The 52,453-nt window shown below is 44.8% G+C and overlaps 1 pseudogene; it reads right to left on the reverse strand.

Annotated features, from left to right (window-relative positions):
* Positions 1-3,679: 3,679 nt before the first annotated feature.
* LOC142488121 (uncharacterized) lies at positions 3,680-37,721 on the reverse strand (annotated as a pseudogene).
* Between the last annotated feature and the right edge of the window lie 14,732 nt (positions 37,722-52,453).

The following is a 52,453-nucleotide window of genomic DNA, read 5'->3' on the forward strand; positions in this document are numbered from 1 at the left end:
ATTTGTACAGTATCTTCATATAATCTAATGATTGATGTGACATTCTCATAAATATACCTTATAATATCAATGTAATATTAATATACAGTTTTTCAATATTTAGTCTTCTTTATGCATTTAAAACTGCTAAGGTGTAGACCAGTAATTCCCAACCAGGGTTCCGATTACAGGAGCACTCTACAGTGCGGCACTTCTGGTGCCTGCTGCTAGCGAGCACGTGCGTGTGTGCAGTCATCGCTGCCGCCTCCTGCCCGTAGCCACCTCCTGCCAGCAGCCGCTTCCTGCCTGTAGATGCCATCTGCCCGCAGCTGCCTCCTTCCCGCAGCCGCTTCCTTTGCGCAGCCGCCTCCTTCGCGCAGCCGCCTCCTGCCTGTAGCCACCTCCTGCCCATAGCTGCATCCTGCCCGCAGCCGCATCCTGCCCGCAGCCACATCTTGCACGTCGCCTCTGTTGCCTGCTGCCCACCGCCTGAGGTAGGCATATGGAGGGAGAGAGAGGGAGGAGTAGAGGGAGATGTGAGATGCAGGGGGGGGGGTGTTGTGAGATGCGGGGGTGATCTGAGATGCAGGGGTTGGGTATATGAGGATGATGATGATGAGGACTGCTGGGGGAGATAAGAGGATGATGATGATGAAGGGTACTGGGGGAGATAAGAGGATGATGAGGGGTGCTGGGGGATCCAAAAGCGGTCACTAGCACTCCTAGGAGTATGGGTATAAGATGGCCCGTAAGGATGAATAAGGCATGTAATCACCAGCAAGGTGATAAAAGGAGACAGCACTCACCAGGTACAGTCCAAATAAACTGTATTTCAGAGTATTCACACAAAAACAGGATGATGATGAGGGGTGCTGGGGGAGATATGAGGATGATGATGATGAGGGGTGCTGGGGAAGATATGAGGATGGTGATGAGGGGTGCTGGGGAGATATTTATTGTGGTGACAGGGGTCTTTTTAAAATTTATTGGGGTGGCGGGGGTCTTTTTAATATGTATTGGCGGGGGCTTTTTTAATATGTATTGGTGGGGTGGGGCATTTTTAATATGTATTGCGGGTGGGGATAGCTGTATTTAGGGGGGTGGGTTTTTTTGGTATGTATTTTGTGGGGGGGATTACGTGAGAGTGGAGAAGGAGAGGATAGAGGGGGAGGGAGTGAGTGAGGAAAAGAGGGAAGAAGAGTGAGACGCAGGGGAGAAATACATGCAAGGCGGGAGTGGGGGAAAGTGAGTGAGGAGGAGGGGAGAGAAATACATGGGTAGAGGTGGGGAAATAGAGGGGGTTCGTATCCACAATGAAATCTCATTGTTCTCTAGGTTAGATAAAGCCCAGAATCTCTTACAGTCGACTAGTGATTATCTTTGTAAAAATCTTGTAAATGATTGGAAGTAACTTGATTGGTTTTCCTCTTTCGTGGATGAGGCTAACTACGGTATTGTTCCATTGTTCTGGAATTTTCCTGTTCAAGCAGCATTTAAAGAGTTTTGCAAGAATTTTCTCGACTTCTTCCCCAGCTTCTTTCAAGATTTCAGTTGTAATTCCCCATTCTTCATTCATTTTATTGCTTTTGCCACTTCTTCTGGAAAGACACATGGTACGTCATGGGAGGTTTATTCTCCCTCTTGCTCTTCTGAATTATGCCCTGTGTTATCTGTGTTCTTGTACAATTTCATGTTGAAGTTCTCAACTCTCTTTATTATAAGTGCCTGTTCCTTTATTGTTAATCCATCGTCTTGTTTGAATGCACTTATTTACTTCTTCCTAATCATAAATTGCTGATTCATCTTCTTTTACATTTTATCTTTGATAGTCTTCTTCGCCATATCACAGTTAAATTTTTTACATCTTCACTTATACGTTTGCAGATTGTCTTATACATCTCTGCATTTTCAATTCTTGTTCTTGCATCTCAGTAATTGGTTTGTCTCGTTTGATATTTTCCTATCCTTTTTTTTTAGCGGTTTCCTCCAGTTTTTTTCTGAGCTTTCAACTACAATCTTTATAAATTCTTCATAATTGTTTATTAAAGTGTCCCCATGCATTTTGAGCAATGTGAAGCAATTTTTCAGCTCTAGTTAAAATTCTCTGCTGTTATTCTTGAGGTTCTTGATGTTGAGTGTTTTCGTCTTGTTTTTAATCAATTTTCTTCTTTCCATCTTTGCATTCAGATCTAATTTGCAGTGAACCAATCAGTGATCACTCCTTCTGTTAAAAACGGTTAAGGACTGTGCAGTCTTCAATCACGTGTTTCTTGTTAGCTAGGTTATAGTTAATTTCATTTGTTATTCCATTGGGTCTATTCTATGTCCATTTTCTATTTGGATTCTACTTAAAGAATTCATAATGTAGACATTTTCACATTCTGAAAATTCTACCAATTTGTCTCCACATTAATTCCTGTTACCGGAACCATACTTACCAACTGATGCGTTGTCTTTCTGCTGGGCACCAACCTTTGCATTGAAATCTCCCATAATGATCTTGAGGGAACAATTTCCTGTGTTTTTAAGTTGGTTGATTTCATGGTAGAAGTCTTCCACTTCATTATCTGTGTGAGTTAATGTCTGTAAATAAAGGAGTATGCTGCACACCACAATGAAAAAAAATATACATAGTCTCCCGTTGCTGCTGGTTCAAGGAGTACCCGTCAGAGTAATTCCAGGGCAATACTCAGGAAAAGAAGGATCCAGCGCTCTACGGTTTTGATTATAATACTAATTTATTTGTGCCACACAACGTTTCGACCTAAATAGGTCTTTCTCAAGTGACTAGTCATAATCAAAACCGTAGAGCGCTGGATCCTTCTTTTCCTGAGTTAATGTCGGGGTATACACTTGGATTATTTGAAGCCTGTATCTCACTATCACAGAATAACGATCCTGGCTGCCCGTTCTGATGAGCTTTCATATTCCACTATATTGTTTCTCAATCTCTTGTTAATGATGAAGCCTACTACACTTATTCTTCAATTTTCTATACTTCTGTAATATAATAATAGGTGTCCGCTTTTGAGCACAATGAGGCTTTCATCTTTTCTTCTTACTTCACCAAGGCTAATAATATCACATTTAATTTTTCAAGTTTGCCTTCCAATTCTTGCAGTCCTGCTTCAATAGATAGCATCCGTAGTTATAGGTAGCCAGATTTTGGTTTGAATTACAGCTTTTGTTTAAACTCCGGGGGTCCTTAACACACTCTGCCTTCATACCTTCTTATTGAATGCTGTCCAGTCCATGGATAATCCAGAGAATGAGGGTAATTATTTTTCAGTCTGTTTCATATTTTGGGGTTGAGGCCTTACTTGCCATGCTGGCACTATTTGCATGTTGGCAAGTACCTTTCCCACTTTAGCCAGATATATTGTTCATGCTTTCATACTGTAGTATGGTTAAACCTATGAGCACAAGGACCACTATACATCTTCTTGAACTCCGGTTGCCACCATCCCACCAATTTGAGGCAGTGAAATAAGGATTTGAGGGAAGGATGTATATTTAAATATGTATATGTACATCACAAGAAGAAATGACCATCGTTGGATAAGATGATAGTTGACGGAATTTCAAGGGATATCAAAAGAACAAGACCAAACGTAAGATGGGTGGATGAAATTAAACATTTGCTGGAGCAGTATGGAGAAGACGGGCGTGCAAGTACAGTACCTGGAAGGCCTGGAGGCCTTCATCCAGCAGTTGAGTGATACGGGCTGAAGATGGTGATGATGATCATCATTGTCATGTACGGCACACCTGTGGGCACGTGACCCGCATATGGAACAACGATTAATCAACAGCTACCTTGCTGGCCCACTTTTCACCTTCTGCAAAGGTTCCTCAAATAAACAATATCTCCCATCACTCCGTCCCACTATACCATCTGTCACGAACAACACACTTGTGAACATGTGACTTAGATATGCAAACAGGGTTAATACACATGGCTACTGTAGCCAACTCACCTTTCTCCTGCGCAATGTACTTCAAATGAATTAATATTAACCATTTAGTGATGGCAATCATATCTATCCACTGCCACCACCCAAGAAATATCTAATACATTTTAAAGTGTCTAAAGTCCCTGTTTAGGAAAGAAAAAACTATGCACAACACACACAAATCTGATGTAGTAAAATGTGTCTGAAAATGGAATTTACATTCTACAAAGCGTGCAACAGTACATGCAGTACCTATATATCTCTCTATAAGCTCGCCCCATCCCACTTTCCACATGCACAGGTCTTTGCATGCAGCTGACAGGTCTAACAGAGCATTATTCCTGGTATTGTCCAGTTAAATAAAAATTTCAATCAGATTTAGAACCATGCAGCTGATTATGACAGATCCATTATGATCATTCTTCCTAGTATTGTACAGGTTATTAAGAATTTTAATTAGTGTTAGGACCTGTGTTTTTGTGGTCATGCCTTGAAGGGGCTCACAGGCTTACAATGCTTTGGCCAAAGTGTTAAACTAAATGACCCTTTTATTCAAGAGATATATAGGTATTTCACTGTGTATTTTTGCCATTGGATGTAGCACTGGACTCTGTTTGTGTTTGTTTGTATTATATATTGCCATGCCCAGTAGCACTCCATTTCTGGCATTTATATGTATATATATATATATATATATATATATATATATATATATATATATATATATTGTGGTAATTTTTGGGGCTTAAATATGAGCTTACTGGGTATTTGTGTGTTAGAAAAAGATGATTACAAGAACATATAGTTACAATAAATGCAGAACAGTTTCTTAAAATAAAAGGATAAAACATAAGTAGAAATTCCTGTACTTGACCACGTCATAGGTTTTTCCCAAAGAGGTCACTGGCGTAAGAAAGATGAGAACTCATATGTCTAATCACACATTAAAACACACCTGTTGTTGAATTATCCTTTTCTTATTGCCTTGGTGAGACTTATGTACTATTTTTTCCTATTGAAACAACATAAGCCCACCCCTGTCGTAAATCAGCTCTGGCTGATAGTTTTATGACTTTGGGGGGAAAAAAATCTCTTCTAAAAAGAGGTTTAAAATCTGACTGAATACAGTATATAACACACTCATAACTTCATTTTCATTATACTTAGACAGACGCAAGTCATATCGATAGATTCAGGCAAAATTGACGAATGTAACGAGGCTCACTTTGACAGACTTGCCCCTAAATTGGAGTGACAAATGGATATCTATTCCTGACCACCTCTTAAAAATGAAGGGTTTGGCATCATTTGATTTGTTTAATTGCAACATTTACAAATATCTATCCAGGATACTTCCAAATAGATGTGAGGTCCATGATATCTTCATATTTCATATTTTTTAACTGTAGGATTATTCACGTCCCTTGGCACTCTGTAGAACCATTCCAGGATTGCTTTGAAAGTACCTCTAAAAGTGTCCTTTTTTCTTGAGTGTCAGAAGAGCCATAAGTGAATCCCATCTCTAGCAAATTAAATGCCCTTATCTCTAGATTCTATCAATTCCATACAACACAGGCCTGGTCAAGGGTTTTACAGGCCATACCATATTTCTTTGTATTTTTTATGTCAAACTGTAATCACATTAACCTCTAAAGTACCAGATTGATTAAAATATTTAATAGCTCATAATATTATCATGACAATCATTTATCAATATAAGATCTAACTTCAGTGCTTAGCAACATCATTATGATAATTAAGTGCATAGTAAATATTTGCACAATAGGATAACATTATGTAGTGATTGTTAATCTGCGCACCAATCATTGCAAGCATTGTTACATATTTATTATACTAGTTGCTCGCTAGTCGACACAATCATCTAATATAACGATTGGCCCATCTGAAATCATACATTGGTCCCATGTATTCATCCTCGACATCTGTGAAATACAGCAAACACATTATGTTCAAAGATGGCACATTTATCTATGTTTCAGCATGACAACGCTTAACACATCTCTATATGATTGTGGATATTCACGCATAAGTTACGTATATGTTTAAACTGCAAGGATCAAACTAAAGATACAGGACTATCTCATGTTTCAAATGGCGTTGCTCGCATTACTACTGATATGTTTGTTCCGGTGCCTGCATACATAATAATGTGCGCGCACAACGTCTGTTGCGCGCGCACGTCACGAATGTGTGGACTAAGTCTTAGCGCATGCGCAAAATGATGTGTACGCTGTGCATTCTATACATGTCCCTCCATGGTGCTGCTAGCAGTATGCATATCATGGCTGAAAGATATGATATGGAAGCGAAACAAATTCAATTCTACACATGTTCATATCTAAACTTTGTAAACGGACGTGTGGCCACGGCCAAAACGGACGATTAGCCAATGAGCGAAAAAAATAAGTGTGACCTCATGTTAATGCACCATGAAATGCACGCAAACACCGCTCCCACTGAATGAACATTGGCCTCCAGCGCTGTGCACGCACCGCCCCACCGACGCGCGCACATGACACACTGCACTGACCGTAACAATAAGCTACGAGCACAGCCAATACTGTTTCACGCGCGCACGTCGGTTGGGGGGGGGGGCTTGAATCGGTAACCTTTTTAAAGACGCCTTGGGACATGACCACGTTCCCACGTCATATGTGGGCGACACATTGTTTTTATATGTTGAATGCTAAACAATGAGGTGTGTGTGTGTGTTACAGTTAGTGTAACATTTACAAATGACACTTTAAAAGCGATAATAATCTATGATTTAGGACTCCGTCACCAATGTGTACTAATGGTTCGTCATGTAGTCTATTGTTATAGGAAATAATGTATTTGTGAACGCTACATGTAAGGCTGTCTGCAATGTTACGCTGTATCCACTCATTTGGCTAACAAATTGTGTATATTATTAATGTACACATATATAATTTGAGTAAAGGCATAACGAAATTTGTATTTACCATTCTTGTAGAAGTCAAAACTGATTTGGCAGCAACAACTCGCTCCAGGAAGGCACAACAGTATCATCCATGGTTGAGGCAACCGTTGAATCCTGAATCAGACACATCTCCGTGAGGCTGTCATATGGATCTGCAGTGGCTTCTTTAAACAAGACGTCCGGAGGTACGTACAGTTGTTGGTTGTTTTCACCTCCACATTCGTATTGGCCATATAAGTTTGGATACATATCATAGTAGTTATGTCCATCTTGCATCTGGTCTTGATGAATGGAGGGTGCAGGTAGATCAGCAGACGCGACAGTCTGTGCGGCTTCAATGTAACTGGTATTAGGCAAAAATATGCTATTTAACAGAAGATATGTTCCATGTTCCATGGTAAGTTTAAATGATCAAGCAACCTGCCAGCAGCCGTATCGTTGAGCTTGACGATGAGGGACACGCTCAAAACATTCATTTGCGGATAAAGTGAAATGTACAGAAGTTTAAAAAAAAATTTGATTGGCTGTTTCTTGGTAGTATGGATATTTCTTTTGGATCAAGTCATAGATTTCCCCCACGGTTGCCTTTTTCTGTGGCGTTGACTCGATTGCTTCATAAATCAAACATTTGTATGGTTTACGTGGATGGCTGTGCAATGTGGAAGCTCCTGCCATTTCTTCTCTCTTCAAGTGTACAGTGTCTAAGTTGAACACATACGGATGTCTGCTGAATGTGTGAATAGTTACATGTTATCTTAGCGGTTTGTTCCAAAGTTATAATACAACCTAACAGTTATACGCCTAGGTTTTCTCCCACATGAAATTTGTAACAATAATTGGCTGAAATTCTTTGTCTAAGATAACCTCTTTTCACAGGAATCAAAACTTTACTTTCGGCTTAGGCAATCAAAATGTGCAAAACAAGTTTACTCTTTTAATTACAATAACAATGTGTGTCAAATCATCTACAGTGCTATGATGAACAGATTTCTACATACACTTAGCTACAATTAACCATACACACACATCTCTCTCTTTGTCTCTCTTTCTCTCTCTCTCTTTCTCTCTCTCTCTTTGTCCCTCTCTCTCTCTCTCTTTGACTCTCTCTCTTTGTCTCTCTCTTGATATATAGATATATTTATATATATATATATCTATATTTACATATATATTGTATGTGTATATATATAGAGTGTGTGTATGTATGTATATATATATATATAAATATATATATATATATATATATATATATATATTTATATATATATATATACATACATACACACACTCTATATATATACACATACAATATATATGTAAATATAGATATATATATATAAATATATCTATATATCAAGAGAGAGACAAAGAGAGAGAGTCAAAGAGAGAGAGAGAGAGGGACAAAGAGAGAGAGAGAAAGAGAGAGAGAGAAAGAGAGACAAAGAGAGAGATGTGTGTGTATGGTTAATTGTAGCTAAGTGTATGTAGAAATCTGTTCATCATAGCACTGTAGATGATTTGACACACATTGTTATTGTAATTAAAAGAGTAAACTTGTTTTGCACATTTTGATTGCCTAAGCCGAAAGTAAAGTCACTACCTATGTATTTTCAGCTGCCATTAGTATGTTCATGTTTTTAAGTTAGTGTTTCTTGCTGCTCTATTAATAAAATCTTGTTCATTATCTGCTTTGACAGAGCATCCGGGTCTTTTTGCTGTATTCTATATTATTATTTTGGTGGTATATTATAGAGTGCTATCTAAGGGGATTGTCTTTGTCTCTTTTGTGTGTTTTACATATATATATATATATATATATGTAAAACACACAAAAGAGACAAAGACAATCCCCTTAGATAGCACTCTATAATATACCACCAAAATAATAATATAGAATACAGCAAAAAGACCCGGATGCTCTGTCAAAGCAGATAATGAACAAGATTTTATTAATAGAGCAGCAAGAAACACTAACTTAAAAACATGAACATACTAATGGCAGCTGAAAATACATAGGTAGTGACTCTCTCAAGATAGATGCTAATAAATGAAGCAATAACTAAATTGTGTCTAAAAAATGTTGCAGATAAATAATATAAATTAACACAAAAAAGCTAGATGGAACAAAGAAAAAACCCCTTGGAGAAAAAAACCTCGCTACAAAATATAATGTGTAAAAACCCCTTGGAGAAAAAAACCTCACTACAAAATATAATGTGTAACTAAAGGCACAAGGAAAAGTAAGACATCAATAATCCTATATACACACAAGTGTATATAATTAAAAAAATAACTTAAACCAAGGGAAATTTTTTTTTATATACAGGGGAGAAAAAAGTAATACCCAAACTCATACCCTGATCAGCAAATACCAAAAATAATGAGTAGTCAGAACAGCAAGATGCATGAAGTAGCTATGGTCATAGTTCACAGGCCAACAGAAACATGGTTTTGCATAGTTGCAGAGTGCCAGTACTGGAGGAAAATCCAGACACACATGGGTGTAAGTTCCACATAGACTGATAACCCCAGGCAGCAGGGGAAATAATACTCAGCTGTCACAGGTTAGCGAAGGGGATCAGTCCTAGGTGATTAGGCTCCAGTGTTTGCTCATAACAGGTCTAAAAAATCCATCAGCGCTGCATCAAACAATAAGAGTCACGCCAGAAAAATCACATGTAGCTGCCAATAGCTAACACTTGAGTGACTCTTATTGTTTGACAGCGCTGATGGAGACAAGAAAGTGTTCCACCACCACTGTTGCAATGCTTATCAAGTGTCCCCTCTCTCTGGTCTCCCCCCTCTCTGGTCTCTCTCTCCCCCCTCTCTGGTCTCCCACCTCTCTGGTCTCTCTCTCCCACCTCTCTGGTCTCTCTCTCCCCCCTCTCTGGTCTCCCCCCTCTCTGGTCTCCCCCCTCTCTGGTCTCCCCCCTCTCTGGTCTCCCCCCTCTCTGGTCTCCCCCTCTCTGGTCTCTCTCTCCCCCCTCTCTGGTCTCCCCCCTCTCTGGTCTCTCTCTCCCCCTCTCTGGTCTCTCTCTCCCCTCTCTCTGGTCTCCCCCCTCTCTGGTCTCTCTCTCCCCCCTCTCTGGTCTCCCCCCTCTCTGGTCTCTCTCTCCCCCCTCTCTGGTCTCCCCCTTCTCTGGTCTCTCTCTCCCCCCTCTCTGGTCTCTCTCTCCTCCCTCTCTGGTCTCTGGTCTCCCTCTGTCTCTCCCTCCCCTCCTCTCTCTCCCCTCTCTGTATCTGGATATCTTATTTACCCTATATATCTTAACTGTCCTATACTACACCAAAATAACCTATACTGCTTTCTTCCAGATCTAACTCGGATCACACGGAAGACATCGGAATCCTCCCTAACCCAGAAGACAGGTAGGGAACACCTCCCCTCCAACTTATAACATTGTGGGAATGAGGTACCTGGACATTGAGGGACTGCGGATCAGGTAAGATCCCAGGCGGGATTGCTGCTTTAGATATTGTGAAGCTGGGACGTCCAGACACTAGTTATGGGGTTCAGGAAACTAGTCATTCACATCTGGCTTTTATTTCTAGATCTGACATTTACACACACACACACACACACACACACACACACACACACACACACACACACACACACACACACACACACACACACACACACACACACACACACACACACACACACACACACACACACACACACACACACGTAACAAGGACTAATTGTAGTATAATGTAATACAATAAATACATTTATGTCAGAAACTAATGTTGTTCTGACTAGGAATTTATTAAATGTATTTTATTTATATATTTTATTTTAAAGCGGGGTTGGGGGCGAGACTAGGGCGGGACTAGGTGGCGAGTAGATTTTTTGGTTAGGCGAGTAGATTTTTGGGTGATTTGTCGAACACTGCCCATGTTGACTGAATAGACATTTATAGCAAATGCACCAACCATAATAAAACATATTTTAATACATGTTATAACTTAGGGAGACCCATATCTACGCTACAATAAACATGGCACTGATGGTTAACCCCTTAATTGCCTTAGAGGTTAGCCGCTAAGTTAATGAAGTTGCCTGTAAATGCATTTTTATTACATGGGATTCATGTTGAGGGTCTCCGGAGCTGATATTAATGGGTATCAGCTCTGGAGACACCCGGCATCAATCCAATGCAGGAAAAGGGCATTTTTGTTCTGAGTCCTCTCTCGCCGCCTTCTCTGCAGGTTCTCCCCAGCTTCACACGTGAGGATTTTAGGAGAAACTTGCCATTCTAGAACCGCAATTAGCCTCGATAAGCTAATCGAGGCTACTACAATTGCACATGTTTCAGAACCTGCCGATAAGTGGCTTACCACCGCTCACCCGGTGATCTTCTTTGACGGCGGCAAAAATGGGCGATTTATGCCTTTGTCGCTCACTTATCGAGGCTTACAGAATAGCAGTAGACATTTTGGCCGAAAAGGCCTTGATAAGTGGGTTATCGAGGCTTATAGAATAGGCCCCTATATCTCTGGAACAGGGGTCCCCACAGCAGAAATGAATGGGCTTCACATCCGGGGACTCCCTGCTTCAATACAGTATATAAAAATAATAAAACATTGAATTGCAGTAAGAGCTGCTCAGAGAAACACAGTGAGACCGCTTCTCTCTCTAGGACTCCATTGCGCAGTTCTTACAGATGCATGGTTGTCCCGATAGGATTAACGCTGTGGTGGTCCCATTGAGAAGCAGGGATCCTCACTTAGATAATCATTAAGGGCAGCTTACTGCTTTCTTGGCTGTGACCAAGCCCTGGCCCTGCCACACTCTGGCTCTGCAACCTTGCGTGCCCACGAAAGCTGTAAGTCCTGCTACATCTGTATTTGTTACCCCTGTCTTGCCTATGTATATAATGGCCAATGTATTGCCCATTACATAGGCAACATAAGCTAAATCTACCTGAAATAGATTATAAAACATACCTTTTAATAAATCGCTGTACATATTAACCCTTTTGTACCCCAAGTGGTTAACTAGTCATAATTATCCACCTTAGTGGCTGGAAAAGCATTTTCATGCAATGCTTCACTAACTGCTAAGGTAACCAAGGAGTTAAACCCTACCACCAACCTCCTGGGAGGCCTTACCATTCTCCCCGGGGCAACTATAATGACTGAAGCCACCAGGAACTAATACAATCAAGGGCCAATGCCCAACAATAAATAAAATAAAAAAACAATCCAAGTCCGATGGGCCCCCCCATGAAAACCCTCTCAAAACTATAAACAATCCAAGGCTGATGGCTCCCCCATAAAAAGACTCTCAAAACCATAAAAAAAACAATCTGAGGCCGATGGGTAAAAAAGTAGTTACCCCAAGGTGGGTGGTTAGACCATCCAGGGTGGTAGGGGTTAACCCCAATGCTTTACTAGTTACTTAGGTAGCCAACGGTGGTCGGTTTTGTATTTTATTATTTGTTAGGTAGTTAAATACTTTTTATTTTATTTTGTTTTTATTGGAAAAAAGCCTGATTAGCCATATTTAGTTAATCAGGCTATTGCCCATTAATGTAAAGCAGGGGTCCCCAACTCAGTGCTTACAGGTACCATGGCGCCCACCAAGCCTTTTGTGGGTGCCCTTGACTGACTTTTTAAGAAACTGTGCTCTAAATATGGCAATTACAAATATGCCAAGACTCGTAGATTATGCCATGTTTACATGTCTGACTTAGATCTCTGCCATTTTTTTAATGGGGGGGAAGGTAAATCTCAATTCAGAAACTGTATGCTGAGTTTTTCTCAGAGACCAACATAAACCACTAGAGGGCAGCACTTGACAAAACATGAAAAGTCTCTTCCGCATCCAGGCCTGACCCCGAGGTAAGTGTGTGTGTGTGTGTGTGTGTGTGTGTGCGCGCGTGTGTGTTAATTGGTTGGGGCCCACCACTATCACTTGAACTCTCAAGTGTGCCCTTGGGCACAAAAGGTTGGGAGCCCCTGGTTTAGAGGGTGGGTGTTGGGTTTGTTGGGTGGGGGGGGGGAGATGGCAAAGAGGGAGGTGATGGGGGTATTTTCCCAGGGGTGGATGGTTAGGCCTCATGGAGGGGTGGTGGTAGGGGTTAACCCCTCGCTACCTTAGCGTGGCAATGCTTTACTAGCCCCTAAGGTAGCCAAGGGGGTAGGCAGTGTATTTTTCTTAATTGTATTCACTTTGGTGCCTGTGGTATACCTTGGTAACCACAGAAAACAAAGGGGTTAATGTTATTTCTACCATGGGTTCCGTACTAATAAATATTACAGAAGCCTATGATTGAAATATTATTAAACCGTTCGCAATGCGGTAATTAACGCATTAACGAACGTGTTACAGTAATTCCTGCATCGCGAATTTGGATAAAATAACGCACCCAGTGTAATATTAACTTAATTTTAACAGAGTTTAATGTATCCGGTGGGAACAAGAGGGATGTGATGCTCTCAATTGTGACCAGTCCTGTATTGTACATCCAATATTGTTTAAATCCACTGTGGGTTGATCTGTATAACGATAGAGTGCCCCCAATAAAGTTGATTCCCAACTGGTGGGACAGACGTGGAGTCAGCCAGACCCTCACTAGATTACAGTGTTTCAAACCCAACCAGTGTAATAGAAATGAGTGGTCAATGACCATGGCAAGCAGGAATAAATAAAAGGCACTATGGCTCTTTACCTGTACTACCAGGGGGGCACTCTACAGAGTGGGCAGCATGGGCAGAGTGGGCAGAATGGGCAAAATACAACCAGACATAGCAGTACTTTCGACTTCCGTCACTCTGCCTACTCTGTAGATGCGCGCACACCATTCTCGCGTGATTTCGCACATACAGGCGCCTGGATTAGCCGCCTTTACTCTGCGAGACGCGGGAAGGTGACGCGGCTTGCTATTGGTTTTGAAGCAGTCTGGGTAAGTATAAAACAGCGGTATTAAAGCACTATGGTCACCTTGATAAAGTACACTTAGTACGAAACGCGTAGGTGCGTTTACCTGTCCGTTCCCTGTGTGTATTTTCAGCATGCAATAAACCTGACAATATTTTTTCACTTTTGGAGTGGCCTGGCTATTTCTCTTTCCTGATTGATACTCTCAGGACTCTCTGGCAGTGCGCTATCAACGCTCTCTACTCTTTTTAATGTATCCGGGCCTATGACTCTGTGGATATATTTTATTTGACTAACATACGATTTATATGTAACGGGTATATCCCCGCCCCTCCAATCGCAGATTCTACTGTGTGGGTGCAGGAACATATATTGTTACTCGGTGTGGTGCATACCTGTTGACTCACAGGAGGGCTGAGCTTCCGCCACGGGGAAACCTGGGGCAATTACACTAGGGATAATACTTACAGTAACGAACGATGCAGCGCCTCCACCTGCGATGGCTCCCGCCAGAGGGGGAGTGGTTCCTCGCAGGACAATCACAATAACACAATAATGATCACATAGACATGAAGGTATAATAACTAGTGACTTTACTCACATGTAAGAATAACCTATCACATGCATAACATAACATGTGTCCCTCTCCTAGAGGAGACACCTACTGCGTCGCGCAGGACGCTTCCCCAACACTAAGTGAGCCCACCCAGTGTCCAGAGAAACCCCACCCAATGTCCCGCACTCTTGCAGAGAGTCAATGGGTGACTGCGCAGTCACAGTTTAACCTAAGGGCCTGGTGGTGCACATATGATTGTATAATACTTGCCGAGCACTCCGATGCTCGGGGCAGCAATACTTCACAAAGGATCAGTCGGGCGATGCCTCCTTCTGATCCTCCAACCGAACTCCTTGCACGTGGACCGCTAGAGCGGTCCCACTCCGGAACAGTCTTTGTGGACCCCAACGTGGGTCCAACCGCTTCACGGAAACAGCACTCTTCACTGTGTCCCTATCTTCCTAAGGGGCACGTGCTACACTATAGGCCGTCCCTATAGTGCAGCAACCTGTGGTGGCTTGGGAAACTCCTATGGGCCTAAAGGAGTAAGGACCAGTCCCACTCCCCTAACTACCCACGTCCCTACAGCCTCACTAATGCTGACAGCCAACGTGCTGTCAACTAGGTGCCTGCCTGCCAGGCCTCACAGCACTGGCCGCTGTGACTCTGACAAGGCAGCACTCTAAGCTAAGGACAGCTTCCCTATCTTGGGCCTCCCTAAGCAATTAACCCACTACCCTAGTGGGGGATTGGGGCCTATCTGGGGTGCGGGTACCTATAGGGCCGCAGGAGCTGTACTCGCTCCCCGTGCCCTGCCTTCCCTCACCGATCCCCTGCTCCAACTATAACTCCTGAGTGACAGGGTCCCTCTCTCTAGAGCAGTCCCTGGCAACACTCTCTCTATCTCAGAGTACTAAGCTACCTCGGTCCCAGGGGGGTGCTGGCCTAGTACAGCGAGTCCTAAACTCCTGTACCCTACCTCTTCCCTTGGTCTGCTCCGGTCTCTCACTGCTCTACCTCTGACTCCCCTTTCTCTCTGACTGCTGTCTCTGTAAGCCCGCCAAATGTATCTATTTCTCCTGGGCTCCCTAAGCCCTATTGGCTCCCTGGTGTCACATGGGGCGCGCAAAGGCTCATGGGATATGTAGTCCCAGCTCAGAGCCTTCCTTGGTAGGCTAGGGGTTCGCAGGATTTTCCTACCCTGCCCTGCGCTTGCGCAAGCTTTCCTGGGCTCTCTGTACTCCCCCTCGGCTGCCCCTACTCTCGCGCGACCTTGCCCTGTCTCTGGGGCTCTCCCTGCGCCTACGCGTCCCTGCGCATGCGCAACACTGTCTTCAATGGCGGCGCCCTGCCTCACCGGCCGCCGGGACCTTAGAGACGCGATCGTGGCCTTAGCAACGGCCCGATCGCGGCCCCGGCAACCGGCCGCAGGCAGGAGAAGCCGCGCTGCTCCCTGCTCCAGCCTCCACCCCTGGAAGCAGCCGTCGGGTCTTTCAGCACCCGCGATCAAACTGCGCCAGGGGAAGGGGGGTCTCCAGGAGCCACGGGAGCTCCAGGATATATTCTCCCCCTGGTGGAACTCCAACGTCCTCGCTTGGATAACAGATGTAACCATGCACAAACATTACATAGTGAAAATGCAGTACACAGAATACACAACACATTCCGACTTTACATCTCGGGTTACAGGACAGATTACACACTATACCCGAGGCTAGCTGAGACCATTCGTCGGGTGCCCCTAACAGATCATGTGGGGGTACCTCACTTTTGCGTCCGTGAGCTTCCCCCAGAAAAATTTCTTGGAGAGAACACCAGAGGGCAACAGTTACTGGCTCTTCGCTACTTCCTCCCCCTGGTGGAAGGAGTAGCACAACATCTTTTAAGCAGGCCTTTACCCGGTCATCCGCGGTTTGGATGTGGTAGACTAGGACCTTTCCCGCGGTCCACTACCTGGTGGGTGGAGCGTTCCTCTTTGGGCTCCAAGGAGAAAATTTTTACTACACAGTTCTGTGAGGCTTCCACTGGGAAGCGAAATCTGAACAATGTCTCCGTTCGCAAAGTCTCTGGTTCACCCGGCAGGGGGTAAAGGGTTGATACCTTACCACTGCGGTGATTCCCGGTGGCCAACAGGTCCTCGGAGACGCTGTCCGTTCCCACCTCGACTGTATCGGGACCTGTCCACAACTCTTCTGGGACAGTCCACTCACTGACTTGGAACTCGGGGGCGTTGGATCCCAGTCCTGGGACCATTTGGGTTGGAGCACACGGGCTCACACTCTGCTCAGGAGCCGTAGCTCTGGCCTTCTTCACGGCCACCTCCATCGGAGCCTGTGGGGAGCAAGGGGGTTCCTTACCACTCTGCTGGCTTGCGATGGGTTTCTCTTCATCTTGAATAATCGGCGGTAGATACTGATCCACTCTCACCACTGGACAGCTACCTTCTAAGGAGGACACCTCCGCCAGGACGCGATGCAGAGGGGAGCCCTTCGCCCGGGCGACCAGACTTATGGAGCCATCGTGCTCCGCGGTCACCTGGAGGCTCAACCCCAACACCCCTGGGGCAGTCGACTCACCCTTGTCGTCGGTAGGTACTGGTCCTTCTTCTAGGACCGATGGTACCTCTGTAGTAGGTCGGACTGGCCGTTGTAGGGCACACGGGCCCACAGCAGGGTCTGCATCCGCCGAGATAGTGTGTTCGTTGACTTCACTAGAGTGGTCCGCCGGCAGGCGCATCACCACAAGTGCTGGGTCACTGTATTCACTAGAAGAAGGTGGGGGTATAGACACCTTACCCTGTGATTCCTCTGTATCATCGCTGGGGTGGTTCGCCGGTAGGCGCATCGCCACCGACGGGACTTCAACCTCGTCCCGCTCAGGAACCGGACAAGTTTCTACAACTTCATATTTCTCTATCTCCTCCACTAGCCTCCTCCAGGAAAGGGGGTCACCCTGCATCCAGGAGCTCCGCATCCTGACCGCAACAGGATGGTCAGGTAGTGCTCCTCTCAGGAATTGGTCACAACAGTACACCTCCACATCGGTGGCCTTAATACAATCCCCTTTTCGCATCTCCTGTAAGACTATTATAATCCGCATGAGGAACTCGGATGGCTCCTCTCCGTCTGTCTGACGAAGACCATAGTACCGCCTCATCAATTGTCCCTTGTCCTCTTCTGGTTCTGTTAACTGGGACACAATTGGCTTCAAGAACCGGGCACCGCAACAGTCACATTTAGGCGCCCACGCCAATGCCTCCCTAGAACAGTCACAGTTAGGGCTACAATACTGTATGCTCCGCTCTCCGTCCACGGTGCTGGTCTTGCACTCCAGCGGTAGCTGAAACAGGTCGGCTCCCTGGATATAGACTTTTTGCAGGCAAGTGCACATTAGTGTAAGGGCTTTCACTCCTGGCACATACCACGCCACATAGGGGTGTATCCCCTTACAGTCTGTCTCATCTATGTTTGGTGGAAAATCACAGTGCTTGCTCCCCCTGGTGGAATCTGAAGGAGGGGCACTTTCTACAAGGGAGTGGGTCTGGCTCTGCACTGACTCACTCACATTGCAGGGGCGGGGCTTAGGGTTTCCCGCCAGTCCCAGACAGGTTTCTGCAATACTTTCCTGTGCCGGCGTGCAGTCAGCGGCACGTGCGCTCTCCTGTTTTGGCAGCTCAGGGTACACTATAGGACAGTCTGAACCGACCGAATCTTCCAACCACAAGCTGGACGGACCCAGGCCTTCAGTTATTTCTTGCCCGCAACTCACTAGCACGGAACAATACTTCGCGTCTTCTAAGTGTAAATCTACCACGGCTATGGGGGCAGCCCCCCGGAGATGAGGGTTTTGTCCCAGGGCCACTCATATCTCTGGGGACCGAACGTCTATAGGGACACGGCATACCGCAAGCGTGTGGAGCGGTGGCACTCCTAACTTCAGGGCCCAGTCGTGGACCTCGTGTCCGGACTTCACAACCATGATGACAAAAATAGGACTTGAACAATTTGGAAAAAAAACACAGGGCACCCCAGGTCTAAGTCTCTCAGCAGCGCCTCCAAATGTAACGGGTATATCCCCCCCCAATCGCAGATTCTACTGTGTGGGTGCAGGAACATATACACAGGCGGCACACTTTATTCGAGTACGGCTCATTCCGCAAGCCGGGATATGTCCCGGCTTGCGAGCCGCACTCCCTCAGTGTGCCGCGCATCACCGATGCGCGGTCACGCGTCATCGGGTGCCTGTGCCGCCTGTACGCGTGCCCAGGGCTCCCCGAGGGAGCCCTGGTGTCGCGCGGATGTGAGGACGGCGGCGGGACGTTCCGGGGGACCCGGCGGACCCGGTGAGGAGAGGGGGAAGCCCCGATCGGCAGGCCTCTCCTCCGAAGATTCGGCGCGCGCCCGGCACCCTCCGGCGTGCGCCAGGTTACTGCTGCGGCCGAGAACGGGCAAATGCTCGAATAAACTCGGCCGCAGCAGTATTGTTACTCGGTGTGGTGCATACCTGTTGGCTCACAGGAGGGCTGAGCTTTCGCCACGGGGAAACCTGGGGCAATTACACTAGGGATAATACTTACAGTAACGAACGATGCAGCGCCTCCACCTGCGATGGCTCCCGCCTGAGGGGGAGTGGTTCCTCGCAGGACAATCACAATAACAGAATAATGATCACATAGACATGAAGGTATAATAACTAGTGACTTTTCTCACATGTAAGAATAACCTATCACATGCATAACATAACATGTAGGAGACACCTACTGCGTCGCGCAGGACGCTTCCCCAACACTAAGTGAGCCCACCCAGTGTCCAGAGAAACCCCACCCAATGTCCCGCACTCTTGCAGAGAGTCAATGGGTGACTGCGCAGTCACAGTTTAACCTAAGGGCCTGGTGGTGCACATATGATTGTATAATACCTGCCGAGCACTCCGATGCTCGGGGCAGCAATACTTCACAAAGGATCAGTCGGGCGATGCCTCCTTCTGATCCTCCAACCGAACTCCTTGCACGTGGACCGCTAGAGCGGTCCCACTCCGGAACAGTCTTTGTGGACCCCAACGTGGGTCCAACCGCTTCACGGAAACAGCACTCTTCACTGTGTCCCTATCTTCCTAAGGGGCACGTGCTACACTATAGGCCGTCCCTATAGTGCAGCAACCTGTGGTGGCTTGGGAAACTCCTATGGGCCTAAAGGGGTAAGGACCAGTCCCACTCCCCTAACTACCCACGTCCCTACAGCCTCACTAATGCTGACAGCCAACGTGCTGTCAACTAGGTGCCTGCCTGCCAGGACTCACAGCACTGACCGCTGTGACTCTGACAAGGCAGCACTCTAAGCTAAGGGCAGCGTCCCTATCTTGGGCCTCCCTAAGCAATTAACCCACTACCCTAGTGGGGGATTGGGGCCTATCTGGGGTGCGGGTACCTATAGGGCCGCAGGAGCTGTACTCGCTCCTCGCGCCCTGCCTTCCCACACCGATCCCCTGCTCCAACTATAACTCCTGAGTGACAGGGTCCCTCTCTCTAGAGCAGTCCCTGGCAACACTCTCTCTATCTCAGAGTATTAAGCTACCTCGGTCCCATGGGGGGTGCTGGCCTAGTACAGAGAGTCCTAAACTCCTGTACCCTACCTCTTCCCTTGTTCTGCTCTGGTCTCTCACTGCTCTGCCTCTGACTCCCGTTTCTCTCTGACTGCTGTCTCTGTAAGCCCGCCAAATGTATCTATTTCTCCTGGGCTCCCTAAGCCCTATTGGCTCCCTGGTGTCACATGGGGCGCGCAAAGGCTCTTGGGATATGTAGTCCCAGCTCAGAGCCTTCCCTGGTAGGCATGGGGTTCGCGGGCTTTTCCTACCCTGCCCTGCGCTTGCGCAAGCTTTCCCGGGCTCTCTGTACTCCCCCTCGGCTGCCCCTACTCTCGCGCGACCTTGCCCTGTCTCTGGGGCTCTCCCTGCGCCTACGCGTCCCTGCGCATGCGCAACACTGTCTTCAATGGCGGCGCCCTGCCTCACCGGCCGCCGGGACCTTAGAGACGCGATCGCGGCCTTAGCAACGGCCCGATCGCGTCCCCGGCAACCGGCCGCAGGCAGGAGAAGCCGCGCTGCTCCCTGCTCCAGCCTCCACCCCTGGAAGCAGCCGTCGGGTCTTTCAGCACCCGCGATCAAACTGCGCCAGGGGAGGGGGATCTCCAGGAGCCACGGGAGCTCCAGGCTATATATACAAGAGGGTTGTTTTCTTTGTAGGCTTTATCGTCAATTGTCGCTTTTGTGAATGATGTGCAGCCTAGTGCAAGTTAAGGGATTTCAAATGCTATAGACAAAATGAGCTCAGAAGTGATACTGTAGGTCAGAGTGATTTGTCAGAGTAATTACAAGCACGAAAGAGGTCCAGTCCATTGCATAATGTTTGCGGCCTTGGACCCGGTTCAATTTGCTGTAAAGCCATTTCCCAGTGCTGGGGAAGAGTTACACTTTATAAATGAATGGGACTAAAATCTTCTATACAAAGAGGAATCCGGAATCTTGAATAAGAGCTTTAGGGGCCTATTCACTAAACTTCGATTGCAACATCGATTGGGTTTGCATATTCCTACCAAATGCTATGAAATGTATGTAAAAACGGTATTCATTAAGAAAAAGCCCACGTTTTTCAGTGTTTGATAAAAAATGCCATACCATTCGAGTTTGTATTTGCTTAATGAATGAAATTAATTTTACGTTCAATTTCACTCCTTCAGTCTGTAAGAGCTGCACACAGAGCTGCATCTCCCTGCACAGCTCTTACAGCCGATCACGCTGGTTAAATTTGTATTTTAATAACATACAGTACGATTGAAGCAGGGGATCTCCAAACCTTTTAATCAGCTTAGCAGTTACTACCGCTAAGCTAATGAAGGGGTTAACCCCTCCCGCAAGGCCTAACCATCCACCCTTGGGCAACTACCCCCTTCACCCACCGCTTCTACCACCATCAACACATCACAGGAATGGGCAAAAGTGCCATTAGCCAAATATGGCAAATGGCGCTTTTGCCCATATACAATACAGTGCAATTAAATACAATAATATAAAAAAAAATACAGTAGCCATTTTATCCATTGATTGTCTCTGTGGTTACCTATGCCCTCAATGGGGGCACAGATAGCCACATTGTCAATCAATGAACCCTACTATCCACCCCCCCTACCCCAACACATACAGTAATAAGCAAAAGCCCTAATATCCAGATCTGCATAATAGCACTTTTGCCCGTTAAAAATAAACCGTTTGCCAGCCAGCCAGCATATAGTAAATAAAAGTTGTACTTACCTCTGCGGGGATGACGGCTGTCCTAGTCTTCATCTTCGGCCTCCTGGTCCTCTTCCTTTTCGGTGTCACCACCAACAAAATAAAAAAACTAACTACTGCCCAGTAACCCCTTAATCACCACACATACAAATAGGCAAACGCACTAGGATCCTCCGTTGTTTGTAGAGGAGCCCCAGTGAGTAGACTATTCTCAAGTCTCTAGTCTCTTATTATTCATCTTGATTATTGTAACCTTCTACTGTACGGTCTTCCTACCTCTCATCTGTCTCCCCTACAATGTATCCTAAATGCTGGTGCAAGGATCATTTTACGTTCTCTTCTAAACCTGTCTCAGTGTCTCTCCTGCTGAAATCCCTCTCCTTGCTTCCTATTAAACTCTGTATCACTTACAAAATTCGCCTCCTCTATTTTAAGGCTATACACTCTTCCACCCCTCCTTAGATCTCAGCCCTAATTTCTATACACCTGCTCGACTCTTGCGTTCTGCTCAAGGATATCTTTTGTCTACCCCTTTTGTATCTAAAGCCCTCTCCCACCTAAAACCTCTCACAGCCAACACCTCTGGAATAAGCATCCCCTAAATGTCCGACTGGTACCCTCTCTTTCCACCTGTAGGACCTTAAAACACACCTCTTTGGCAAAGCTCCGCTGGCTGAGTCATAAGCACTGACCTTGGCTCCTTGCAGATGCTTTATCAGAACACGCTCCTACTGTCTTTGTAAGTTCTCCCTACTTACCACTTAGATTGTAAGCTCTTCGGGGCAGGCACTCCTTTTTCTATAGTTTTGTCTGAAGCGCTTATTCCCATTGTGTTATATTATTTTGTCATGTGTAGTGTAAAGCGCTATGTACCTGGATGGTGCTAAATAAATAAAGATATACCTACATACATACCTTTAGCCCAACTTGTCCTTATCAGAGAGACAATAAAGGTAAGGGGAAGGGGAAAGAGGCTGTATGACTGTACACACTCTTGTTAAGCACACAGTTACATCAGACAAAGGGTAGTAGCCAGAGGAAATAAAACCCCTCCCAACTCTCACCCCACCATGTTTGCAAACTAATTTAACCCTTTCAATTTCTAAAGAAATGCTGTAATGCTATAGCAACATTTCAAAAGTTATTCATGTTTTCATTTGCATCATTTCTAAGCCTCAATACATGGTCCCTTTTGTGTTCGTTTCTTGTTCTAATGCACTCTGAGATAAAGTGTGCCATTGAGTTTACAAGTAAGTAAAATGTAAAAGTCTGCAGAATGGCCTTGTCAGAAACTATACTCAAGCAAGCTTCAAACGAATTCACTGGATGCTATCGTAATATACAGTAGGATCACTTGGTGTACAAAATTTAAAGACAATAAATTAAAGAAAGTCTGAGGGCTACAGTATATGTTGGGTTGGAGTTACATCAATTCCAAAGCTGCCACAAGCAATTTATAACAGATGTGTGTTGGATGATGACTATGATTTGGAAGGCATTAGTGTTAATAAAGCCACATTAACCCATATACAGCATGTAATCTCTGTGATTTAGATCATCATTGCTATACATACTATTTTAATACACAGGAGGTAAGACACATTATTTATAATACACAAGAGGTGATGTATAGTCTTCGTGTAAATGTACCCCCTCCTTGCCCTGCTGTAAGAGGAATTGTTGCAGTGAGGTAGTGTGGAAAAGTGCAGATGTTGGTGCACAGGCTCTCATACCTTTTCTCAGGGTGTTGGCATCCAGGCTGTCTGGTGATGTAAGCTTTGAGGGTGGAATAATGGGCGTCAGAAACTTTATTGCACAAACAGGACAGGTTTTATTGGCAGGACAGCTCTCATACATACAGTCTTCTTCCCTGGGACTCAGACAGCTGACCAGGGAGGCACACGTGGCTTTGTCACTTCTTTATTGAGTTCTTCCATTTACTTTCAATGATTTGGAGTTAATTTGAGACCCCTACCAGGGCTTGGTTCAGCAGTGCACCTTCAAACTACTGTAGGCTCCCATTACCTGTCATCCTGTGCATGGTCCCTCTATCCCCTACACATGGTGGTCTGGTGTGCATAGGCGTGGAATTGGCATTAGAGCAATCCCAATGTGGTACTCCCCCCAGTGAGGCCCTGTTCTAGGTCCAAGCCATGAGTTAACACGCACTTTCCTCCTGTAGCAAAGGGTGAGAAATGTTTCCTTCACACAGCAGTGGCCCTTCTAAGGTAAGGGGCACTTCTCCCTCACTAGAAAATCAATCAAGGTGACCATAGTCTTAAGTATAAAGTTGCACATGTAGGTCTAACACATAATAGGATGAGACCCAGGGGTGAAAATATAGCCCGGGCAAAGCCCGGGGGCCTGTGCTCTTGGGGGTACCACTGTCCTACCCTCCCCTCCTGTTGGCGGCCCATTTGTCTCCCTTCGGATAGAGACAGGCTTGGGCGGGCTGGAGGCGAGCGGAGGATGCCGGCTGCGTAGTGCGGTGCTGATCACGGAGCAGCTGTATTCGGGAGGAGGGGGAGGGAGAAGGCTGTCTGGTTGCTTAACCACTTCCGGGCAGCAGGTGGCACTGCAGAGCACTTCATAGCTGCTCCTCTCTGCATCTCCCAGTTCCGTGTGTCATTTGCTAAGTGTGTGTGTGTGTGTGTGTGTGTGTGTGTGTGTGTGTGTGTGTGTGTGTGTGTGTGTGTGTGTGTGTGTGTGTGTGTGTGTGTGTGTGTGTGTGTGTGTGTGTGTGTGTGTGTGTGTGTGTGTGTGTGTGTTGGTAAGTGTGTGTGTTGGTAAGTGTGTGTTTATAATTGTGTGTTGGTAAGTGTGTGTATTTGTAATGCATATGTGTTTTCATGCATTATGTGCATATATATTGTATGTTTAATGGTTTTTGTTTATATGTTTAATATAAATGTGTATTTGTATAGAGGATGGGGAGGGAGGAGAGAGAGGATGAGGGGAGGGAGGAGAGAGAGGATGGGGGGAGGAGGAGAGAGAGGATGGTGGGAGGAAAGAAATAGAGAATGGGGGAAGGGAGGAGAGAGAGAATGGGGGAAGGGAGGAGAAAGAGGGAGAGAGATGATGGGGGGGAAGGGGGAGAGAGGATGGGGAGAAGGGGGAGAGAGGATGGGGGAAGGGGGGAGAGAGGATGATGGGGGGGTGGGAGGAGAGAGGATGGGGGGAGGGAAGAGACAGGAGGGGGAGAGGGAAGATAATGAGGATGAGGGGGAGAGATGATGATGGGTGATGATGATGAGGAGGGATGATGAGAACAGGGGTGCGCCACCTTTTAAGTTCGTGCCCCCACTGTCTGCGCTCCCACTTGCCTGCCCCCCCTCCCTTCCTTACCTGCTCTTGGGCTCTGCACATCATGATGTCACAACGTCATGTGATGCGTTGCCATTTGACCACGCGTCATTTGATGTCACGTTGTCAAGGCGACGCATCGCCGAAGAGCCGGCAGAGAGCAGGTAAGGGAAGTTGCAGAAGTCTCACGCCTCCCCCGGCATTTAATTGACATGCCTGAGGGAAGAGCGCAGGGCCTCTGCAACTGCCGCGCACCCCCTAGAAAATCCTGCGCTTCCCAGTTTGCGCACCTCTGGTATAGAGGATCAGGGAGAGGATGGGGGAGGGAGAAAAAATTGCAGTCAATATTAATATTAATGGGGTCCTGAAATTAGTTTTTGCCCGGGGGTCTGCAAAAGACTAGCTCCGCCACTGATGAGACCACCTTCTCTTGTTCCTGCTGAAGCCCCCTGGTGTTTCTTGGCGTCCTCCTGGGGTCTAAGGACCGGAATCATCTATTCCCATATTTTATACTTCATAGTGACATCATAGGTCACAATAGCTGCAGAGGGAGTGGTTAGAATCATTCTATATCACTCCACCCCACGTGACAGGGTAGGCACCTTCTAGAAGGCGGGCATAGCTAAATATCTGTTAAACTATTTAGCAACAAATATAGAAAGGTGAATACTTTTCAACAACCCACAATATTTAAACCCTTCCATGAAAAGAGTAATCCCAATAGGGGGGGTTATATAAATATGATATCATCCTCTAATGAATCTACTACCTTGCATTTGTGTATATAATTAATCCTCCAGTGATAAATACAGTGTCACATTTAATTTCCCAGATAGTTGAAATACTGAGCTGGTTGGGTTGAAGACGTAGTTTCGTGGTAAGGATACTTACTGCTTTTGGGAATAAAACTGGTACAAATTCCAGAGGCAACTCTTCCTGTTACCATGGACAGCTGACCCTGTCCGTTCGGCAGTACAAATTAGGCTTTTTGTTGAAAATATTCATGGTGCTGTAAAACATTATGCACATTGTCAGTTCTATATTAGGGAAACAATCACATCTTTTTCGGTACTAAAAAAAGTGATATTTGTAAAAATAGTGGTATATTTGAGAAAACATTGGATTTGTTCTGGGGCCCTGTTCTGGGACCTCTCCTCTTTTCTCTGTACACACTCTCTCTAGGTGACCTAATCACTTGGGTTCCAATATCACCTCTATGCTGACGACACACATTTACTTTTTGACCCCTAACCTTAGATCTGCTGTACAGACCAAAGTTTCTGAATGTCTCTCTACGATATCATCCTGGATGGCCCTCCGCCGACTTAAACTTAACCTCCTGCAGTCTGGCCTTCCTGCCTCACACCTATCTCCCCTACAATCTATCCTAAACACTGCTGCCAGAATCACTCTACTCTTTCCTAAATCTGTCTCAGCGCCTACCCTGCTGAAATTCATCTCCTGGCTTTCTATCAAATCCCTTGTCACACATTCAATTATTTTATAGCTTTACACTCTTCTGCCCCTCCTTACACCTCAGCCCTAATTTCGCGTTAGGCACCATCCCGACTCTTGCGTTCCATTCAAGGATGTCTTCTCTCTACCCCCTATGTATCCAAAGCCCTCACCTGCCTTAAACAATGACTGCCCCACACCTCTGGAATACCCTTCCCCTCAATACCCGACTAGCACCCTCTCTATCCATCTTTAAGACCCACCTTAAAATGCACCTACTTAATGAAGCATATGAGTAGCTCCGTGGCTAACACTATACACCTGATACATAAAGCTTGGCCCCATGCAGATGCACTTACCAGTATGCCCTCCTACTTTATCTGTATGTTCCTCCTACCAATTAGATTGTAAGCTCTTCGGAGCAGGCACTCATTTTCCTAAATGTTACTTTTATGTATGCCTGATGCACATGTTCCCCATGATCTGTTATTTGTATTATTTGTTATTTACATGATTGTCACGTGTATTACTTCTGTGAAGCGCTATGTACATTAATGACGCAATGTAAATAAAGACATACATATATACTGTGATACCCACATCACTTTGCAGTCTCTTTTAGTCCCAGATTAAGGCAGGAAACATAGTATTTCTCTATACAGGGTTTATTTACAAGGATAAGTTATGCACTAACAGGCCTACCATCCCTTTAAGTCAAAACAAATGATAAAATAAATGCCTACTCCTCTTAGGAAACTAACTATACTTGTAGTTTCAACCCATACTAACTGGATGGACAGCTAAGCTGGTTACCAACCCCAAACATGCCCTGGCATATGCAACAACATAGTCTTCAGTACAGTAATATGTTACTTAGCTCTTCTTTCTGTTGGGGCTCTAGGTAGTTCCCTCTGGACCCTGCGAGAGTTCAGAGAATCCCTCCTCTGTAATTCCAAGGTTATGGACTGGACATCCCTGCTTCAGTGCAGTCTTGCATCCTTCATTCTTAGGGGAGCTCAGCCCCACGAGAGCTCAGAGAATCTCTCCTCTGTAAATCCAATGTTAAGGACAGGACATCCCCGCTTCAGCACTGTCTTGCGTCCTTATTTCCTCTTCCTGGGAGTAACAACCCAGGTAGTCCCAGCAGACTCCGCGACCACCATCCAGCAGGTCAAGTGGTCTATGCCAGCTTCCACAGCTGGGGAGAACTCTTCTCTGTCCCCTTTCTCTGGTAACAGCAGTCTCTCTCAATGGCAGCTCTCAGTCTGTCTTTAAACACTTCCTTCTTCATTCAGCAGTTCATCCTGATTATCTGCACCTGAACTAGCTACTCTAGGGGAAATTAACTCTCTGTACTCTGGAAAGTCCCATAGCTGCCCTATTCCAGCACCTAGAGACAGAGATGGTATCACAATACATACATACAGGAACATTTCAAACAGGTTATATAGTACCTACAGTAGGCAAGGAAAAATCATAATTGACAAATGTTGCTCTGTAGTTGTTCTTTGCCTTACTCTGAATCATTATAAATATGTGCCGAGTACATCGTGTTACGATTGTGCTCGCCACAATCCGGGACTGGACCGCGGGGCTGAGGTGGGGTTATATAATCACTGACCTTAGTCCACGCAGACTGATTCAGAGTGTGCAGTTTGTAGTCGTACATAGCAGGGTCAGGATTGGAGAAGGCAGCATCGTCGTTATTCAAGCAGGAGCTCGGCAACAGGTTGTCAGGAGTTCCCCGCTTCAGCTTAGGAGCGTGAGCGCGGGATTGGCCTCTGCGCGAGGAGCAGGCTCGGCCCATGATGCCAGTCTCAGCAGGCTGGCCGAAGTACACCGCAGGGCAGCGTCGGGGAAACCAACGCTTCAGCACAGAAGTCCAAAGCAGGCCTCTGCGTGGAGAATAGCAGCAGGCCTCAGGAAACGAAGGGTAACCTCTACTAGGGGAGAATGCAGCAGGTACCAGGAGCCAGTGCTGACTAAACAATGCTTCAGCACAGGAGTCAGGAACAGGCCTCTGTGTGGAACTAGTAGCAGGCCTCCGGATACTCAGGAACTAGAGATGAGAACTAGAGAGGTTAGTACACAAGAGACAAGCCAGACGGCTTGTGGCAGAGACAGTAACATCCAGAGAAGGATTATGCTTGGCTCTGATTTAGAGCCAAAGCCCAACATATAAAGGGCGGAGATCCAATCACAGGAGGAGGGTGTGTGAGCATTCCTCCAATGATGGAGCACAGGGCAGAAGCTGCAATGAGAGGCAGCACATGTGCCATTGATTGCCAGAGGAAGCCTGTGTAACTGCAGAGGTCTGCAAGGCTAGAATCAAAGCCAGGAGCGGATCCCTTACACATCTCTCGCCAAAGGTTACATTTGATGTATTTACTGTAGATCTTATTCAATCTGAGCTACTATTTGACTCTTTTACAATGTATCATTGGCAATTACTTGATTATTTCTGCACCTGTGAGTCACATTAAGGTTTTTGCCAATTTCTTCATTAAAAACAAATGCTGTCCCCCCGTCACTTTGTCATACATCATTAGGGTTGAAAGGAAGATGGAATTTACCTGGAAATCGCCAGGATTATGTATATTTGTAATGTTAGACACCAAGCAGCGCTCTAGGACATTTAGTCACGGCCGTTTTGCTTCAACCAAATCTCCGCCGGCATTTAGTCACTATCCATCTCGCCGCAAGGACATCTCTCCGCCAGCCACTTCACCGCCAAGGTAAATCCCTAACCTTACCCTAAAAAAAACATAACCTTAAACCCTAATACTAACGCAACCCTTTACCCATAACCCTTATCCTAAAACCCCTTGCCCTAATCCTCTAGCCTAATCCCTTACCCTTTACCGGAACCACTTACCCAAACACCTTACTCTAACCCCTTACTCTAACCCCTTACTCTAACCCCTTACCCTAACCCCTTACCCGATTCCCTTTACCCTAATCCCCTTACCCTAATCCCCTTACCCTAATTCCCTTACCCTAATTCTCTTACCCTAATTCTCTTAACCTTACCCTAATACTTTACACTAATTCCCTACCCTAAAAAATCTTAAACCATTACCCTGAAACCCCTTACCCTAATACCCTACCCTGTAAATTTAACCCCTAAACCCTTACCCTAAACCCCTATCCTTAGCACCCTTAGATTAATTTACCTTGGCGAAGTGGCTGTCGGCTGAATGTCCAGCGGTGGAACACCAGCAGAGTCTCTATTATCCCTCTTGTGTATACAAGAAGAATAGATGTGAGGTTTTATAAGCTCTGTACACACCATTCTTATCTATGAAGAATTCTGGCTGGTCTAGCATAGGTGCCGTCCCACACTGTATTAATGACAATGATATGTTTATTAAGTTAAATGTAGATAACTGATGTTATTTACAACTGGGCTTCTTACTGGGGGGAAAGGTGATTGTCAGTATTCTTCTCTCTACCTCAATGTCAAAATAAACAGATTTATTTACACCAGTGGATAACAAATAACAATAAGAAAGACAGATAGATCATGAAAGTGCATAGGAAATATTAAGGTCAGTAAACGCTACCCTAAAGTTTATATTAACATTGATAATCAAATTTGCAGCAAAACATTAAAGACACTAAAACATCTTTACATGTCTGTTTAAAAAAAAAAGAAGAAAATAAATGCCAATCATCTACTGTATGTCTAACTTACTACACAAGTCACTGCCACCAGTTCAGGTTGATCTAGCATTGCACCTTTAAAATGTTTCACGGTGGTAGACAGAAGCACACAGAAGTTAGTGTAAATATATTTATTGCCACTCAGTGTGTCATTGCTCAACAATGCAAGATGCTGAGCCCTCCTTCCATATCTCATATCATCAACAAAATATGGTACATATCCTCAATTGCAAAAATAACGGGCTACCTAGGAAGCTCACTCCCTAAATATGAACAAATATGGGGCCCTTTGCTTCAATATTCAGGCACCCACCAAAGGGCCAACCTAATCGCTATTCTGTAGCAATAATGCCTCAATATATATGAAGAGATGTGCTCATGCACAAGATTTTTATTTTGCCATCAAGTAAGAGGTACAGAAAATAAAAAGGTGAGGGGTGAGAGGGTACAGAAAAAAAAGAGAAAGGTTGGGGAAGGTAACATAGTTCATTCTACACACTTTGTAGTGCTGACATCCACCATAATCACATGTAAACACATCCGTAATTCATATCTCCTAGTAACTAAAGTGTACATAGTCTTTTGTCTAACAGATCCTTTTTAATGTAGGGTGATTGACAGAGGACATCTATGTAATTTATCAAATCTCCTTTAATCTGAGATAAAACAAAATATCAGTAATCTTTTTATCTCCTATATCTATTAACCAGTAAATATCCAAGAACAAGTGTGGTCCTATCCTATGGGGCATTGTACTTTTGATAACATTAATACAATCTGCAAGAAGCAAGTATAAAGGCAATGATAATGTGCAGAACATTCTACTGCCTTAGCTAAGAGGCTCACTCTTCTAGTTGAAACCAGAGCTGAAGGCAGTTTAGGCTCCATTCAAGGTGCAACCATTATTTCCCAGGAGCTTAACAATAACAAAACACTAACAGAAGCAGTATAATCCTTTACCAGATATAAGAGTGCAGATAGAAACAGTTCCATTCTACAATATATGGTATCAAGGGAATAAAAAACAATAAATCTTAAAATGATGCACATGGTAACATTACATTATGGGTCAAATTTAGTAAATGGTGGTACATCACAAACTGGCCAGTTATTCAAAAAGAAAGAGAGGATTGCTCTAAAAGTCAATATCAAGTATATTCCAGTAATGTTGCTTTTCTTCTGTGTCTTCCAGGAGAGCTGCAAGAGTCCAAATGAATCTCAAAGAGTACAATGAAACAATGGCTGTGGTGTGTGCTCTTCCACAATAACAGACCTGCTGCGGGGTAAAATTACATATTTTATTAATCTGAACAAAGACATCAGCACTAGAGGGTTTTACTTCCCCACTTGGTGTTCTCTGTACAGTATATCTCACAAGCAGAATTGCAATCAAAAAGGAAAAGCACATTGCATCAATATGACCCGTTACACATTTCACAGCACACATTGCATCATGACCCTTGTACCCATGATTCGTGCCCACTCCGTGCTCTCATGACCCTCAACTCTTTCCCCACCACTCAAATAACCCACCCAAATAAATTTGGTTGGGTACAAATGGCCACCGCCTTTAATTAAATATAATCCTCAACCTCCTGGACCTGGTCAGCAAGTAGCCCCAACCAGTGAATACACTTATGCTCATCACCGCTACATGGTTCGTGCCACCTGAGGTCCCTCTTTAGAGCATACCCTTAAGCTCGCCGCATGTGGATGTGACCCAAGAGTGCATACGGTTGGACCCCTCACATTCTACCAAATTAACTACCCTGGAAAAACTAACCAGCTATGGCAAATGTACTACCACCAAGAACATGTTTAATCATACCCTTTCTTTCTCTTTCTTTTCATCATCGTCATTTTTTTCATTAGATTTTTTAAGGATAACATGTTATAATCGTAACAATGGTCATAAACATAACATTACATGTAAACCTGAACCCCAAAAGGGGGTGGGTGGTCGGGGACCTTTTGGGGGAGGTGGCCAGAGGATGTGGGTGGTAAATCACAGACAACAGCCCTATAAATAACTTTTCTCTCAACCTCTTCACCACCCCATGCATCCCTCCATGACCACTCAGGCCAAGGGTCATGTTTTCCATCCCCTGATCAGTCAGGGTTTTCTTTAGAGCAGTTTTCTGCACAAACTGAGTGGTTTACATGAAAGGGTAAGGGTTTGCTCATGGCAGTAGGAAGAATATATTCAAAATTGTATATGATGATGATAAACTCATTAAAATATAAATTCTGTACAGATGCAACCCCAACTAAGGGACTAATTTCAGTGGCATGGACCATCTGCAAAATCTACTAAAATATATTGGCAATAGTTTGCTACTAGTTTTCACTGTTTTGAATGAACAAAAATGTTTTGAATGAAGATTGTGGAGCCTATGCTATAAATGTTCCTAAATAAAATCTCTGGGCTATTTAAATCAGCTGTTTTTTGAGTGTTCCTATCACGGTTTTCAGAAAGCCTCGATCACCTGTGGTAGCAAAATTCCTAAACGGGCGAGTAGCCAGTGGCGTGATGATCACCTCCCTGAAAAGGCCTTACCTAGCAATTTCTTTCAGCTGCAGAGAGAGCTGCCTCTCCCTGCACAAATCTCGCCCGAAATGAATGTTTTTTTAATAAAAAATGTAATGAGCAGGGGGTCCTTGGAGCAGAACCGTGTTGATTTCAGGTGGGTTCAGGTGATTTTCATGGGGTGGCGGTATCTCCTATGCATTTGATTCCCACGGTCACGTGACCCGGGACATTTAAATGCATAGGAGATACCGCCACCCCATAACGGGCCCTGTATCTCGGGAAGCAGGGGGTACCCGGACCTGAAATCATGCGGTTCTGCCACGGAGACCCCCTGCTCATCTACACTAGTATTAAAATTTATATTAAAACAGCTGCTAACCACAATAAACATTAAAAACACAACAACACTAATATCCACCTCCTCTACCCCCAAATGACTGATACCAAAGGCCGCAGGTGTCTGGGGTTCCTCAGGTGTTTCCCATGGGTGTCTGTAGGCCCTCAGGTGGTCCCCACTGGCCTGCGGTACCAATCCTGTGGCAAATTTTTTTTGCAATACATTGAAATTACTACAACCCCTCCCCCCCAACACATACAGTACAGTAATGGGCAAAATAACTATTATCCAGATATGGATAATAGTGCATTTGCCCATTATAAAATAAAACATTAGCCAGACAGCTTAAACAATGTAAATAAAACTTTCTACTAACCCCTGCATCGTGAAGGGCATCCTCCTCAGCATACTCCAGGTCCATGTCCTCCGTTGCTAGAATGAATATAAGAAAAAATACAATCTAATGGCCCCTAACCCCTTAATCAACTTAGCGTTTAATAACTGCTATAGTAATCAAGGGGTTAACCCACCCTTCGCTACCCACCTGGGAAGCCTAACCACCCACCATGGGCCCACTATACCCACCCTCTACCCATTGATTGGCATAGTGGTACATCACACCCCTATAATATGGGCATGAGAAGCCACTATAGCAGTCAATGGTCACCCTAATAAAAAAACATGAACGCCAAAAATACACAATAATAAAAGATATACATAAGCACCTTAAAAGCTTTGTTTTATTTCTATGTATTGCAAAAAAAATTTGGATTGGTACCGCAGGCCAGCGTGGACCCACGGGTACCAACGAGGACCCACAGACACCCACGTGAACCACCTGAGAGACCACAGACAGCCATGGGACCCCCTGAGGACCCCCACAGACTTTGCTATCAATCATGTGGGGTAGAGGAGGTGGGTATTAGTGTTTATTGTGGGTGGGTGAAGGGGTATTTGGCCCTTGGTGGGTAGCAGGAGGGGTTAACCCCTTGTTTGCCTTAGCTGTTAGCCGCTAAGGTAATGAAGTTGACTGTAAATGTATTTTAATTGCATGGCATCCATGACGGGGGGTCTCCGGTGCTGATATTAATGGATATCAGCTCCAGAGACCCCCGGCATCAATCCAAAGCAGAAAAAAAAGCATTTTTTTTCTAAGTCCTGTATCGCCGCCTCTCAGGAGTTTCTCACCCGCCTCACGCCAAGGATTTTGGGAGAATCTCACCATTCTAGAGCCGCGAATAGCCTCGATCGGCATCGATAATCTAATCGTGGCTACTAGAATTGCACACGTTTCAGAACCTGGCGATAAGTGACTTATCGCCGCTCACCCGGCAATTTTTCATGACGGCTGAAATTTTGGGCGACTCATGCCTTTATCGCCCACTTATCAAGGCATACTGAATAGCTGTAGGCATTTTGGCCGATAAGTGCTCGATAAGTGGCTTATCGATGGTTATAGCATAGGCCCCTGTATGCTTAACAGCTGCTCAAATTTTTTTTTTAACTTTTGTGTGTTAAGTTAGCCAGTGCACGAAACATGAACTACATATTCATGTAGAAGATTTCCCCTTCACATCCAGTCCGTCCATCGGAACCCGGAAAAGATCAGTTACGAAGAGCGGTCACGTGACCTGTCCATGCCGGAGGGTTTGTGGCCGCGGAAGACTCAGGGCCCGGTGGCATTGAAGCGGTTAAGTGGTCTCATCTAGGTAATCATTACCTTTTTATCCAAATCTGACAGCAATATGTGTTTTTCATTTATTTTTTAAAGTTAGACTTGTGAGGGTTTTAATTTTCTCTGGCTGTTCGCTTTTATGTGATGTCACAGTGTGTTCAGCAAGTGGTTGTACAACCAAAGCCCCCCATTCCCACCTCCCATCAACAGTATTGGAACTCTGATAAGGACAGGGTGGGATAAGGGTAAGGACAACACTTGATTGACAAATACGTCTTTGGTCAGAGGCCCCTAAGATCTCTCAGGTTTATGTCCAACATGTAAATATTACAAGGCCGCCCTACACTTAACATTATGGATATGTAGGCAGATAGAAACGTTTTGGGACAAGGTGACCCAGTTCCTAGGATCTGTCTTTCTTTTAGATATATATAAAAACTACAGAGCATTCATTTTCAATAACTTGACACATTGGGAACAGCAATCTCAAAAGGACATTCTCCAGGTTGTAGCGGCGATAATGTTAGCAATTTGTTTTATCTTTAAACACTGGAGTAATACTGTAGTATTTGAACTTTATTCCTAGCCAACAGAAATACTTTATTACTAAAGTCCTTTAAGTCACCAAGGGGATTACTATAAAAAGAAAAATGAGGATTGGGAAATAGAGGGAAGAGATCTATCATACAATAGAACAAGTGATATTAGGCCAATTAGTCAATAGGATGAAGTGGAAGGGCTTGGAAGAGAGGGATGACACATTGATAACTTTGGTTGATAATCAAGACACTTCAGAGGGTTTAACACAGAGGGTTTAACATATTTATGTTTCTGCATCTTTATTATATCATTGTCTAAGCTACATTTTGCCTTCTATTTTAATATGTGGATTTAGCTATATGATCTTCAAGTGTATATCCACATTATCGTCTTTCAATATTTAAAATATTTTAGTATTTTCATTTTCTTTTCAAAAGATTGAATACAACTGAAATGTTTTATACTTACAGTAATGGTCTCTGCTAAAAAAAAAGCTGTGTGTGCTGAGCACGCGCATAGTAAGTGAAACTTCTTTGTTTTTTGTCACATAAATTTTATTTGTGATGGTGATGTTTTTAATTAAAAATCACAAAACAATTTGACTTCCAAAACACAAAAGTTTGACCACATGTTTTAGCTATTTGCACATCTATATTTATAGTAACTGAATTATTTGTGTCTGCGTGTGTCAGTCAGTGTGTGTGTGTGTCTGCGTGTGTCAGTCAGTGTGTGTGTCTGTGGTGTGTATGTCTCTCTCTGCGACCTACACCCACCACGACGTAGCTGCGGACAAGGAGAACTCTGTCTGAGTCTCCTCCCCCGGCGGAGCTGTGGGCTGTGTTTCCTGCTGCAGCCAGCCCCCCAGCGGAGGTACGGAACATGGGAGGTGCTCGGCAGCTCACAGGGTGGGGGGGGGGGGGGTTGCGGGGGAGTAGGCACATCACTTGTGGGCGCTGTTCGGCGCATCACTGGGGTGTGTGTGTGTCAGTCTGTATGTATCAGTCAGTGTATGTCAGTCAGTGTAGGTGTGTGTGTCAGTCAGTGTAGGTGTGTGTCAGTGAGTGAGTGTGTATGTGTGTCAGTCCATGAGTGAGTGAGTATGTGTGTCAGTCCGTGAGTGAGTGTGTATGTGTGTCAGTCAGTGAGTGTGTGTGTGTGAGTCAGTGTATGTGTGTCAGTCAGTGAGTGTGAGTGTGTGTGTCAGTCAGTGAGTGTGTATGTGTGTCAGTCAGTGAGTGAGTGTGTATGTGTGTCAGTCAGTGAGTGTGTATGTGTGTCAGTCAGTGAGTGAGTGTGTAAGTCCGTGAGTGAGTGTGTATGTGTGTCAGTCAGTGAGTGAGTGTGTATGTGTGTCAGTCAGTGAGTGTGTGTATGTGTGTCAGTCAGTGAGTGTGTGTGTGTGTGTCAGTCAGTGAGTGTGTATGTGTGTCAGTCAGTGCGTGAGTGTGTATGTGTGTCAGTCAGTGAGTGTGTGTGTCAGTCAGTGAGTGTGTGTGTGTCAGTCAGTGAGTGTGTGTGTGTGTGTGTGTGTTAGTCAGTGTGTGTGTGTGTCAGTCAGTGAGTGTGTGTGTGTCAGTCAGTGAGTGTGTATGTGTGTCAGTCAGTGAGTGTGTATGTGTGTCAGTCAGTGAGTGTGTGTGTGTGAGTCAGTCAGTGTGTGTGTGTGTATGTGTCAGTCTGTGTGTGTGTGTGTGTGTGTGTGTGTGTCAGTGTGTGTGTGTGTGTGTGTGTGTGTGTGTGTGTGTGTGTGTGTGTGTGTGTGTGTGTGTGTGTGTGTGTGTGTGTGTGTGTGTGTGTGTGTGTGTGTGTGTGTGTGTGTGTCAGTGTGTGTGTGTGTGTATGTTTCAGTCTGTGTGTGTGTGTGTGTGTGTGTGTGTGTCAGTCTGTGTGTGTGTGTGTGTGTGTGTGTGTGTGTGTGTGTGTGTGTGTGTGTGTGTGTGTGTGTGTGTGTGTGTGTGTGTGTGTGTGTGTGTATGCTTCCTGCGGTTTTTCGCCTGAGGATAGCTGGCCAGCTCCCCCCGCAATGATCCTTCTCAGGTGCCCCACCGAGAAGCACTCCTCTCTCACCCCAATACCCTCCATCAGGTGGTTAAGTCCTGAAACCAGGCTCCGGATGTGAAGCTGTAGCTCGGGGGGGCAAGGAGGGCAGCTCCATGTCCCCCAGCCCCGGGATCCTCTTCTTGTCCGGCCAGCTGCAGTTGAGAGCCTGCAGGTCTCCGCCAGGTAGCAACGGGAAGAGAGAGGAGAAGGCCGGGGCCAGGAATAGGTGCGGGGAGATCGGGACCAGCAGCAGCAGCGCCCACATCACCTCAGCCATGAAGTTCACCCCATCCACTCACCCCCCGCAGCTCACCACGAACAGAGCCTTCTACTGGTTGGCAGCGCCGGCCTCGAAGCTGGAGAACTCCTTAACTTGGAGGGCCCCCGCGGAGAGCAGCAGCAGTTCGGCGCAGCCGCACCAGTGCAGGATCTCGGCACTCGTATGTGACGGCGGTGAGTATGTTGAGCGGGGGGGGGGGAGCAGGAGGGGGGAAAGCCATCCTCCTCATTCACCCAGCAGCGCAAGGTCTCCGAGCCGCCCGTGAGCATCGCCATGGCTACCGCGCATGTCAGCGGGCAGCAGCGACAGTTAGGAATGGTGGCGGCGGACGTGTGGGAGGAATGGCATGCGCAGGGGGGCTCTGTCTGAGTCTCCCAGCCCGGCAGAGCGCGCGGCTGGGACAGAGAGCGGTCAGCGGGTTGTAGCAGGAGAGCCGGTCCCCGCTGCCCCGGATGCCGCCCGTGCCCATCTCCACCTGGGGGAAATTGCGGCCGTTAGGAGCGGCGCCGGCGGCTATCGCCGCCGCCGCCGCATATGTCATCGGCCATGTGGGGGGAGCAGCAGCCGTTAGGAGCGGCGCCGGCGGCTATCGCCGCCGCCGCCGCATCTGATTTGTGGAGCGGGTGTGATGTCAGTGTTGGGGTCGGGCTGAGCCAGAACACAGCCCGGCCTCAACTGCCAGCACTGACGTCACATCCGTTTCATTTCTGTCTCCACCATCCATTTTTGCCCCAGTTCGAATGAGGTGCCACTAAGGAAGTTTCACTTCAAAAAATCATTTTGGGAATATATATATATATATACTGTTAGTTTCATTCTTTCCTTAGTTTTGTGTTAGCAATGGACACCGAATCTTATGAGGGAAACTGTTGCTGACCTAACTTGTCTATACTTGCCCCTAGACAAGATTCACGAAACTGGAAGCTTCATATTAAATGAAAAGTAAACAAACATAAATCCCTTGTTGCGTACTGAATTGAAAAAGAAAAATGTCACCCACTCCCTAAAGAATACATACATTTACTTAATTTTGTCTGAACCAAATAGTAATATAACCCAAACATGCATACTCCATACTTCTCTAGACTTTGCAACATACTGTATGTATCCCCCTTTCCCTATGACAATGGGAGTTACGTGTGCTGATTACCTGTATAGCTCACAGGAGGCCAAATCTTCTGCCACTTGGAGCCTGGGGTGAACTCTTTCCTCCTTGGTACAGTGCCTCCACCTGGGAGGGATCCCAGCGCAAGCGGGATAACCCCTCACAGGAATCAATTACAGCGAATAATACGGAATACCCATGTCGTGGCGCGTGATTTCTTACAACCTTACCGCCTTAAGACGCGAGTGCGGTGAGTGCAGAAAATGGCATTTTAGAGTTCTGTTTTTTAAACACCTTAAATTGACACAGTAGCACGGTACTGTACACATTGCAATTCATTCATTTCATTGCACCCAAAGAAACAGAAGCCATGAAATTCAACAAAGCAATCGCGATAAGCGGGTGCCTGGGGCGATTGGCCGCGTTTATGATGCGTGGAGTACAGCAGAGCACACGAAATCGGCGCCGTGATTTGTTTGAATAACGGCCGCTGCAGCTGTACACACACAGGTATATTTAATTATATAACAAAACACAAAAAAATGCCCAAAGCTACTTCCAATGTGACAAAAATACACAGTGCAATACCTATACAGTATATTCTCTTGAAAAAGGGTCATTTAGTTTAACCCTTTGGCCAAAGCATTATAAGCCTGCGAGCCACATCAAGGCAGACCCTGTTCGCAGGTCCTAACACTCACCTGGGTTAAAATTCTTATTTACCTGTATAATTACAGGAAGAATAATAACATTGGATCTGTCGTAACCTGGCAAAATGAAACTGACCTGTCAACTTGGAAAGTGGGGTGGGGCAAGCTTAAACCTTGGGGGGGAGGGGTCACTAACCTCCCATAAGCAACTGAGACCAGCTGCACACAGTTAACAAAATACATAAATTCTCAACAAGCTCTGATAAACCCAAACCATTACCACATAATATAGATATGCATATAAGTGTCATAAGGAGTGCTTGTGGGCGTTGCTAAATGTATACAACAAAACACAAAAAAATGCTCAAAGCTACTTCCAATGTGACAAAAATACACAGTGCAATACCTATATAATTATATAGTATGATTTATTAACATACGCAAATATCAACACAGTACAATTACACTCCACACAATATCCCAACGCCCGGCGTGGTTCCCCCAAAGTACTGAGGGTGCCCTAAGCACCTAAACACCCAGTGTTCATAAGGCAGTCCTGTATGTGGAGTAGCGCTACCCGTGTGTATCTCGTTGGTGCACTTATAATACCTCCCCGGTCACTCCTGTACCCAGATGTCACCGTCAGGCAATGGATCAGTCAGGTACCGTGACATGGGGCCTGCAAATCCCCTTCTCATCTTATCCAATCCACTGCGTGGGGCAAGTCCCAGACCGCAGGCCGCAAATCACCACGTGACCATCCAGTCACCACTGGAACACTAATGCTACCTACTAAGGGGAAGCGTCCCTCTCTGGGGGCCTTACCTACAGCACACACAAGCTACAAGGCTCAGGGGCCTAGCTAGGGCCTGCGGGGGAGATCTAGCCTAGTCCGGGAATCACTGGCACCTGGACACTACCTACTCCCTCAGCTGCCTCCATCGGACTCACAGCGCGGTCTGTTTTGCGCCAACTACTTTCCCTGCCTCTCCGTCTGGCTCCAGGGGTGTTATGGGACATGTAGTCCCTTGCAGAGCGTCCCTTAAGATGGCCACCGCCAAAGAGGTGCTTTTTTCCTGCTTAGATGGGATCCTGCGTTTCCAAGAAGTGCAGGATGCAATCTGCCCAGGAGTGAAACAAAGTCTTCTGTTTACCTGAAAATGGCCGCCACGGTCACGCGACTGCTATAAAAAGAGGTCAGGTAACCGCACTGTGCCGGTGGGGCTGTTGCACACTTGTACCGTGTTAATATCTGTACAATGCACCATATGTTACTCACACATGCTCTACTTAATCTAATCAAAATACTATTTATGGGACATTCCTGATCTATGATAAGCAATAATACTGACACCTGACTCTTGGCTTTAAGAAATCCATTCAGCTAAGTACATTGGAACTCCAACTGTACTGTCGATGTATACCTCTTTAATCCTCTGCCTTTTTTCTTTGATCTTTACATTTACAAGTTTCTGAACAAAGAAGTACAAACACCGACATTCAACTAATGATTGTGAGGATTCAGGAATCGCGCCGCCATACCTCCGTTCACACGCGGGACTACCTCCAGGAAAACATCCGCAGGCCGCACAGCGCACACACACAGGTGATGTCACCAGGTACTGCAGGGTAGGTCCCACCTCCGGATTGCATCGTGCGTCCAAGGCACGCGCTGTGCGCACGTGACGCGTGTGCAGTGCGCCCAAGCTCCATGGCAACACTGATCACATGACACACTCCTACCTGTCTCTTGCACCGCTCTAACCAATCATGGCTTCCGCTGAGGCCGCGCCCCCTGTCTCATTGGCTACTCAGGCCTATATATGCTCAGCAGTGTCACTGGCACTTTGGCTGCGCATAGATCCATGTATTGTTGTGTTTCACCTCTCCTTTGCCTTCGCAGTCTCGTCTTGCCTTGTCTTTCTGTATCTTGCTTCATGTACCAACCCGGCTTTATCCTTGGACTCCTCACCTCTAGCTTACTGACCTCGGCTTACCTCTGACCCTCTGCATCTCTCCAACCCTGACCTCGGCACTCGGACAGCAACTATTCTACTATCTCTAATCCCGACCTTGGCTAATAGTATCTTCTACGATCCGGACCTCTCCTACTCTGACCTCGGCAAGTATTACGACAACTCTGAACTCTCCAACCCCGACCCGGCTACCTCGACCTACCCACTCTCCAAACGCGCCCCGTGGCTGTTGGTGGCGTTTCTACCAATTCCCACCTCTGTCCCGGGGTCCCGCCTTGTTTGTGGTGAGCACAGGGTTAAAATGATATCCCAAAGGCCTGAACTACTATGTCCTGTATGTAACATTGCTTAGTGAGAACTCAAATAATCAAATTGGTAATCATGGGGCAAAAAATTATTAAAACATTTGCCCTGTATGCCTTGTGATTTAAGATTTGCAAATGTCCCGCAGTTTACAGGATTTCACAAACATTTTTGCAATTTTTTTTAAAGAAAATTGAATCTTTTCTAAGATTTGCATTAAAAAAATGTAGCTTTGTACGCAACTTTTGCAAAGTTAATGCAAATATGAGCATAAACTGTATAAGATCAAGAACCAGTTCATGTGGCACAGGGGTTAGATTTACAGAATCAGCTTGGTTAAGTCCTATTGTTCTGCGGTATTTTCTTCCTCACTTCCACTGGGGTCAGTATCAGCCTTGCTGTCAATTGCCGGTAACTGTACTCACGTGTGCTCCATACACACTGCACTTCTCTGCCAACCTTATTACAGTATGTTGATGTTATAAACACTCAGGATGTGCTGCTGCCACCAATCCGCTCTAGTCCGGGGAAATCCTCCCACACGGCGTCCAGCGCGTGATGTCAGAGCATCCATATTAAATATATAAACTTTATTAACAACCACTGGTCTGGGACACAGTGCACAACACAGGTTTCTCGGGTGACTCCAGCCACGGACGAGCGCTGACATCCTCTGACCATCCATTCATGATCCAATGCACATGTCCTACCTACGTCTTGTAAGTAGGATTTAAATTTTTCTTAGCGTACCATCATCAGAACATTGATTGTATTATGTTACATTGTTGTTAACATTGTGTTTTAATATTTTTTATTATTAAAAATACCCTTTTTACACTTATCTATCACATTTCTATTTTTGACCCATTAACCTCTTAGGCAATCATGTATAGCACATCCAAGTGCTTGAATTGGAGTTTAAAACAGTATTACGTTACGTATTCTCCACGTTTCTCTTTTCATGTACTGTGACCAACATCCACATTAGTACGATTTTGGAGTGGCCAGGACATTATCCACACTTTGAACTATTTACAGTTGTAGATTTTATACCTGGACACCAGCAGTATCACCCACATAAGATTTTTTTCACCAGGCGCCTGAACAATCTTTTGTTGTTCGCTGTACAAAACAACCTCACAGATACCCATCAAGCTCTGATAAACCCCCAAAATACCACTATATATATATATATGTATATAAGAGTCAAATGGAGTGCTAATGGGCGTGGCCACAAACTCCCTCTCATGTTTTAAGCTCGCCCCTCCCCACTTCCCAAATATATATGTGTATGTGTGTGTCAAAAGGAGTGCTAATGGGCATGGCTAAATGTATACAACAAAAGACAGAAAAGCCCAAAGCTACATCCAATATGACAAAAATACACAGTGAAATACCTATATATCTCTGAAAAAAGGTCATTTAGTTAAACCCTTTGGCTAAAGCGTCATAAGCCTGCTAGCCACATCAAGGCAGACCCCACTTCCCAAGTTTGCAGGTTTCTTACATGCAGCTGGTTATGACCAGATCCACTGTGATCATTCTTCCTTTAATTATAAAGGTGAATAAGAATTTTAATCAGTTAGTGTTAGGACCTGCAATATTTTGTTCTGCTTTGATGTGGCTTGCAGGCTTATGACGCTTTGGCCAAAGGGTTCAACTAAATTACCCTTTTTGAAGACATACATAGGTATTTCACTGTGTATTTTTTTCATATTGGATGTAGCTTTGGGCTTTTCTGTCTTTTGTTGAATACAACAACCTAGCAGATGTGCACTGCATATTCAAGGTATACAATATCAACCGTAGATGATATGCATATCTAACCTTATTTGCTTGAAATTACATTTGGTATATTCAGTTCTATAGAGGTATTTTGAATACACGTAAATATCTCTGAACATCATTTTGTGTGCATATAAAGCCCTTAAGTCTGTGTAGAAAATAGTTTTTTTTATGTTAGAGAATGATTATTAGGGTATAAAGCCACAATGTGTGTGAACACAGAAGTAAGAATTTGATCTAGTTGATTGTTGTAGAATATGAAATCATCATCATATATTACAAGTCTGAATGCCTAGACTCTACCACATGAGGGCATTGTGTTATCTAACAAAATAGCACATAGGGAATACAGAGGAAAATTAACTATGCTTGTAATGCTTCTACAAAAGTTAATGAATAAATAAAATCATATTATTTCAGTGCAATATTGACAACAATGTACATACGTTGCTTCATTTTTTAACATCTTTCTGAACTGTAGAAAAAGACAAACAAATGTACTGTTTGAGCTACTTATTTATCAAGATGTGATGGTATCAAACGGTTCATACTTTTTGTATTTTCAAAAATCAGCGTTATCTTTTCTTTAAGACTATAGGCAGGGCTGCCAACTGTGACAACAGTTGTGGGCCAAATCCAGAAGTGGTACCCGGACGGACGTCGGGCCCAACTTCTGCTATTTGACGCCTGGTCCGGCCTCTCCCGTACTGGTAACAGGTACAGTACACTGGGCTCTCCAGTGATAGAGCACTTACAGTTAGGTCCGGAAATAATTGGACACTGACACAACTTTCATAATTTTGGCTCTGTACGCCCCCACAATGGATTTTAAATGAAACAACGGAGATGCAATAGAAGTGCAAACTTTCAGCTTTAATTCACGGGGTTGAACAAAAAAATTGTATGAAACGTTTAGGAACTACAACCATTTTCATACACAGTCCCCTTATTTCAGGGGCTCAAATGTAATTGGACAAATTAACACAATCATAAATAAAATGTTAATTTTTAATACTTTGTCGAGAATCCTTCGCAGGCAATGACTGCTTGAAGTCTGGAACGCATGGACATCACCAAATGCTGGGTTTCCTCCCTTGTGATGCTTTACCAGGCCTTAGCTGTCTTCAGTTGTTGTTTGTTCGTGGGTCTTTCTGCCTTAAGTTTTGTCTTCAGCAAGGGAAATGCATGCTCGATCGGGTTGAGATCAGGTGATTGACTCGGTCTTTGCAGAATATTCCACTTCTTTGCCTTAAAAAACTCCTGGGTTGCTTTCGCAGTATGTTTTGAGTCATGGTCCATCTGTAAAATGAAGCGCCGTCCAATCAACTTCGCTGAATTTGGCTGAATCTGAGAAGACAATATATCCCTATACATTTCAGAATTCACCCGGCTGCTTCTGTCTTCTGTCACATCATCAATAAACACTAATGACCCAGTGCCATTGTAAGCCATTCATGCCCATGCCATCATACTGCCTCCACAGTGTTTTACAGATGATGTGGTATGCTTCGGATCATGAGCCGTTCCAAGCCTTCTCCATACTTGTTTCTTCCCATCATTCTGGTACAGGTTGATCTTAGTTTCATCTGTCCAAACAATGCTGTTCCAGAACTGGACTGACTTTTTTAGATATTGTTTGGCAAAGTCTAATCTGGCCTTTCTATTCTTGAGGCTTATGAATGGTTTGCACCTTGTGGTGAACCCTCTGTATTTGCTCTCGTGAAGTCTCCTCTTTATGGTAGACTTGGATAATGATATGTCTACCTCCTGGAGAGTGTTCTTCACTTGGCTGGATGTTGTGAAGGGGTTTTTCTTTACCATGGAAAGGATCCTACGATCATCCACCATTGTTGTCTTCCATGGACGTCCAGGCCTTTTTGTGTTGCAGAGCTCACCAGTATGTTCTTTTTTTCTCCGAATGTACCAAACTGTTGATTTGGCCACTCCTAAGGTTCCTGATATCTCTCTGATGGATTTTCTTTTTTATTGCAGCCTAAGGATGCCCTGTTTCACTTGCATTGAGTGCTCATTTGACTGCATGTTGTGAGTTGACAGCATCAGCTTCTAAATGCGAATGCCACACCTGGAATCAACTCCAGACCTTTTACCTGCTTAATTGATGATGAAATAATGAAGGAATAGCCCACACCTGTCCATGAAACAGCTTTTGAGTCAATTGTCCAATTACTTTTGGTCCCTTGAAAAAGAGGGGGCTACATATTAAAGAGATGTAATTCCTAAACCCTTCCTCCAATTTGGATGTGAATACCCTCAAATTAAAGCGGAGAGATTGCACTTTAAGCAGATAATCATTATTTAACTTTAACTTGAATTTATTTTTGGTACACAGCTGAAATAACAAAACTTATATCAGTGTCCAATTATTTCTGGAACTAACTGTATATCAGCAAAACTAGCACTGTGCACCTCTGAATATACAATGGTGTCATTTATATTGTAAGACCCTGCAGACACTTCAATACTACAGTATGTCTCATACTGTAATAAATAATCAATGAAACGTATAATATGGGAAAATATTCTCCTTTAGGTTCATAGGTACGTACCAAAAAATGCTCAATATTTGTCATATGATCACGTTCTTTTGATTGGGATTCCTATCAGATTTGTGTTAGAGCTTAGAAGTGTATAAGTATACATAGCAACACTATGCATGTTTCAAAGCAGCAGTCCAAGCTGCCATTTTTTTCTTTCCCCCCCCCTTTAATATGTGTATCAATACAATCCACATAATGATAAGTTGCCAATTGATCTGTTCTCCTGTGATCGATCCGTGAAGATTCGGCTCGGTGGTTCACTAAATTGCTGTCAGTGCAGCAGAAGAAGACCAAAGATTCTGTGGGGAAGATCATGTGACCAGGCAGTCACTAGATACAATTGGTGCACCGCTAGGGAGAGGGCAGGACTCAAAAAGGGGTGTGTGCCAGAGCCTGTTTCATAAGAGGAAGGGGATGTGACTTTGTAGATTTCTTGCTACAGAAACAAAAAATGCTTGTTATATTATAATACATTAAAAATGTCTTTCAGGGTTTTTTGTTTTTTTAATCCTACAAGTATTTTCTCATAGTACAGAACCGATTTTTTTTTTTTTTTTTTTTTTAATATAAGATATTGCTTGGTCTGCAGCTTTAAGCCATGTCAAGTGACAAATAAGGATAGTTATTTATTGTTATCTTTAGAAAATTCAGGATCAGGAGGGAATAATTTGGAATCAGATGTTGATGGATTGGAATCTTGACTGCTGGAGACTGAAACTTATGAGAAAATAATTATTCAGTACTGTAGGAGGAACACGCACAGAGGTATGCAAGGGAGACTTGTTATGGTAAAATTAAATAAGGCTTTTATTGCGCCCGTTTCCTTAACATCAGAAAACCATCCAAACAAAGGGGTCAAACAAAGCTTCTATTAACTTGGGAGTATTTCTAGTGAAACCTATGCAGTCCACAACTCCCTTTAGATAAGCATGTCTCCCAGCCCCAAACATATATCTTGATATGAGCAGATATACCAAAAAGTCTTATAAGAAAAGTCTTATCTGTTTCTTGTGGTTGGAGGGAAAGTCTTCTCAGTTCCTGGGTTGCTGCCTTTTCTCAGTTTCTGTCAGCATTCAGGTTTAGAGGTGTTTTCCCCTGTGTCTTGCAAGCAGCTCTGCTGTTTCTTCTGGCAGGCTCAAGACCCCTGTCCCCATGGTCAGTCTCACAAGTTGTGAGACTCTGGAATAATCTTTCTTCCTGTCTCAAAAGACAGGCTTTTCTAAGAAGCTAATCAGGCAGGTGGTGTTGGATAATTGACTACCAGCAGTTAACCACCACACTGCTGGATTAGAGGCACATTTGCTGAACAGGGATAACTCCCCTGTTACAAGTACACTGCTTTCTGTCTGAGGTCAAGCTTTGTACCATTTACACCTACTGTATTGGTAATGCTTTCCATATCTTTCAGAGACATGTATTGAATGATATAGCCCTATAAGCAGATAATCCTGTTGAAGTAAAATTGAATTGAACTGCAAATGAAAACAAAGCATTAAGAGATATTAGTTCTGATTCTGAGATTGTAATGTACTGCACCGACACACTTTATTCGAGCAAATACCCAGTATGTACCTGGCAGATACCTGGAATGCGCCGCTCCTCACCTCTGACAAGCCCCGTTGCATTTGCCTTCCCAGCCTGGGTTCATGCCTGGCTGACGGGCGGCTGATCTGTTAAATGATAATGATTAGGATTTAATAGGCTGCAATGCTTCGCGTGTCTACCAGATGGCATAAATTCATGAATTGTAATGCAGTATATATATATATATATATACTGTGCAGTATTGCAGCCAGCGGGAATAAAATGCTTCAATCCCTGCCTTGAAAATACCTCAATGCACTCGGGCAGAAAACAGTCACAAACCTCAATACACCCGGGTATACCCGAATTCGTGGGACTAGCCGAGCTCGAATAAAGTGTGTCGCCAGTGTATTTTAAATCCTCAGATAAGGGAGGAAATGTGATCATTATGGATCAGGATTTTTATATCCAAAATGTGTATACTTTGTTGCAGGATGGTAAAACATATATTAAATTGAAGGGTGATACTACTGGTGACTATAAAGTCCTGTTGAATTGTCATTTAGATTTGAAGTAAATAAGAAGATATACATTTTTTTAATTGATTTTCTTACAACACCTATTTTTTATGCCCTGCCTAATGCACATAAGGATATTGAGACACCACCAGGAAGATCAATTGTCGTCTTTATAGGGTCTTTCAAAATTTGGCTAAATATGTTGATTACTTTTTGAAACCTATAGTGTTGTTAGACTTACCTTTGTACCTGAAGGATTCAATGCATGTATTGAATGTGTTCAAGGATTTTGCTTGGTTTGATCACTATATATGAGGTACAATTGATGTAGAAGCACTACATTCCTCTATTCCACATGCCAAAGGAATTAAAGCTATAGCTTATTATTTAGATAGATTTACAAAATGAATGAGTGAGCACTAGAGTTTCCATATTACATTTTTGGAATTAATGTTAACTCATAATCATTTTTTGGTTGATAGAAGTTATAGTTTTACCACAAAAGGGTACAGCTTTGGGAAGTCCATTTGCTCCCTCATATGCAAATGTGTTCCTGGTTATGTGGGAACAAGAATGTGTTTTCTCCAATGATAAGAGATTTTTGGATTTCATCTTTTTGGTGATGTTTCATAGATGATATTGTGCTGATATGGAAAGGTACCATAGAAGATTTACATTGATTTAAAAAAAAATTGCTTGAATTTACGCCTTACACACAGATGCGATCCAATGAAGATTGATTTCTTAGATTTTATACTGTATGTTTAGTGCAGTCTACATTATTCTAGCAACCAAATGCAGGTAACAGAGTTTCCATTCAAGACCCATGATTGATAATATATAATTGGCATAAGGTTTACATGTGAGAAGGAATTGTTCTGAGGAGAGGGAATTTACTATGCAAGGTGATTAGTAGCTAGAGAATACAAATTAGATTTCTTCAATAAAACAAAAGAAAGAGCACATACAATTAAGAGAGAATATTTATTGTTCATATTTATTGTTCAAAAACAGACAAGTATTAACAAAAATAATACATTTGATGTGTCTTTAGCACATTATAGTTCTGCATCATTTGAAGTTATAAAAAATACTTTGTAAAAATGCGTTCCTTTTGAAATGTGACCCAATATTGAGGAAACTAATTCCTAAAAAAAAAAAAAAAAAACACATGTCATTTTCAGAAAAAGTGGGAGCTGGAGTTTCTTCATCTGGTCGTGATTTAACAAGCAAATTAACTGTTAAGTCAAATGGATGGGTGGTTTTTGTAAACAATGGAAATTTGCATTAAAGGGGAATGCATTTCATGACTCCACAACAGTAGACATTTTAAGATCAAATCCTTTTTGTATTGTTCATCTAAATGTGTTGTGTATATATGGCTATATGTAAATGTGGCATGAGAAACACAGGAAGAATACATATGTAACGGGTATTCCCCCACCCAATCGCAGATTCTACTGTGTGAGTGCAGGAAACATATATTGTTACTCAGGTGTGGTGCATTACCTGTTGGCTCACAGGAGGGCTGAGCTTCCGCCACGGGGAACCTGGGGTAATTATACTAGGGGTGATCACTTACAACATCTTCTCGGTACAGCGCCTCCACCTGCGATGGCTCCCACCAGAGGGGGAGTGGTTCCTCGCAGGACAATCACAATAATACCATACACAGTGCTTTATATAACTAAGGACTTTACTAACGAATAATAATGATAACCTGTGTCTCTCTCACGGTGAGACACTAACAGTGACGTCTCGCAGGACGATTCCCAAACACTAGGTGATCCCACCCAGTGTCCCAAGAACCCCACCCAATGTCCCGTACTCCTACAGAGATAGTCAATGGGTGACTGCGCAGTCACTAAGAACCTCTAGGCCTGTTGGTGCACATGTGATGGTATAATACCTGCCGAGCACTCCGGTGCTCGGGTCAGCAACAAACTTCTCAAAGGGTCAGACGTGTGATGAATCCGTCTGATCCAACCGAACTCCTTGCACGTGCGGACCGCTTCACAGGAACCGCAGCGTCTGCTGTGTCCCTGTCTAATCTAAATGGTACTAACGTGACAGGAACCCTAACCTAGGGCCTGTCCCTGTAGTACAGCAACCTGTAGTGGCTTGGGGAACTCCTAGGGCCTGCAGGGGTAATGACCTGTCCCACTCCCCCAACTACCCAAGTCCCTTCGGTAAGTGATCTGGAATGGACTAGAGTACTCTTCCATGCAGTACTTGGGCGTCTACCTACTGTTGGCTAGCCTAGTGCAGATCCTCTCCAGAATTCCTGCTCTCAGTTACCAGTTTATCCCTTCAGGCATCCTACCCCTAGCGCTACCTCAAGGTGACTAGAACAGCTATAGCCCTTCTCCAGACCCACTACTCTCTGACTAGTCCCAGCGCCTACAGCAGCAAGCTGTAGCTCACTGGAGGTTGGCAGTCAACGTGCTGCGCAACAAGGTGCCTGCCTGTCAGACCTCACGGCACTGACAGCCGTGACTCTGACAATGCAGCACTACACTAAGGGCAGCGTCCCTATCTTGGGCCTCCCTCAGCAATTACCCACTAACCTAGTGGGGAGTTGGGGCCTACCTGGGGTGTGGGCACCTATGGGGTGCAGGAGCTGCTCTCGCTCCCCGCACCTTGCTTCCCTCACAGCTCCCTGACTCCAACTCTCTGTAACCTTCCTTTCCCAGCTCCCACTAATGTAAGTGGCAGGGTCCCTAACCCGAGGGCTGCCCCGGGCAACACTCACCTTACTGGGGAGCTGAGCTATCTCGAGCCCTGGGGGTGCTGGCCTAGTACAGGGAGTCCCTGACTCCTGTACCCTACCTCCTTCCCTGGGCTGCTCCGGTCTCTGACTAATCTAACGTGCTGCAAGCCCGCCAAATGTATCTCTTTTCCCAGGGGTCTCCTAAGCCCTATTGGCTCCCTGGGGTCACATGGGGCTCGCAAAGGCTCTTGGGATATGTAGTCCCAGCTCAGAGCCTTCCCTGGTAGGCTAGGGGTTCGCGGGCTTTTCCCTACCTTCACTGCGCTTGCGCAAGCTTTCCCGGGCTGCCTCGACCTTCCCTCAGCTCTCCCTGCTCTCGCGCGAGCTATCCCTGTCTCGGGGGCTGTCCCTGCGCCTACGCATCCCTGCGCATGCGCAACAGTATCCTCAATGGCGGCGCCCTGCTTGGCCGGCCGCCGGGACCTTAGAGACGCGATCGCGGCCTTAGCAACCGCCCGATCGCGTCCCCGGCAACCGGCCGCAGGCAGGAGAAGCCGCGCTGCTCCCTGCTCCAGCCCCCACCCTTGGAAGCAGCCGTCGGGTCTGTCGGCACCCGCGACCGAGCTGCTCAAGGGGAGGGGGGTCTCCAGGAGCCACGGGAGCTCCAGGCTACACATATGTTTAAGCAACATATTTATGAACATGTCCATGCAATAGGTAAAATAAATGTAGCTTATGCCACAGCAGTCCATGCATGGGAAAAACATAAGGGACAAGGTGATTGTTTTGAATTTATACCACTGGAGGAAGTTTCATGTGGACAAGAGGAGGTAATAGATTGAAAAAAATATTACAACTTGAGTTATTTTGGATTGTAATATTAAAAAATCTTGACCCACCTGGTTTAAATAAAGATTTTGAGCTACAGTCTTATTTGTAATCTTTGATTAGGTAATGATTTGTAAATTGTGATATTATTGAGAATTGTATAATCTGTATTGATCGTAAGATGTTTTCTTTCTTGTATGGTGGGTTAAAGGTTAAGAAAATATGTAATTGTCTCACTTCCGGGTGATATATTTAAGGAAGTAGAAATTGTTTTGTTTCACTGCTCAAGAAAGTCCTCTGTGTTGGGAGGAACTTCCTGATTTCGCAATGATTTTTGAAACTGTTGCACAATGAAATCCGCAGGAGGCTTGCGCCCACCCAAGTCCATGCGGAATCTGCTGGTGGATTCTTCAGAATCTGCAGCCTGAATCTGACAGAATCCTTTCCACAGAGACAGAAACCGATTGCATGTCTTTTTATGGTGTGAAGGTAGGTGGTTTGTCAGACTTGGTGGGTAGGGAGCAGAGAGAGATTGAACTTTTTTTATGAGTGGTCGCAGCAAGGGATTGGGGGTCTATGCTCATGACCCTTCTGAGAGACGGAGGAGAAATTCCTCTTTCAAGCTTAGTTGGCAGTGAGGACAGAACAGCAAGGGCAGCAGTGGATTTTTCTGGAACCAACCATATAGTACTGTGGCTGCTGCCACCCCAGTTGTGAGCATGTCTGAGGGAATCCCAGTACCATAGGATGAAAGCAACTACGGTATTTTTTATATGTATTGGGGAGGGGCTATATTTTAATATGTTTTGGGCGGGTCTCGCATCTCGTATATTTTAGCATTGTGTCCAGTATTTTTGGACACGCCACCTGGCAAACCTAGCCGCCGTCCCCCATCCCTCTCAGCCATCCTTCAGCCACCGGCCTAACACCCACTCCCCGTAGCAACAGCACCCCCTTCACAGCCAACAGCCCCCCTCCCCCAGTAGCAGCCACCGCCTCCTGTCCCCCGCAGCATCCACCGCCACCGGCCCCCCCAGTAGCAGACACTGC

The sequence above is a fragment of the Ascaphus truei genome, chromosome 2 (assembly GCF_040206685.1).
Source record: "Ascaphus truei isolate aAscTru1 chromosome 2, aAscTru1.hap1, whole genome shotgun sequence".
Taxonomy (NCBI): Eukaryota; Metazoa; Chordata; class Amphibia; order Anura; family Ascaphidae; genus Ascaphus; species Ascaphus truei.